Source organism: Salvelinus sp. IW2-2015, linkage group LG2 (assembly GCF_002910315.2).
Source record: "Salvelinus sp. IW2-2015 linkage group LG2, ASM291031v2, whole genome shotgun sequence".
Taxonomy (NCBI): Eukaryota; Metazoa; Chordata; class Actinopteri; order Salmoniformes; family Salmonidae; genus Salvelinus; species Salvelinus sp. IW2-2015.
The window spans coordinates 10,826,397-10,898,485 of NC_036839.1; the positions used below are offsets into that span (position 1 = coordinate 10,826,397).

Consider the following 72,089-nt stretch of genomic DNA (forward strand, 5'->3'; position numbering starts at 1 on the left):
CTCAAGCCAGGCAATTCCAGGCAATGTGCCCCCGGGCGCCACACTCAAAACACTTCCTTTGGTCTCCATCTACCTGGGGTCGTTGGTGGCGGGTCGGCCCCAGGTCTCTCCAAAGGTTTGCGGTCCTTTGGCACTGCCGACTGTTGGTTCGGGGATATAGCGGTGGGGCTGTCCTTCCGTCCCCTCGAACGGGTCACCGACTCGTTCCGGCTCCCACTCAGCAGGGCCTGAGTGTTCTGATGCGTCTCCACTGCTTCCAGGAGGCCCTCCAAGGTCTGGGGTGCGCATAGACTTGCTGCCCTCTTCATGTCGTGGGGTAGCACCCATAAGAAGTGATCCAGGACCATTTTGTCGAGGATGGAGAGGGTGAATACGTCGGTTAGGAGCCATGCCCTGGTGACTCGCAGTAGGTCGCTCATAAGGGCTAGCGGGGATGCATCGGGTACGAACCTCCAGTCGTGGAACCGTTGAGCCCGACGGGCCAGGCTGTACCCGTATCGGCTGAGTATCTCCCGTTTGAGTCCGTCGTAGTTAGCTGCCTGTTCGTCGTTCAGATCCCAATACACATTTTGGGCATTCCTAGAGAGGAACGGGGCCAGCAGACTAGCCCACTTTGGCCTTGCCCATCCTTCCCGTAGCGCTGTCCGTCCAAACGTAGAGGTATGTTTCGATGTTATCGTCTTCCGTTAGCTTGATTAAAAACTGGTTGGGATGTCATTCAGGAGACGCTCCTCCTTGCAGCTTCCTGATTTCCTCAACGAGGCAGACGTTTTGCAGTCACTGTTCCTCCAGCATTCGTTCCTGAACCGCCTGTTGTGCTTGTTGGGCCCGGACGAACTGAGCTATCAACTCGTCCATGCTGATGCTGTGTAAACGTCAAACCTGATCTGACCACGTTATCAGAATGCCCGCTTTCTCCACCACTTGTGGCAGACCAGGGGGTTTGGTCAAGACGTTTACACAGATCAGATACGGACAGAGAATGATTAGCTCGGTTTCAATGGTGTTTATTTAAATAATACATCAAAAAGAAAAGGATAGGTCTCCCCCATGAGACCCTCTCCGGGAAACCGTCTTCTGGGCTCCGGGTCTTGCTGTATCCTGTCGGGCACAAAAACTGAACTCCCTGCACATACCTCTGCAACCGTCCTCAACTATACGGGAGTCCTTTCTTCCCCCGCTTTCCCTTGTGTCGCTGCCCTTCTGCCAGTTTTATGGGCCTTGCACAGCTGGTGAGCAATCAGCCCTTGATTACTCACCAGCTCCCAATCAGCCCCAATTAGTCCAGGCCGGAAAGCCCGTCGAGACCTGGCACGTCCAGCAGATGGAGCCATCGCCTCGTGATATATACTCCGTCTGTCACCAGGCCTCGAGGAGTCTCCCCCGGTATCTGACCTGCTGTACGCCACAATATATACAGTTGAAGTCAGAAGTTTACATACACCTTAGCCAAATACATTTCAACTCAGGTTTTCACAATTCCTGACATTTAATCCTAGTAAATATTCCCTATCTTAGGCCAGTTAGGATCACCACTTTATTTTAAGAATGTGAAATTTCAGAATAATATTAGAGAGAATTATTTATTTAAGTTTTTATTTCTTTCATCACATTCTCAGTGGGTCAGAAGTGTACATACACTCAATTAGTATTTGGTAGCATTGCCATTAAATTGCCTTTAAACTTGGGTCAAATGTTTCGGGTAGCCTTCCACAAGCTTCCCACAATAAGTTGGGTGAATTTTGGCCKATTCCTCCTGACAGAGCTGGTGTAACTGAGTCAGATTTGTAGGCCTCCTTGCTCGCACACGCTTTTTCAGTTCTGCCCACAAATTTTCTATAGGATTGAAGTCAGGGCTTTGTGATGGCCACTCCAATACCTTGACTTTGTTGTTCTTAAGCCATTTTGCCACAACTTTGGAAGTATACTTGGGGCCTTTGCCCATTTGGAAGACCCATTTGCGACCAAGCTTTAACTTCCTGACTGATGTCTTGAGATGTTGCTTCAATATATCCACATAATTGTCCTCCTCATGATGCCATCTATTTTGTGAAGTGCACCAGTCCCTCATGCAGCAAAGCACCCCCACAACATGATGCTGCCACCCTTGTGCTTCACGGATTGGTTTGGTGTTCTTCAGCTTGCAAGCCTCCCCCTTTTTCCTCCAAACATAACAATGGTCATTATGGTCAAACAGTTCTAATTTTGTTTCATCAGACCAGAGGACATTTCTCCAAAAAGTATGATCTTTGTCCCCATGTGCAGTTGCAAACCGTCGTCTGGCTTTTTAATCAGGGTTTTGGAGTATTTGCTTCTTCCTTGCTGAGCGTCCTATTAGGTTATGTCGATATAAGACTTGTTTTACTGTGGATGTAGATACTTTTGTACCTGTTTCCTCCATCATCTTCACAAGGTCCTTTGCTGTTGTTATGGGATTGATTTGCACTTTTCGCACCAAAGTACATTCATCTCTAGGAGACAGAACGCGTCTCCTTCCTGAGCGGTATGACGGCTGCGTGGTCCCATGGTGTTTATACTTGCGTACTATTGTTTGTACAGATGAACGTGGTACCTTCAGGCATTTGGAAATTGCTCCCAAGGATGAACCAGACATGTGGAGGTCTACAAATCTTTTTCTGAGGTCTTGACTGATTTCTTTTGATTTTCCCATGATGTCAGGCAAAGAGGCACTGAGTTTGAAGGTAGGCCTTGAAATACATCCACAGGTACACCTCCAATTGACTTAAATGATGTCAATTAGCCTGTCAGAAGCTTCTAAAGCCATGACCTAATTTTCTGGAATTTTCCAAGCTGTTTAAAGGCACAGTCAACTTAGTGTATGGGAACTTCTGACCCACTGGAATTGTGATACAGTGAATTCTAAGTGAAATAATCTGTCTGTAAACAATTGTTGGAAAAATGAGTATGTCATGCACAAAGTAGTTGTCCTAACCGACTTGCCAAAACTATAGTTTGTTATTAACAAGAATTTTGTGTAGTGGTTGATAAACAGGTTTTAATGACTCCAACCTAAGTGTATGTAAACTTCCGACTTCAACTGTATCTACACTACCGTTCAGAAGTTGGGGGTCACTTAGAAATTTCCTTGCTTTTTGAAAGAATAGCAATTTTCTTTCAAAATAACATCAAATTGATCAGAAATACAGTGTAGACATTGTTAATGTTGTAAATGACTATTGTAGCTGGAAACGGCTGATTTTTTAAATGGAATATCTACATAGGCGTAAAGAGGCCCATTATCAGCAACCATCAGTCCTGTGTTCCAATTGCACGTTGTGTTAGCTAATCCAAGTTCATCATTTTAAAAGCCTAATTGATCATTAGAAAACCCTTTTGCAAATTATGGTAGCACAGCTGAAAACTGTTGTGCTGATTAAAGAAGCAATAAAACTGGCCTTCTTTAGACTAGTTGAGTATCTGGAGCATCAGCATTTATGGGTTTGATTACAGGCTCAAAATGGCCATAAACAAAGAATTTCTTCTGAAACTCGTCAGTCTATTCTTGTTCTGAGAAATGAAGGCTATTCTATGTGAGAAATTGCCAAGAAACTGAAGATCTGGTACAACGCCTCTTCACTGTTGAAGTTGAGACTGGTGTTTGTATGAGATCACAGCATTTATTTAAATTCGCTTTTCTTTAAAAAACAAGGACATTTCTAAGTGACCCCAAGCTTTTGAATGGTAGAGTGTGTGTTTATATATATATATATATATATATATATATATATATATATATATATATATATATATATATATATATATTTACAGTGATGTAGAATACAAATCCAAATGACCCAGGTGTACCAGATATACAGTATGAAGATCAGAATTTACAGAATTATGGTGAGAATGTGCCCAAAAATGACAGTTTATCCAAAAACCTGGTTGCCTCTGTCAGGAGGCTATAACTTGGCCGCAAGTGAATCTTCCTGCAAGAAAATGACCCCCAAGCACACATGAAAATCCACAAAGAAATGGTTAGTTGACAACAAAATAAACATTTCGCAATGGCCATCTCATTCTCCTGACTTGTACCCCATTAAAAACCTGTGGTTTGAAATGAAGAGGGCAGTCATTAAGCGCAGACCAAAGGATATCAAGGATCTGGAAATATTCTGTATCGAGGAATGGTCTAAGATCTGTCCCAATGTGTTCTCCAATCTCATATAACATTACAGAAAAGTCTCAGTGCACAAAGTATTGAAAACAGGGGTGCCAATAATTATGACACTTCGTTTTTGGCTACTTTTTAAATTGGATTTGAGATGTGTCATTTTGTTTAATTCCATTGAATCATTAATAGAGAAAAATATAATCCCACATGTTAGAAAATGACAGTTTACTACTGGTATTATATTTTTTATTCGTCTTTATCATAGGTGCCAAACATTTTGGAGGTGACTTTTTGCATTGTCGTTAACTAAACATATGCAGTACTGACATCCTGAAATGTCATAATCTTATTATGCTGCTGCACCCTAGTGGTTAATCCTTTTGTTCTTGTGAAGGGTAGGGAAATGGGTAGATAGAGTACTTTACATGTGCTGGTTTATTCAAATTCAAGTCCTATATGACATGCTTTAGGAGTTAAGAATAGCAGCAGATCCAGCCTCATGCTTACTGCTGCTCTAAGCATGTCTCTCTAATTGCACATTTTGAGTGCTGAAGAGGCCTAACTTCTCCAAAGAGACTCGTATCTCATTTTATGATTATTGCAGAGTATGGTGTTCCATTCGTTTTGATACAAACACTATCTGTGGATTTGCATATGTTATAGTTAACGTGGAAAAGATGTGCTTTAGAAACCGCTTGGGAGATCATTTTACTGCAGGTTACATTTTAATGAGCAAATAAGAAAGTAAACTCCTCTGTTATTGTATCTGTTTATGTATAGTTCTCTTTTATTGAAGTTCATGATCTTCTTTGACCTTAGGCATTTTTCATGCATAAATATGATGTGAAACAACAGGTATCAGTGTGAAGCAGGTGTTTGACCCGGTTTGAACTGACTTTGGAGAGACATGAAGGAATCCTAGTAGTGGGAAAAAGAGAATGTGATGAGCAGGATAAATTCATGTAAATCCCCCATTAAAGTTTTACAATAAAATATAATTCATGTCACAACTAGCAGAATATAACATTACAGCATTCATCCACTCATTATTTGACATGCCTCTGATATACAAAGGTATACAAAACACCACTTCCCACAAGCCTCCGTTTTACGTGATGACGTGATAAGCAAAAACAAACAGGAAGAAGACAAGAAAGTCAGGATTTGATCCAGATTACTAGTAGACAGCTAACATTACCTACAACAAATTCAAGATGCTGAAATCTGTGATTCTCATTGGAGGCCCACAGAAAGGTGAGTGTTAAGTTAATTACTAATTTGCAAATGCATACATGTTAATTCCTCCAGTTCTGCTATCTAGAGCCACATATCAGGCTAGCTGTTAGCTAGCCTGGCTCTGAAGGGCTAACCTAGGGGTGTATTCGTTACGACAATTCTGTTACAAAACTTTTTGCAACAGAAACCGTTTATTCCAAACGCTGTTCAGTTCCGTTTGGTTCATAAACGGAAGTTGAAGTTAAGTCGTGTCTCTCTTCATAAAAAATAAGCGGACTTCACTCAACTTCACCGCATAGCCGAATCGATAGTTGCTTGTGCCAAACACTTCGCAGACTATTACAGATTTGAATGGCAACGCTTGGAAACCATACAATTAAAATGAACGACAATTTACGTTTAAGAAAACCACTTCTCCTTCACGTTAAAGAGCGTTTGGAGCAAAACGTTTTGCAAGATAATCTGCATAATGAATACACCCTAGTTGTAGGCTAATGAATGACGTGGCGTGATCATGGAAACCCTCAGGTGCAGCTTGCCATATCTAAGAACTTTGCCGATAAGCGTTGTCGAAAAAGGGCTGACAGCTAGCTGTCAAGATAGCCTGGCATAGACATTCTGTGCTAGATACTTGAATTGTCACATTGAACAAGTTGGGTGCTTTCAACACTAGACCAAAATAGAAAAGAAAATAATAGAATAGGGGTGCTTTCAACTCCATAGAATCTAGGATAGTATAGGTTCTTTACTTTCCCCAAGGTATCTTCTAATTATTTCCAGAAAGAACTGGCGTGCTGATCGAGGATAGACAGGTCATCAAAATATAATTATGATCAACTGAGCAGGTGACTTTTGCCCTACTTGTCATACAGGTACACGGTTTCGACCATTGTCCTTTGAGGTCCCGAAACCCTTGTTTCCAGTGGCTGGTGTGCCCATGCTTCAGCATCACGTTGAAGAATGTGCCAAGGTAGGCTAGCACTGACAAAATAATAAATGTCCCTATCTTCATCTTCATCATTGGTAGAAAGAAACATGGTTTGCATTTTTCCCATAGGTGCCAAATATGAAGGAGATTTTGCTAATTGGCTTTTACCAGCCAAATGAAGAACTTACCAGATTCATGTGTAGCGCACAGCAGGAATTCAAAATATCAATCAGGTAAAGGAGAGGATCATAGTAATTTTGTATGAACGTTGTCATAATAAGACAAAGCATAGAACACATGGATGGACAGTAGTCTAATTGATATACTTGTTGAAACTATGTAGGTATTTGCAGGAGTATGCTGCTTTGGGCACTGGAGGTGGCATCTACCATTTCAGAGATCAGATTCTATCTGGTGGCCCTGAGGCATTCTTCATTATGAATGCTGACGTGTGCTCTGAGTTTCCTCTACCAGAGATGCTCAACTTCCAGAAGGAACACGGAGAGCCTAGCAGTTTCGTCATCCTGGGGACAACTGTGAGGAGACGTCCATGATTTCTATGGCTTAGGCCTTCAACAATACAGGGAAAAGTTGGGAATATACTTGGAGACAATGGGATATCATTATTTGTCTTTCACTTGTTTTATTTTTCTTGATTTTGCAGGCAAACAGAAAGCAGTCCATGAACTATGGCTGTATTGTGGAAAACCAGCAAACGAATGAGGTGATGCAGCACATTTTAGTCACGCTTATATATTTACAATTATGACTGTTATTACTTGATCCAACAAGTATTTCTCTTGCTCTTATTTCAGGTTTTACATTATGTGGAGAAGCCTAGCACTTTTGTGAGTGACATCATCAACTGTGGAATCTACCTGTTTACCCCGGAGATCTTCCAACACATTGGGGCAGTCTTCCAGAAGAACCAGCAGGACATGCTGTTGTGAGTGGGAGGGATCCCTCAGGGACCCTATCGTGGGAGATCCTAGGATCTCTATGCGTGGGAGTGGTGCATGCAAATGTGATAATTTCCTATCCTTGTTTCTCCTCATTTGTCTTTTTCCCTTTTCCCTTTCCTGCCATCATTCTGTTTCCCGTCCCCCATCACCAGATATCCATACGAGGGGTAAGTCGGTACAACTAGGCCACTGCACAGTGTGGTTTTAGAGTAGAGATACGCATTAGTCAAATACGTCACACAAAAATATATATCTAAAAAGCGTATCTCTTCATTGAGTCACAATACTAGCGCATGGGGTGATAAATCACTCTCAAAAGGTGTGTTTTGGAAGGTTTATTTCCACACACTCACTTATCTTTTGATGTGCACATCATCATCATCATTTGTCAAGATTGAAGGAGTTGGCATACACATTTATACAATTGTTAGTAGTAAATCGCACAATCAAATATTTAAATATCAAATTTGGACCCATTCAAAGGGATTGTTGTGACATTGACCTTGATATAAGAATATCTTTGGACTTCCTTGAGTATGTGTTCCATTACTCAAGTCAACCATGTTGCCTCTGATCCCTCTTTTGTCAAATTACTTTTGCTTCCACAATCCATTTTAATACTACCGTGCTTTATCAACTTTTAACAATCCCCACTGTATCCTTGGGCACTTGGTGAATCAATTGGTCTTTTTGACAACTCTTCTTGGTGACTTTGGTGCTGTTAATGACCCATCTAAAGTCTTTCAAACTTTCTTGTGACCTTCAAGCTAGCCTTAGGTCACAATCCAATCGGAAGTGGTTGTGAGCTAACATTTAGAAAACACTGTACTAGAGAATTATTTAGCACGCTTGTTTTGCATCGCCTGGTGCTCTGGGTGGGTGGGTGGGTGGAGTTATCACTTTAAAACCAATTGAATGGTCTAAAATGTGGCTACCGGATGATGCAAAACAAATGTGCCCAGAGATAAATGTTAAGAGCATGGTCTCATAGATTGGTCTCTTCCTCACAGAGACGAGCAGACCAATGGCAACGGCTGGCATCGGGCTGAGGCCATTCGGTTAGAACAGGACATCTTCACAGCCCTGGCTGGGCAGGGCAAGCTCTATGTCTACAAAACACCTGCCATCTGGAGCCAAATCAAATCTGCAGGGTGAGTAGGTCGTCTCAATCTGTGAATAACTTGTGTGGTCAGTGGTCAGTGGGACCTGAAGATGTTGGAGTAGGATACTCAACCATCTTCTGAATCTGTGTAATAGGAATTTACAGGTGAACAAAAAGGAGACCAGTCATAGGTAAAGGTAATAAGCCAGATAGATTTTTTTATTAAGAGTTGCAACAGGCACAGGAAAATGTCTAACTGGCCTTCTCTGAGTAGGCCCTTATATCTTAATCAGAAATCACCATATGTTCTGTAAACGGCAGCCTGAGAGGCTTGTAAGAGCTCAAAACCAGAAGGCAGTGACTTTGTCAGTTGCCACAGAACTATACAGTGTTCACCGAATGTCAACAATACAACCGTGAATAATGTGTCTTTTGTCCTTGTATCTCCAGTCTGGCGGCATTCGCTATCAACAGATATGAGAATAATCCCTAACATTCAGCAACTAGTCTCGTGACCAATAACAGGCACCCGGAGTTACAAATAGAACACTGGAAATCGTGTATTACAGAAACTCAAAATATGCTAATCATTGCATTGATCACTCTAAACTAAATAAACTCAGCAAAAAAAAAAACATCCTCTCACTGTCAACTGTGTTTATTTTCAGCAAACTTAACATGTGTAAATATTTGTATGAACATAACAAGATTCAACAACTGAGACATGATCTGAACAAGTTCCACAGACATGTGACTAACAGAAATTGAATAATTTTGTCCCTGATAAAAGTAACACTATCTGGTGTGGCCACCAGCTGCATTAAGTACTGCAGTGCATCTTCTCCTCATGGACTGCACCATATTTGCCAGTTCTTGCTGTGAGATGTTACCCCACTCTTCCACTAAGGCATCTGAAAGTTCCCGGACATTTCTGGGGGGAATGGCCCTAGCCCTCACCCTCCGATCCAACAGGTCCCAGACGTGCTCAATGGGATTGAGATCCGGCTCTTTGCTGGCCATGGCAGAACACTGACATTCCTGTCTTGCAGGAAATCACGCACAGAACGAGCAGTATGGCTGGTGGCATTGTCATGCTGGAGGGTCATGTCAGGATGAGCATGCAGGAAGGGTACCACATGAGGGAGGAGGATGTCTTCCCTGTAACGCACAGCGTTGAGATTGCCTGCAATGACAACAAGCTCAGTCCAATGATGCTGTGACACACCGCCCCAGACCATAACGGACTCTCCACCTCCAAATCGATCCCGCTCCAGAGTACAGGTCTCGGTGTAACGCTCATTCCTTCGACGATAAACGCGAATCCGACCATCATCCCTAGTGAGACAAAACCGCGACTTGTCAGTGAAGAGCATTTTTTTTGCCAGTCCTGTCTGGTCCAGTGACGGTGGGTTTGTGCCCATAGGCAACATTGTTGCCGGTGATGTCTGGTGGGGACCTGCCTTACAACAGGCCTAAAACCCTCAGTTCAGCCTCCCTCAGCCTATTGCGGACAGTCTAAGCACGGGAGGGATTGTGCGTTCCTGGTGTAACTCGGGCAGTTGTTGCCATCCTGTACCTGTCCCGCAGGTGTGATGTTTGGATGTACCAATCCTGTGCAGATGTTGATACACGTGGTCTGTCGCTGCGAGGACAATCAGCTGTCCGTCCTGTCTCACTGTAACTCTGTCTTAGGCGTCTCACAGTACAGACATTGCAATTTATTGCCCTGGCCACATCTGCAGTACTCATGCCTCCTTGCGGCATGCCTAAGGCACGTTCACGCAGATGAGCAGGGACCCTGGGCATCTTTATTTTGGTGTTTTTCAGAGTCAGTAGAAAGGCCTCTTTAGTGTCCTAAGTTTTCATAACTGTGACCTTAATTGCCTACCGCCTGTAAGCTGTTAGTGTCTTACGACCGTTCCACAGGTGCATGTTCATTAATTGTTTATGGTTCATTGAACAAGCATGGGAAACAGTGTTTAAACCCTTTACAATGAAGGTCTGTGAAGTAATTTGAATTTTTACGAATTATCTTTGAAAGACAGGGTCCTGAAAAGGGGACTTTTCTTTTTTTGCTGCGTTCATTAACTTTAGTGATCTTACATTTCCCCATTTTACAATTTGCTTTTTGCAAATAAAAAAATGACAGGTCTGCAATATACGCCAGTCGCTTGTACCTCAACCAGTACCATAAAACCCACCCTGAAAGACTGGCTACAAACAAGGAAGGAGGGCCTAGAATAAGTGGTAGGTTATAGTACAGTACTTGCCTTTTGTTACCTTTTTGAAGTTTTTGGTTGTCTTTACAAGTGTATTTATACCAATTATTTATTTTTGTTGTCCCAGGAAATGTTTACATTCACCCAACAGCCAATATTGACCCTACTGCGGTGGTAAGTGCTTATCCTTGCTCTTACTACTTACCTACATACAGTACCATTCAAAAGTTTGATCACTTAGAAATGTTATTGTTTTCTTTGAAAACATACATGAAATTAGTTGCAAAATGAATAGGAAATATAGTCAAGACGTTGACACAATTATAAATATTGGTTTTTAATTGAAATAATAATTGTGTCCTTAACTTTGCTTTTGTCAAATAATCCACCATTTGCAGCAATTATAGCCTTGCAGACCTTTGGCATTCTAGTTGTCAATTTGTTGAGGTAATCTGAAGAGATTTCACCCCATGCTTCCTGAAGCACCTCCCACAAGTTGGATTGGCTTGATGGGCACTTCTTACGTACCATACGGTCAAGCTGCTCCCACAACTGCTCCCACAACAGCTCAATAGGGTTGAGATCCGGTGACTGTGCTGGCCACTATAGACAGAATACCAGCTGACTGCTTCTTCTCTAAATAGTTCTTGCATAGTTTGGCGCTGTGCTTTGGGTGATTGTCCTGTTGTAGAAGGAAATAGGCTCCAATTAAGTGCCGTCCACAGGGTATGGCATGGTGTTGCAAAATGGAGTGATAGCCTTCTTCAAGATCCCTTTTACCCTGTACAAATCTCACACTTTACCACCATCAAAGCACCCCCAGACCATCACATTGCATCCACCATGCTTGACAGATCATTTCATTTTTTTCTGCGTCTCACAAATGTTGTTCTTTGTGATCCGAACACCTCAAACTTAGATCCGTCTGTCCATAACACTTTTTTTCCCAATCTTCCTCTGTCCAGTGTCTGTTATTTTGCCCATCTTAATATTTTATTATTATTGGCCAGTCTGAGATATTGCTTTTTCTTTGCAACTCTGCCTAGAAGGCCAGCATCCCGGAGTCGCCTCTTCACTGTTGACGTTGAGACTGGTGTTTTGCGGGTACTATTTAATGAAGCTGCCAGTTGAGGACTTGTGAGATGTCTGTTTCTCAAACTAGACACATTAATATACTTGTCCTCTTGCTCAGTTGTGCACCGGGGCCTCCCACTCTTTATATTCTGGTTTGAGCCAGTTTGCGCTGTTCAGTGAAGGGAGTAGTACACAGCGAGATCTTCAGTTTCTTGGCAATTTCTCGCATGGAATAGCCTTCATTTCTCAGAACAAGAATAGACTGACGAGTTTCAGAAGAAATTCTTTGTTTCTGGCCATTTTGAGCCTGTAATCGAACCCACAAATGCTGACGCTCCAGATACTCAACTAGTCTAAAGAAGGCCAGTTTTATTGCTTCTTTAATCAGAACAACAGTTTTCAGCTGTGCTAGGGTTCTAATGATCAATTAGCTTTTTTTAAATGAAAACCTTGGATTAGCTTACACAACGTGCCATTGGAACACAGGAGTGATGGTCGCTGATAATGGGCTTCTGTACGCCTATGTAGATATTCCATAAATCTGCCGTTTTCAGCTACAATAGTCATTTACAACATTAAAAATGTCTACACTGTATTTCTGATCAATTTGATGTTATTTTAATGGATAAAAAATGTGCTTTTCTTTCAAAAACAAGGTAATGTCTAAGTGACCCCAAACTTTTGAATGGTAGTGTATATACTATACAATTCAACTCCTCAACAGTCAAAGACACTACATGCTACAACAGCAAAAAGACAATAAATGATACCTAATAAAACATCGAAATAAATCTCTTTCTATAGTTGGGTCCCAACGTCTCCATAGGCACAGGTGTGACCATCGGGGCTGGGGTGCGAGTGAGGGAGTCCATCATTCTCCATGGGGCTACTCTACAGGCAAGCAGTTCCTATTGGCCTACCTTACCTTTATGGCAAATTATTGTTTGGGAAAAAATTGGCCAGTTCCTCAGTCAAAAAATAAATGCTGAAATGGCTGTTCTTCCCTTGATCATAGCTCACAGATCATGTTTTATTTATTATGTCCACTTGTTTAAAGTAGGATTGATAATTGACACTGACCTAATTCCATTGTCATATGGTTCTTTTAGGATCACAGTTGTGTGTTGAACTGTATAGTGGGATGGGACAGCACTATCGGCAAGTGGGCCAGAGTTGAAGGAACTCCCAGTGACCCCAATCCAAATGACCCCTATGCCAAAATAGATAGTGAAACACTCTTCAGAGATGGAAAACTCACGCCATCAATCACCATTCTTGGTAAGTTGACTATAACTTATAACATTGAGTTGAGCTGGGCTGGTTACGCATCCACCATAGTTGCTGTAACTGTGCTGAAAAGGAAATATCTGAGCCAGCACAGTGCGTTTCAGGGCAATAGTGTGAAAAGGTTGATTTTTGGAGCATGTAACCATTACAATGTTTTAATATTGCTATTTTTTTCAGGTTGTAATGTAACTATCCCGGCCGAGGTAATCATTCTCAACTCAATTGTTCTGCCATACAAAGACCTCAACCGGAGCTTCAAAAACCAAATTATATTGTAGTTAATTTTCTGTGTGCTCTGTTCATTTAGTGTCAAACCAAATGAAGGATTTTAGCTTGAAGAACAATGCCACTTCCTCTGGGTTATTGTACATAAGATAAATATCTAAAAAGGAGATGACACTTGTTTAGGTGTTTGGAAAGTTCTAGATTTGATATTGTGTGTGTTTTTTTGCCTTTATGCATTAACTGACGTTACCATCATTTGAGATGCTTTGGGAGGCTGATGATGAGCGTTGGTTGGTTTGATTACTTCGACACGTCTGAATGTCATCCCACCACTTTTATGAAACGTACGTTTCATAAAATGTATTTTAACTGTTACATTTCTGCACTAGTCCTATAATGAGCTCTGTATGATGGATTGACTACCATGTAAGGGGAATTATAAAATAATGGTTATATTTTGTCATGGGGTTACTGGCATTACTTTCTTTAGGTGGTGGTGCTAACCTTTTGTTACTCAGAAATTGCATCCTGAAAATGTAAACTAATCTGCTGCAGACTTTTAGAAGATTGCAAAATTAAAGGAATTGTTTACAAACTGTTTAATTATGAGGGGTAATTTGGGGGCCTTTTAACATGAGTGCTTTGATTTAAAACGTGACCATTTTAATTGCAAGAGTTATTCTGACATTCTTCTCTGAAATACATTGTTGACCGTCTCATGTTTCTTTTGATTAAAGGGGCAATCTGCAAAAGTCCAAAAATGGATGAACCATTCGCCGGTTTCCACTTTTAAATAGCAATCAAGAAATGTTTGCTTGAAATTTGAACATAACAGGTGACCTGGAGATTCTGGCCTTCGATTCTGTACTTTGTTATTTGTGACAATCATAATGGGATATAGTTAACCAGTATTCAATTTTGTTCATGCGTGACTCATTTTGAAATGGATTGATTTTGGCTTTAATCAATCACTTATGTTTCAGACTGAGTTTTTACCTTTTTAATTACTAAAAGTGTTTTTTGTAACAAAATTGCAACCATCAGCTCCAAGTTTAAGAAAAGAAACATTGATTCTCACGATCATGCAGAAATGTTTCATAATGCCGTATTCAATCACAGCTACCCAATTGTGTTTGTCATGCATTAGTGCTGAGAGTTCCTCAAATGTACACTGCCCCATCATACTCCATTTTACAATACTTAACATTTCATATAATATTTAACATTTTTACACAAAGACATGTAGTCAAATGTAAAGTGCTTTTATTTTCCCAAGAACATACCAACGTTCTTCTGAACACTGAACTATCCACACAAAACTAATCCAATTTAAAGAAGTCAGGAAACCACAGTGATATCAGTTGAGGGACGTAAATAACTTTTTAACCTTGTCAGTCTTTGCCCTGCTACTGCAAAAAAAAGTAAATTCTAACAAGAACAATGAGAAAAGGTAGGAAATTGTCATATGCCATCTGCAAAACTATTTAAACAAATTTCAAAAGTGTTAATGATTTAAAAAAAAAAAAATTAATAAGAAAAAGTGGTCTTATGTATTGAAGGCATTCTTCATTCTGCCCTTCAGGGAACCACTGGTAGGAGTCTTAGGGTATTTACTCAGCTCGGGAAGTCGGCGGGTTAAACAGACGATCTGAAGAGATGGTAGATACGTGTTGGAGGCACCATGAGGATTCAGCTTTTGTCATAATCCAGCATCATGTACATTAAAACTGACACATGACCCCAGTTACATTTGGACAAAGGCTGTTGAGTAGTCATTGACAGTGAGTTTTTCGATAGCACACAGCAGCTGAGTGTTGGTGTCAGGTTGTTTGTTTACCTCGGTCTATGCTGTGGCTGACATTGGCATCGATCACTGATATAACCTGTTTCTACACCATGAGGTGGCGTTTCCAGTTCTCGGCAGGGAATGACAGCATTCAGCCTGTGATCTGAGAGATGATGAAATCAACAGTAACCTGGTTCACAAATGCAGAGGCATTACACATATTGCATGCATCTACATGGGTGACATTGCAGAAATGTTACAGCACTGAAAGGACCAGATCAATGGAAATGTGTAGATCAAACAGATCAAACTCAATGTGGCACTTGATATTTTTTTTTAAATACTGAAACACTGCGAAATAGTGAAGATCACAATTGCATGACATTTATACACAAGACAGTGCCCACCTTTGGCTTAGTGTTTGTTTCATAAGGGTCGTAGGGAAGGGCTCTGCCATTCCATGTCCCAAAATGGTTGGTCCAAACATCCTGGACAAATTGTTCTGTTCTGGTCCATTTGACACAAGGGGCTCTGCAGGACTCTACAGTGGGCAGTAAGGCAGTGTGCAATAAACTTATTAAGAAGACATTAACCTCTTATTGAATATAAACTTCCTGTTTACTCTTGCAATAACCTGCATCTGAGTGGTCCAATTTTGCTCAATTTCCTGACAAGTTATGGAATTCGTCATTTATGTAACTGTAAGTTGAGGAAATAGTACCCTCTCAGGGAGAAAAAATAATAATCACTCTAAAGACCCATCACCCTTAGGTGTTACCTCTGCAGATACAGCATGAGGAAAGCCAGTGTGTCTCTGTTAGGCTTTGGCAGATCTGCTATGGCCTGGTAAATGATTGCTGCGCTGTTGTCGTCATCTGTAATCTCTGTAAGCGATACACAGCCCATCAGTGAGGCCCTTAGGACAAAGAACAGCAGAAAAAAATGCTGAGAGACATACAATAACGTTATACCTCAAAATCTACACTCCCTCTGGCAATTATAATCTCTTTGTTGATTCACTCACTCCATTATGACTCAGAAGGCCTCTAGAGATACATTATAGTTCTTTGTAGCATTAGTCGTTTTGTGGATGGCATATGCCCTGGGCTCCTTCAGACATCTCTATGCAATTTACAAAAGGGTTGGTGTTATGTCCTAAAGTCAATCGGCTTTGAGGCAGAGAGCGAGAGAGACTGATTTAAATGGGCTCATTCCCAGCATGCCACAAATGACCACTTACTCTTCACTCAAGACCATATATAAGATTGAAATTAATATGCTGGAAGTAGACAAACTGGGCTGAGAGAAATATTGAGTGTTGATTGTTTTACAGTCATCAGGGAGTTTTACAGTCATCATGGAGTCATATTACAACAAGGAAATAACCATCTGCCCTGAATGGATGAGGTTAAGTGTAAACATTCTCCAACACTTGATACCTAAAGGTTTGCGAGGCGATTTTGAGATGTTCATTAAAAATCCATCCATGAGCGTTACTGCCAAATGCACTGCATCAATCATTATATTCATGTAGATGACGTAGTTCAGATACTTTAGTGTGGCTTCAAACCAGAGGCCAAATCACTTTGCGTGCAAGACTCAGAAATCCTGCTTCACACGCTCAGGGGGGAATCCTAACTTCCACTCAACTCAAATTTTCACTTAGTCTCCCAATGACATCCAAATGCATGACTAGAACGTGAAAATTCTACCTTCAAACAAAGTGCCTCTTTGCTTGACATGGGAAAATCAAAAGAAATTGTAGACCTCCACATGTCTGGTTAATTCTTGGGAGCAATTTCCAATTTCTGTACAAACAGTAGTACGCAAGTATAAACACCATAGGACCACGCAGCCGTCATACCGCTCAAGAAGAAGACGCGTTCTGTCTCCTAGAGATGAACGTACTTTGGTGCGAAAAGTGCAAATCAGTCCCAGAACAACAGCAAGGGACCATGTGAAGATACTGGAGGAAACAGGTACAAAAGTATCTATATCCACAGTAAAACGAGTTCTATATCGACATAACCTGAAAGGCCGCACAGCAAGGAAGATGCCATTGCTCCAAAACCGCCATAAAAAAGCCAGACTACGGTTTACAACTGCACATGGGGACAAAGATCATACTTTTTGGAGAAATGTCCTCTGGTCTGATGAAACAAAAATAGAACTGTTTGGCAGCATCATGTTGTGGGGGTGCTTTGTTTGCGGGAGGGACTGGTACACTTAAAAAAATAGATGGCATCATGAGGAGGGGGAAATGATGTGGATATATTGAAGCAACATCTCAGGACATCAGTCAGGTAGTTAAAGCTTGGTCGCAAATAGTCTTCCAAATGGACAATAACCACAAGCATACTTCCAAAGTTGTGGCAAAATGGCTTAAGAACAACAAAGTCAAGGTATTAGAGTGGCCATCACAAAGCCCTTACCTCAATCCTATAGAAAATGTGTGGTCAGAACTGAAAAAGCGTGTGCGAGCAAGGAGGCCTACAAACCTGACTCAGTTACACCAGCTCTGTCAGGAGGAATGGGCCAAAATTCKCCCAASTTATTGTGGGAAGCTTGTGGAAGGCTACCCGAAATGTTTGACCCAAGTTAAACAATTTAAAGGCAATGCAACCAAATACTAATATGTAAACTTCTGACCCACTGGGAATGTGATGAAAGAAATAAAAGCTGAAATAAATCAATCTTTCTACTATTATTCTGACATTTCACATTCCTAAAATAAAGTGGCGATCCTAACTGACCTAAGACAAGGAAGTTTTACTAGGATTAAATGTCCGGAATTGTGAAATGTCCTGGTTTACTAGGATTAAATGTCCTGATTTTAAATGTATTTGGCTAAATGTATTTGGCTAAGGTGTATGTAAACAGCCGACTTCAACTGTAGTTTAACATGAGAAGATGGTATCTATGAGACAGTTCTTACTGTTTTAGACAGGAAGTAGTGTCTCAAAGTGGGAGTGAAGACCCGTTTGAGTCTGGGCTCTGTGGTGGTGGTCATTTCCATCTCTGCTATGGTGTCGAGCTCCACGGTAGTTTCAGGGTCATCAGTGGTTTCATCATTGGGAGAAACATTGACAATTCTATTGCATAGGAATTGGGGAAAAACAGCTTGAGCCACAGGGATTGAGTTAAGTAGGCTTTATTCTCCTTTCCAAATGCTCTTGCCGGAAAGTCTCTGGGTTTGTGACAGTTGCTTTCACAATCGTAGTCTCAACTTCCTGAATAAAAGTATGAAACACTTGCCATTTTCAAGATTAGTGAGTGGGCCTACTCATATTTAATGAACTAATCTGGTGATCCCATGCTAATGGAGTGAGTCACACAGTGCTGAATAGTTTTTGCTCCCTCAGAGTGAAGTGATCTCTACAGTGCATGTGGGAGGACAAAAAATGTGACCGAGGCAGTCAGAAAGGCTACATCCCAGATGATACCATATTCCTTCCTGCACTAAAAGTAGTTTAAAAAAAACTTGAATTAAACTTGTTTTATTGTCACATACACCAGATAGGTGCAGTGAAATGTGTTGTTTTACATGGTCAACCTTAGTAGTAAGCCACCCCTGGAGGAAATTAGGGTTAACTGCATTGCTCAAGGGCACCTCGACAGCTCAGGTATTCGAACCAGTGACCTTTCGGTTACTGGCCCAATGTTCTAACCGCTAGGCTACCTGCCACCTCTACACTGATTGAAGTGGATTTGAAAAAGTGACATCAATAAAGGATCATAGCTTTCACCTGGATTCACCTAGTCAGTCTGTGTCATGGAAAGAGCAGGCGTCCTTAATGTTTTGTACACCCAGTGTATATACACTACATGACCAAAAGTATGTGGACACCTTCTCATCGAACATCTCATTTCAAAATCATGGGCATTAATAAGGAGTTGGCCGCCCCTTTGCTGCTATTACAGCCTCCACTATTCTGTTAAGGCTTTCCACTAGATGTTGTAACATTGCTATGGGGACTTGCTTCCATTCAGCCACAAGAGCATTAGTTAGGTTGGACACTGAAGTTGGGCGATTAGACCTGGCTCGCATTTGGCGTTCCAATTCATCCCAAAGGTGTTCGATGGAGTTGAGGTCAGGGCTCTGTGCAGGCCAGTCAAGTTCTTCCACACCAATCTCAACAAACCATTTCTGTTTGGACATCGCTTTGTGCACGGGGCATTGTCATGTTGAAACAGGAAAGGGCCTTCCCCAAACTGTTGCCACAAAGTTGGAAGCACAGAATCGTCAAGAATGTATGCTGTAGTGTTAAGATTTTTCTTCACTGGAACTAAGGGGCCTAGCCCGAATCATGAAAAACAGAATGCACTATGCATTCGGGCAGGTAGCATTCTCCTGGCATCCGCCAAACCCAGATTCGTCTGTCAAACTGCCAAATGGTGAAGCGTGATTCATCACTCCAGAGAGCACGTTTCCAGTGCTCCAGAGTCCAATGGGGGAGAGCTTTACACCACTCCAGGCGACGCTTGGCATTGCGCATGGTGATCTTAGGCTTGTGTGCGGCTGCTCGGCCATGTAAACCCATTTCATGAAGTTCCCGACGAACAGTTATGTGCTGACGTGGCTTCCAGAGGCAGTTTGAAACTCGGTAGTGAGTGTTGCAACTGAGGACAGACGATTTTTACGCGCTACACGCTTGACGATCCCGTTCCGTGAGCTTGTGTGGCCTACCACTTCTCGGCTGTGCCATTGTTGCTCCTAGACGTTTCCACTTCACAATAACAGCACTTACAGTTGAGTGGGGCACTGACTTGTTGGAAAGGTGGCATCCTATGACGGTAACACGTTGAAAGTTGGAGGATTCAAGCATTGTTAAGGACAACCAACCCAATCAACAAAACAAACCAAAACCAGGTTGGCCAATAGGTATCAACGATGGAACCAAACCATCCCCTAGTAAGAGGGCGCGAGTGGGGAGAGGTTTACTGATATGGATGTGGACTTGTTCAAATCCATCAATGAAAGGCTTGCCAAACTTTATATCTTGGATATATTACGAGAGGACATCAATGCATTATGTGCAAATCTAGAATTCAGCCAACGTCAGATTGATGATCTAAGGAAAGAGAACACGGCGCTGAAAGGTACTGTAGACTCTATTCATAGCAAGGTGGAGGTGGTGCAAAGGGAGAACAAACAACTTAAAGAAACCTTGCTTGATGTACAGTGTCGATCAATGCGGAACAATCTAATATTTTCAGGGATAATGGAGAATGACAACAGCAGAGGCTGTGAGGACACTGTCCGAGACTTTATGTCAACGAAACTAAAACTGCCCACCGATGTTGTGCGTAATGTCACTTTCTCCAGAGTCCATAGAATAGGTAAGTCCTCTGGAAATAGGCCACGGGCTATTATTGCATGTTTTGACAAATTTAAGCAAAAGGAAATGACGAAGAACATGGGCAGAGAACTCAGAAACACTGAAACACTGAACACTGAAACACTGAAACACACTGAAACACTCAGAAACACTGAAACACTGAGTTTTTCCTAGCCACCGTTCTTCTACACCTGCATTGCTTGCTGTTTGGGGTTTTAGGCTGGGTTTCTGTACAGCACTTTGAGATATCAGCTGATGTAAGAAGGGCTATATAAATACATTTGATTTGATTTGATTTTGGAATGAATGATCACTTCCCCACCGAGATCAATGAAAGGAGAAAAAACGATATCCCATCATGAAAGAAAAGCGTTGCCTGAATCAACGAGTCTCCATGGTGATGGATAAACTTTATATCAACGGGCAATTGTATCGGGACTCTGGAGTAACTCCCTGGCTATTTTAATTTAATGTTCAAATTTGAGTTTGTGTGTCGTAGTGTATCATGACAACTTCAACTATAACGAATACATGCTCTATTGATCTCCACTTGAGAAGGAAAGAGCTGCATATAGCTCAGGTTAATGTATGTAGCCTTCCTAACAAAATACATGAGGTTTTTAACTTGGTCAACATAAATAATATTCATATTTTGGCTTTGACCGAAACACATTTAGATGCATCTGTAAATGATGGTCAAATTAACATTCATGGATATAGTCTACTGAGAAGAGATAGGAATAGGAATGGTGGGGGTGTAGCACTGTACATTCAGAATCATATACCTTTTAAGAGAAGGGATGACCTTAATGTATGTCAAGTAGAGGCACTATGGGCTCAGGTACATCTGCCTCACCAGGCACCCATATTGGTAGGATGTGTGTATAGACCTCCTAGCTCTATGGTGTCCTATCTGGATGACTTATGTACTGGGTTTGACCAGGCCACAGATAGCAACAGAGATGTATTTATATTGGGTGATTTTAATATATATTGGAAGGATCATAATAATTCGAATAAAACAAAATTGATGAGATATGCCAAGAACTGTGGTTTGAAACAAATGGTTAATGATACTAATAGATCATCAATTAAGTTGGGTCATCGTTCAGACACATGCATTGATCTGATTTTCTGTAATATACCATTGCAATGCTTAAAAGCCAGGTTAATGCCAGTTGGCTGGACAGACCATAATATTGTTACCATAACCATGAACACCAAGGTTCCAAAGAATTAGGATTGTGGTTAAGAGACATTTTTAAAACATTTCATCATGAGCTATTTCTAAATGATTTGGCTGCTGTACTCTGGGAGCTGATTTATCTAGAGGATGATTTAAATCTTGCTACAGAATGTTTTATTGATTTGCTCACTGAGGTAATGGACCATCATGCCCCTACAGTTGGTGCTCGTCCATCTCCATGGATTGATGATGAACTGGGTGAGGCTTTTTCTCAAAGAAATATGGCAAAAGTCTTAGCAGCCAAGTCAAAATTAGAAATTGATGAACAGAATTATAGAACATTACGTAATTATGCAGTTAAATTGAATCAAAAGTAAAAAAAGTTATTTTACAACAATGCTTTWATTGATTCTAAAAATGATTCTAAAAAGGTATGGAAGCACAGTTAAGGGCTTACTTGGTACATCTATCTCATCATGCAAAAACCATTCCACTACCACTGCATTGGTTGACATGATTGACCAGTGGCTCAATGCTATGGATAATGGCAAGTTTGTTGGTGTACTATTTTTAGATTTCAGTGCAGCATTTGATTTAGTGGATCATGAAATGATTTTGACAAAAATTAATGCATTATGGTTTTAAGGAGGTAGATTGAATTGGGTCAGTCATATCTAACTGACAGGAACCAGTCCACCTATATCCAATGGTTCATTTTCTTCCCCTCATGTGTTAAACTGTGGAATACCGCAGGGCAGCTGCCTTGGGCCTCTTCTCTATTTAATATATCCACCGACCTTCCCTATGCCTTAGCTGAAACTCAAGCTACTATATTTGCAGATGATACTACAATTTATGCAGCAAGACAATGGTTCAACAGGTACAGCAAGCTTTACAAGGAGATTTTGAGAATATTAGGGAGTGGGTTTGCCAAACACAATTTGTTTTAAACACCAAAAACCAAAGTTATGTTGGTCTGTTCCACTAGGAAAAGGCCAAAACAGCATGGGATACAATTAAGTATGGGAGGAGTACAAATTGAAGAAGTGGCAGAAACCAAACTATTGGGAGTGCAGCTAGACAACTACTTATCATGGTCGTCTCAAATAACTAATCTATGTAAAAAAATATTTAAAAACAGCACGCATATCAGAAGGATAGCGAAATACACTGCTCAAAAAATAAAGGGAACACTTAAACAACACAATGTAACTCAAGTCAATCACACTTCTGTGAAATCAAACTGTCCACTTGGAAGCAACACTGATTGACAATAAATTTCACATGCTGTTGTGCAAATGGAATAGACAACAGGTGGAAATTATAGGCAATTAGCAAGCACACCCTATAAAGGAGTGGTTCTGCAGGTGGTGACCACAGACCACTTCTCAGTTCCTATGCTTCCTGGCTGATGTTTTGGTCACTTTTGAATGCTGGCGGTGCTTTCACTCTAGTGGTAGCATGAGACGGAGTCTACAACCCACACAAGTGGCTCAGGTAGTGCAGCTCATCCAGGATGGCACATCAATGCGAGCTGTGGCAAGAAGGTTTGCTGTGTCTGTCAGCGTAGTGTCCAGAGCATGGAGGCGCTACCAGGAGACAGGCAGTACATCAGGAGACGTGGAGGAGGCCGTAGGAGGGCAACAACCCAGCAGCAGGACCCGCTACCTCCGCCTTTGTGCAAGGAGGAGCAGGAGGAGCACTGCCAGAGCCCTGCAAAATGACCTCCAGCAGGCCACAAATGTGCATGTGTCTGCTCAAACGGTCAGAAACGACTCCATGAGGGTGGTATGAGGGCCCGACGTCCACAGGTGGGGTTGTGCTTACAGCCCAACACCGTGCAGGACGTTTGGCATTTGCCAGAGAACACCAAGATTGGCAAATTCACCACTGGCGCCCTGTGCTCTTCACAGATGAAAGCAGGTTCACACTGAGCACGTGACAGACGTGACAGAGTCTGGAGACGCCGTGGAGAACGTTCTGCTGCCTGCAACATCCTTCAGCATGACCGGTTTGCGGTGGGTCAGTCATGGTGTGGGGTGACATTTTTTGGGTGGCCGCACAGCCCTCCATGTGCTCGCCAGAGGTAGCCTGACTGCCATTAGGTACCGAGATGAGATCCTCAAACCCCTTGTGAGTCCATATGCTGGTGCGGTTGGCCCTGGGTTCCTCCTAATGCAAGACAATGCTAGACCTCATGTGTCTGGAGTGTGTCAGCAGTTCTGCAAGAGGAAGGCATTGATGCTATGGACTGGCCGCCCATTCCCCAGACCTGAATCCAATTGAGCACATCTGGGACATATGTCTCGCTCCATCCACCAACGCCACGTTGCACCACAGACTGTCCAGGAGTTGGCGGATGCTTTAGTCCAGGTCTGGGAGGAGATCCCTCAGGAGACCATCCGCCACCTCATCAGGGGCATGCCCAGGCGTTGTAGGGAGGTTCATAACAGGCACGTGGAGGCCACACACACTACTGAGCCTCATTTTGACTTGTTTTAAGGACATTACATCAAAGTTGGATTAGCCTGTAGTGTGGTTTTCCACTTTACATTTTGAGTGTGACTCCAAATCCAGACCTCCATGGGTTGATAAATTTGATTTCCATTGATAATTTTTGTGTGATTTTGTTGTCAGCACATTCAACTATGTAAAGAAAAAAGTATTTAATAAGAATATTTCATTCATTTAGATCTAGGATGTGTTATTTTGGTGTTCCCTTTATTTTTTTGAGCAGTGCATTTACCAGGAAAAATTATTCAGCAAATAACACAAGCATTAATTGAGAGTCAGGTGAACTACTGTTCTGTGGTCTGGGGAAATGCATCATCAAGTGAAGTTAGGAGGCTGCAGAATGCACAGAACAAAGCAGCAAGGATTGTTTTAAGGTGGAGATATGGTTCTTCTGTTGTAGTCATACGCAATGTTCTTGGTTGGTCATCAATCGATAAGATAATTGAAAGGAACATGCTTATTTTATTTCATAATATACATCATTTAAAACGGCCAAGTTCTATTCACAACGGTATTCAGTTGGTAAGAGACAGACATTCCGTAAATACTAGGAATAGATTGTCTACCATCTATGCGTTGTCCAGACAGAAAAGAGAAATAGGCAAAAGAACATTTCGATTTAGAGCAATAAAGAAATTGAATAAATTAACTGAGCAAACCAGAAACCTTTCAATATATAAATTTAAACATTATTTTAAAACGATTTAAATATATAACATAGAAATGTTGTGGGACTATAGTAGATGAAGAATCAATATTTTTTTAGATTGAGTATTCATTGGGTCATTATGTTAGTATATTATGTATGTTTGTAATAGTGTGTTATATGTGGAAATGTGTTCGTATTATAAATTGTATTTTAATGTTTAAGGACTCTTGGAAGATTAGTTCAAATGGGGACTAAAAGAGATCCAAATAAATTCAAAAATAAAATCAAAATCAAAGTCACTGAGCTCTTCAGTAAGGCCATTCTACTGCCAATGTTTGGCTATGGAGATTGCATGGCTGTGTGCTCTATTTTATACACCTGTCAGCAATGGGTGTGGCTGAAATAGCCGAATCTACTAATTTAAAGGGGTGTCCACATACTTTTTTATATATAGTGTAGTTAACTATATAGGGAATAGGGTGCCATTTGGTACGCAGACAATGTGAATGGTCCTGTGCTATTTCCACCTGAGCAGACGGGTGTGCTGCTCTGTGAGGATGACGCTGAGCAGAGGGCCTGATGAATACGCCAGCTAATAGGAAGTGACAACACACTAGGCCCAACTACAGGGACACAATGGCCAGGAACACATCAGATGATTCTGCATTAATGTTTTTGTAACTGTAACACTAGACAAATCATGGTGTATCTTAAGGGTTCTCTGTTAATTGATTATCCAGTAAGGTTCTTTCTATCCCACACAATGTCTAATGATTTATTTTCAAAGACATGTAAACTCTAACGACCGGCTGATCAAATTAATCTATACGTGAACTAAAAATAAATACATGTTTTTGGCCAAGGGCTTAAGATAGACTGGCTGAACCAAGTAACTGTCTCCCTGGTAAAAGGGCCTTAGTTCCACTCCAGGTGGTTCAAATAACATTCAGAAAACTGGACTGCTATTGCATTGTGAAGGCCAATACTTATTAGTAAAAGATTTAGTGTAAAACTAGAAGCATCAATTTTGAAACAAAGGACAAAGAATCGATTTTCAACTTGAACAATTCAGTTCGTTTTTATGTGGTTGAAACTGAAACCCCAGTGAATTGTTTTCTAATTATTAAAGTTAACCAATCCATAGACCTCCATATTGCTGCCTTATTTTTATGAAAAGTATGGGTCAAATCCACATTATGCCTCTGCTTACCTTTTCCACTGGTCTTCCCCCAAGGTGATCTTCTGAGCGACCACCTACTCTTCCTGTCTTTCCAGCGGGAGCACCTGCATTCAGTCTCATGGAAGATAGCTTGGAATGCCCAAAAGTGCAGAACATGGATCAAAGATCTATCAAAATTAATCATAACTTCAACCTCAAGAGGTCCACATCATAGGAGGCTGGTGGGAGGATGGATTGGTAACAAAACACATCAAACATATGGAAACAACGTTTGACTCCGTTCCATTAAATCCATTCCAGCTATTACAATGAGCCCATCCTCCTATAACTCCTCCCACTAGCCTCCTCTGCCCCACACTTACCCTTTTTTCTCTTGCCCTCGACTTAGTGGTTTACCACTGTTACATCGAGGTCCTGTACACATTGAAACACTATGTGAAAGAGTGATACACGAACCATCCACAAGCCACAAGCTTTTACACTGTCATATAGGGTACATATAAAATAATTTAATCTTGCTTTAAATGTGGATTTTCAGTGATAAAGTGTCATCATCAGTTCCATCATAACTAATATCAGAGTGAGACGGGAATGAAGACTCGTCGATGACAGATAATCGAATGAGAAATCAATAGAAACAAAACCCAAATGAATAAAGTATGAGGTCATATAAAAATAACTGGGATATGACTATACTGGTAGTAGCCTATCGTTTGCTCTTGTGTTGGGTGACATTGGCTCCCCTGTGGTTGAAGTTGGCCAGCATAGATCTCTGCTCATCAGTCCGGCATGGATTGGACTTGCTGTCGTGGACCAGTATATCACACATCAGTTGCAATTGTCGCCGCTGTGAGGGTATACAGTGCATTCTGAAAATATTCAGACCACTTCACTTTTTCCTAATTTTGTTAAGTTACAGCCTTATTCTAAATTGTATTAAAAAAATTTAAGAATCTCATCAATCTACACACAATACCCCATAATGACAAAGCGAAAACAGGTTTTTAGAAATGTTTGCACATTTATGAATAATACAAAACAGAAATACCATATTTACATAAGTATTCTGACCCTTTGCTATGAGACTCGAAATTGAGCTCAGGTGCATCCTGTTTCCATTGATCATCCTTGAGATGTTTCTACAACTTGATTGGAGTCCACCTGTGGCAAATTCAATTGGCTGGACATGATTTGGAAAGGCACACACCTGTCTATATAAGGTCCCAGAGTTGACAGTCAATGTCAGAGCAAAAACCAAGCTACGAGGTCGAAGGAAATGTCTGTAGAGCTCCAAGACAGGATTGTGTCGAGGCACAGGTCTGGGAAAGGGTATCAAAAAATGTCTGCAGCATTGAAGGTCCCCAAGAACACAGTGGCCTCCATCATTCTTAAATGGAAGAAGTTTGGAAGCACCAAGACTCTTCCTAGAGCTGGCCACCCGGCCAAACTGAGCAATTGGGGGAGAAGGGCCTTGGTCAGGGAGGTGACCAAGAACCCGATGGTTACTCTGACAGAGCTCCAGAGTTCCTCTATGGAGATGGGAGAACTTTCCAGAAGGACAAACATCTCTGCAGCACTCCACCAATTAGGCCTCTATGGTAGAGTTTTCAAATGGAAGCCACTCCTCAGTAAAAGGCACATGACAGCCCGCTTGGAGTTTGCCAAAAGTCACCTAAAGGACTTTCAGACCTAGAAAACAAGATTCTCTGGCCTGAATGCCAAGTGTTACGTCTGGAGGAAACCTGCCACCATCCCTACGGTGAAGCATGGTGCTGGCAGCATCATGCTGTGTGGATGTTTTTCAGAGGCGGGGGCTTGGAGACTAGTCAGGATTGAGGGAAAGATGAACGGGGCAAAGTACAGAGAGATCCTTGATGAAAACCTGCTCCAAAACACTCAGGACCTCAGACTGGAGCGAAGGTTCACCTTCCAACAGAACATAGCCAGAGCCGGACTTGAACCCGATCAAACATCTCTGATGATACCTGAAAATAGCTGTGCAGCGACGCTCCCCATCCAACCTGACAGATCTTGTGAGGATCTGCAGAGAAGAATGAGAGAATCTCCCCAAATACATTTGTACCAGGCTTGTAGCGTCATACCCAAGAAGACTTGAGGCTGTAATCACTGACAAAGGTGCTTCAACAAAGTACTGAGTAAAGGGTCTGAATCCTTATGTAAATGTGATATTTGCTTTATCATTATAGGGTATTGTGTGTAGATTGATGAGGAAAAAAACGATTTAATACATTTTAGAATAAGGCTGTCAGTTAACAATTTGGGAAAAGTAAAGGGGTCTGAATACCTTCCGAATGTACTGTATGACATTTAAAGTAAGAGTTTATTCCATCATCTTACAGACTGCAGAAAGTACAACATTAACCAAATAAACCATGCATTTATTGATCAACAAACTGTCACTAGCTTCAGTTTATGAGAAGCATGTTGGGAAGTTTGAGATGATGGGGCTAATAACAATCGGACACGTACCATGATAATGTGGCAGTCATTCTTGACCTCAGAGTCTAAATCATGAGCTCCAATAGGACAGCCTAACAAAGTTAAAAAGGGATCCATACCAAGTGCTGAAAGTATGCTTCGGCCTTATAGCGCTTCTTAATCTCCACATTGACCTGGTTGCAATTTTTTTTTCAGTTTAACCTCCAGGGCAGCCTGGGCTATGTCGGACTTCACCAGCAGCTCCTTGTGTCTCTTCAGCTCCAGCTCTGCATGTAGCCATTTCTTCTTGGTGGCATCATAGTTTTTCACTACTTCAATGAATTCTGGCATGAAGAAAATACCAAAGTGACATGGCTTGTGTTAGACATCATTCTATGTTCCAAATGTGTATAATGAGAGAACAAAAAAGAGAATATGCCATGACATGAAATGTGTACATGTGAATTGCAAGATTTGGCCATAACGTCTCACAACCATTCACACATGAACATGTCTTTTAGTTTGACGCATTAGAATGGAATACGTCTTGAAATGTGTCTCAAGTGACAACATGTCTGAAGCCATACTGTGTACCATTCAACATTTTGTCTTGTCACATCTTTTTAGGGGCTGTAATGTTCTGAACTGAACAAAAGCAAAATGGCATAGTGGAGTAGTGTGCCAACATTTAAATCCTGTAACCTACACACAAAAACTAATTTGACTGGGCATTCACTTCTTTTCAAGTCCCAGGATAATGTTGCATTCGTATCCAAGTGGGAGGTGGGAATTTACCAGTAGTGAAGTCGTAAATAATGCTTTTATATATTCAAGTGCTTTGAACTCATTGGGAAACGCCGATTGGCCAACAAGCTGCGTAAACCATCAACTAAAAGTACAGCTATCATGGTTGTAAACAAATGATTGTTATTGTCTAAACATTAGGGGTTCAACAAGGGTCCTTCTAAGATCCTCAAAGTTCTTTGAAGAAGCTTAGGGTTCTTAGTACTGAAAATTGCCCCCAGAAGGTTCTTCCAGGAACCCCATAGGAGGTGGGGTTCATCGAGGAACCTCCTTAGTTGGTGGGGGTTCTTGCAGGAACCTAACTGCCCAACTGAAACATTTAGATTTGAATTTGAAAGGACAGCAGGTGCAGGCACTTAACTGAACAATGTAAAGATCTCCTCAATTTAAGGTAAGGTGTGTCCCTTGTATGATCTACATTTATATTGTTTTACGATGATACCATCTATCTTTTCATACTTGTGCAAATATTTCTAAAGCAGGAAATGGACACAATTCAATGGATATCAATCAACAAAGAGGTAAGAATATGTAGGCTATAAGAATATGTTGACGGCTAGCTGTATTGGGTGCAGATGACTGAACTGCTCACTTTTGTGTCCATGTCTGCAGGTATACAGACGAGGAGGTATACAAAGGTATGTCAATTGGTATTGGTATGTTATGCAGAGCACATTTACCATCCTCCTCCCTTACTGAACCTCTTCAATTAATATCCCATAGGCCTCTACATTATGGACAAGGTATGTGTATGAAAACCATTATCCCAAAGTTTTTTTCATTCACATTTACCACAAAAACCAAGGTATGAATACAGTCGTGTGCATGTTTTGTTAGTCATCTGTATAATTACAATTTTTTCATTCTCCCTACACCTCTGATGAATATAACAGGAAACCTGTTAGATCACCATGCACTGCAACATCATTCTGGCTACGGATAAGGAGAACATCAACACATTAATATCAATACCTCAGAGGATATATTGGACATGGGGCTCTGCTGGGAGTTTACCTCATATATATATTTTTTTCTTCTGCTTTGCCACTAAAATCATAATAAACACTGACAACTAAAGTATTGTGCTATTGTTGTGTGTATTATTATTAATAATAATAATAATAATTGGGGAGGGGGGGTTGTTCAAAAATTAACGCCAAAATGTTATTCAAAAGGTTCTTCGAGGATTCATTTTAAGGGGTTCTTTGAGGAACTTATAGGGATTCCCCCAGTTTCAATTTGAAGAACCCCTAAAGGATACTCCAGGAACCTTTTCTTTTTAGAGTGCATATTAATAGATTGCTTTTTATAAATAATGTTTTGCTGTTGCATCTAACTGCCGAAAATGCTTTTATCAAGGTAATTTCCTTAGTAGGTGACGTCAGAGGTCAGCATGTGGGAGAAATATGAGCTCAGGATGATAGACGAGTTTTCTCACTAGTACCTACCAGTTGGAGGGCCGTTCAATGTTCCTTTTCCCAGTCCTATATGTGGTAAATTCCCCACTTCCCACTTGGTTGCAAACGTAGCATTAGCTTACGAAAAGTTAACATCAGGGGTGTATTCACTAGGTAGGAAGCACGCTGTCAAATGAGCATGCTTTGGGCAGTGGTTCCCAACCAAGGGTACTAGGACCCCTGGGGGTACTTGGCCTATCCACGGGGGATACTTGAGAAGACCATAGACCTACTGGTAAAATACACATGAGGGGGTACTTCAGCAATACTCTGGGCAAAATTCAGTCGGTGGTACAGTAACCAAAAAAAGGTTGGGAACCTCTGCTTTAGGAAACCAATAAGAGGGTTCAATTAATCTTGCCTGGGCGCCCTTGTAGGCGTGTTTTGCCCAGCTCTGTCCAAGTTGGCTCAAAACAATAGTTACACAATAAAGCATGTGTAGTAATTAATAAGATTATGTTTTTTACCATGCAAAAGTGCTTGCTTTTGATAAAAACACTACATATGTCTTCCCAATGAAAACTAGTTAGAAAATTCAAACATACATTTTTTTATAGAAAATATATGTTTTATGTTTCTGGCCCATCCCTATGCCCATCCCTAACACTGGGATAATCCAAAATGCACCTGAACAAGTAGGTTATTTCATGAATTAACATATGTATTATACAACAGGTGGTTTGGAATTCCCATTGTTAGAGCCTCTCCTGTCCATGATATATGAGACAACATACACAAGGCCACCTTCTTATAAAGTGACATCTTTACATCGTTACCTAGCAACACACTATCACTTTTACAACTATTATTCTTATAACCTGTTTTATTTATTTTTTATTTTACCTTTATTTAACTAGGCAAGTCAGTTAAGAACAAATTCTTATTTTCAATGACGGCCTTTGTTTTATCCACTAACGTTTAATGAATGGTGCCAACAAGAAGAGGAGGAGGATATTAAAGATATTAAACAAGAAGAGAAAGTGGACCAGCAACCTGAGCCCAGCGTTAATGTTATACATGCAGAAAGCAGTGTTAGTGAATGTAGCATCACGTTTTGTTGAAAAATTGATGGTTTGTGAAATAATCTAGATGTTTTATTCTGGTAACCGTTGTATAAAAGCAATAATACATAAGAGGCCATGTGATACGACTTTTTTAAATCATGGCACCACTCGGTTCGCTTCCTGGTTATGACCACATCACAGCCATGATAAAAATGTCATAACACATGGCCTCGCATGTATTATTGCTTAAATAACCAATAGTCTACTTTTCACTTGTTTCAATATCGATGGCTAACAAATAAAACATTTCCACAAATGTGGATATAATATCACATTAACATTTGACGAATAAATATTAGGAATTCACCACTCAACATACAACGTTATAACTACAAAGCGCACGCCCTTGTTGCTGGATATTATCGAAGTGACCAGAAGAAATATGCGTGTAGTTTACACGCTGCAACAAACATTTACGAACGGTTGGTGCCGAAAAACTCTTCCCCAGTGCGTAGGTTTCCACTAAATAACACAGCCACAAAGTCAAACTTGGCTATAGGACTATCGTCAAAATTCATGAAAACCAACATTTTATTTTTGGTCTTAATTTAAGGTTAGCAGTGTGGTTATGGTTAGGTTTAAAATCACAATTTAAGAGAAATTGTAGAAATATGCGGGGTTTATGACTGACTGTGGTAACTAGTGACGTCCAAGTGGGTATCTAGCCCAAAGGCCGGCAGATGGCGAGATTGAATCATGTAAAATGACACGACTCAATATCGTCACCTGCCGGTTTTGGGCTAGTGCGTATTGTCAAATGACACCATTATCCCAAAAGACTCAATCTATGACGTTATCCTCCAATTTTGTTTTAAGATAAGTTACTTTTTTAGTTGGTATTCAGATTAGTTTTTATTTGTAGTCATTGACCCCGTGTTCCTCATGTTGCCACGTGTAGCTGGAAAACAGTATTTATTGCAATGGCTAGCTAGCCTATGATTTTAATAACCCGTATTTTTCAATGTGTGTCGCGGTACTTCGCATTTCAGGGAAAACCCACCAGTTATTACCAGACCCAGAACTGTCAGCTCGCATTGTACCACGAGGTCTCGAAGCTAGGCCAGTCAGTCAGTCAGCTCTGCGTTAACCGCGAGGAGTCTACAAAGGTAGGATATTTATTAGCCTACAAGCACTTCTTATGGAAATGAACAAAAATATATTGCAGTATTTAATAGCCTTGTTGGGATTGAAACTTTAACTTGGCAAACATCTTACTCTTCCCGCCACCAAATCAGGTATGGGTAAATTAAATATGCAGGCTACATTGTTTTTGTTTACTATATGAATTATGTTATAATGTGCATTATTGCAGTGCAAGAAAATACAGTGTTCAATTATGTAGGTTGGCTGTGAACCTGTAAACCTAGGCCTAGTCTAAGGTTAATTTTGTGAGGTTTTTAGTCCTTCCATATCCATAGTACTGGCAGTAAATTTCCAGATGCAGAGGGGTCACACCAGCATAGCAGTGTATTCCTGAATTGTAAATTGGCCTAATGCAGGGCTGTAATTCCTTTGGTGGATGTTCTCATAAGCAGATGTTAATGTATGCTGCTTTAATGCATGCACACCATCATTCTTAAGAAGGAATACCATTAGTTTGATTGCAGAATGTAATGCTGTCACTTATTTATAGGAGATGGCAGTGTTATTATTTGCATCATTTCCATAAGATCATCCTTTTGCACATTCTCTACATTTTAAGATTAAAGCATCGTAGGAACTTGGTGTCCTCTGAGATGTATTTTTCTTCTTTGCTGGCAGCAGCTGTCAGACAGCCCCTATATGATAAGTGTTATATTGATGCCATGTCAAACTATAGTTATCTTCACTAACAAATCTCAGCTACCCTGCTCTGATTGAGCACAAGGGGTATGTTCAAAATCCCTTAATGTTTTTTAACAAGAAGCAACGCTTTTGAGGTTCTACACCTTGGCGCCTGGATAACACGTTTAGCAAAGTGACCATGATATTTTCCCTATAACCTGACTGTTCATACGCCTACATCTCCTGCAGAAAAATATGAAATGTTTACGTCTACGTCACCCTAAAAAAGGGGGAGCCTTATTGTTTTAAGACTTTGAAATAGTTGCAAACCCCAGACAAATGTATAACATCATACTGTGCTATTTTGATAAATTGGAACTGGGATAGGCTGATGTTGACCGAGTTAGGCTACTTCTATAGCCTTTGTATTGATTGCAGGAAATATCTTGGGTGATGACATAATAGTCATTGACCGTGCATTTTACAGGCTATAAAATCATTTTCTACATTGTTTCTTGATTCTCAACATTGGCATACAAAACCAAATCAAACCAATCTGATGTTTCAATCTCTAGAAAGTTGCCAGAGCAGGGCTTATTGTTTGATTAATAATGCAGCCTTAATTGTGGTCTTTTTGTTTTATCATTGCCCTCAGATGGCGTTTGCATAGCTCCATACATGTGCATACTGATCCTGTAGCTCCATACATGTGCATACAGATCCTGTAGCTCCATACATGTCCATACTGATCCTGTAGCTCCATACTGTGCATACTGATCCTGTAGCTTCATACTGTGCATACTGATCCTGTAGCTTCATACATGTGCATACTGATCCTGTAGCTCTGTACATGGTGCATACTGATCCTGTAGCTCCATACATGTGCATACTGATCCTGTAGCTCTGTACATGTGCATACTGATCCTGTAGCTCCATACATGTGCGGTACTGATCTGTAGCTTCATTACATGTGCATACTGAATCCTGTAGCTCTGTACATGTGCATACTGATCCTGTAGCTCCATACATGTGCATACTGATCCTGTAGCGCCGAGGCGATGTGGGATATTGTTTTTTCGCCCAGTAGAGGACACTGGTAGGCCTATTCATTCTAGGGATGTCAGTACCTTGTTTTAGTGTGTGGTTGTGTGGTCTCAGTGATTAGGACAATGTTTGCGCAAACCTTTGTTGTGTTTGTTTGACGTAACGCGACTCGCAATAAAAAATAACCTGTTTGCTGGTATCAAAGGCTTTTCCCCTCTCATTTTTGGAATTACTCTATTACACAAACTGTAGTTAGCGGGCTCTGAATCAGTTGAATTTAGATCCCCAAATTCTGATGTGATATGAGACCCTCGAGTATAAGTCAGATCTCTAGCCTCCCTGTTTGGTTAGTTCTACATTTGAGATACAGCATTTGTTCATTTGGAGCTAAGCTCAGACATTGTTTGAACACTTTATTAGTTTGAACAGAATGTTTTGCCAGGGTCTTAATATCCTGTTGATATTGATTTTGGATGATTGACTTTTAAGTCAATAACACCATTTATTACACGGATTAGAACGCCTCTTTGAGACATTTGTAGAGATTTTACCTAGGAATTAAAGCTTACCACTAGCTAGGTTTCCATCCAATTGGCGACAGATTTTCTGCATAGAAAAATATGTGCATTTTCCCACCAGATGTGTTTCCATCAAACTGACTTTTAATGTTGAAAGACAGCGACCCAGTTCTAGGTATTTGACTGGTTTGTGACTCACTGACACCGCCCCCGGTTAGAGGGGAATAAAGGAGCCCAAGAGTTAACACACACAGGAACTTTAATCACACACAGGAGAAGATGAACATGGGTATGTTTTCTGTGTCCACGCATCCCATGCACATATATACACCCACACTCACAGACTGGAATAACACCGTACCTGGCAATATTTACTCCCTTGGAGAGTGTGGGGCAGGCTGGCTAGCCAATCAGGACCTGGAGAGACTGCATGGCTAGAGCATGCATAGTGGTGAGACACATGGCTATTGTCCGATTGGCTGAAGCCATGAGCTGGAGGAGATATCGATCTCTCACGTGAGGGGGAGAATTTTGATTTATTTCTTTTATTTAACCTTTATTTAACTGGGCAAATTCATATTTACAATGAAAGGGCGAGGATGGGTGAGAGTCAGACAGCATGACTCCAGAAAGCAAATAAACAAATGCTCACACAAACAGTGACATCGTGTCCATTAGCGCTCTCGGCACGGGGATTGTGTAACAAATGTGTATCCATTGCATTTTCAACTCTTAAGGATGGTTTTGTCGCAAACTGTTGCGATAAATGGCATACTTGCCCAATCTGGTTTTGACGCATGCTCTGTAGACAAGTTTGCTGATACAGTGTACAGGCTTGGTTATATAATGGATAAAACCAAGATCCCCTTTTTTAATGAAAAAAGTAAATAATCCCAAGCACGGATCATGTCCCCAGCATCATTCAAATGATAGCCTACCTTCTATCTATTGGAAATTTGGTTGAAGTTTATCATCGTGCACTTAACCACCGTAAGTTATGAAATAAGGTATGTAGTTCATCATAACTTATTCTATCTGACTAAAAACTCGACATGCTTTTCCATGTCGTGGTAATAGTAGGCTACAGCATCTCGTGACTCCCAAGTTTACTGCATCATTATGTTTTTTCTATCATTATTTGCTCATAAATGAGTTTCCACTGTCGCATAATCTACTTCATCAACAAAATAAATATCCCTCCTTGTCTAACTTTTTTTGTTTTTGTCGACATTAGGAAGTTCTAGCGACACATTTTATCTGCATGAAATGGTTGGATGGAAACCTGGTTACTGTAACACTTACAAAATAATAAGGATGAGCTAGTCTCCCTCACAACACAAATGTACCAAACATTTTAAAATAAGAAAAGTACATTGGTGAGAACTAATGGAAAAACACTTTATTGATATGGCCTATGCCTAGCAAAAGTGCATTTGTAAATGTTTTTGAATATTCAACACAAGGCTGAGTAGATTTTTAAGAACATTTTAGAAAATGTACTGTATAAGATGCAAATTTTTACTTTCTGTGATGCAAATAGGAACGCTACATCTGGGAGAAAGATAATGTTGGCCTAATCTTGTAGGTGAGCCCGCACTCACACTTCTACATTGCCAACCCATTCTAGCTGTCTATTTGAACGAGCATAGACTAGAGGTATTTTAATGAATCCTTTGTATAAAGCAATTTCTCATTTCTTTCTCTTTTACCCACCACTGTTTCTCTATCTTTGCTTCCTCTCTCACACACTTCTATTCTCTTTGTGCCCCCCTCTCTCTCTCCACCCTTTGTATATAATTCCAGTGTAATTTTTAGAAATGGAGTGATTCTCTCTCTAAATTAAATGCTCTCCCCATGCCCTGTTGATAAAAATGTTATTCTGATCGGGAGTGTTGTGTTGAATGCAAAATCTTATTCTCCGGGGTGTATTCCTATTTGCATTGTTTTGAAAACCCTTAAAATAATCAGTTGGTGATAAGACATTCGATTCATTTGGTATGTTCATTTGGAGAAAACATGCATTCATTTATGAAAGCCTTCATTTGTGGTGGAAATTGACATTGCAAATGATTGTCCTCGGATTAACACACGTTATTGCTGTTAATGTTTGTAGAGAAAATAGTTTTTGCTCCATCATAAGCATACCATTTAAAGCTCATACGGGATTTTGTTTTCTATTATATTATGAGTTCCACCATTGTTGATTGGTTTCTTTCAAATGTAGGAATTGGACTTCAGGGAGATGCTATAAGTAAGTATAATAAACTATTCACAGGTTAAACTTTCTTGAAATTACCATAAGATATAGCCCTGTGTTAAGCAACCATGTTTGCAATACTCTGCAGTCTTTTGGTAGTCACATGTTCACATGCATATTTTAAAGACGATTTTGGTAATGAGGCTCCATTTGGGCAGCTTCTGTTTCTCGCCTCAGTGATTCAACAGTCTTGACCACCTCCTTTCTCACGCTGAGTCCTCATAATTAATTTAAACTGTTGTCCCATCCAGTCAAAAGCACACAGTCTAAATAAAAGGAAGAACATGGCCCTAAGAGAGTCTAGTGTTATGAAGCATTCAGACTGGACATTAACACAATCTCAACCATCTGTAATCAAATTATACCTTCAGTATATACATTTCTGCTGTATTGTTTGTCTCAGCCAGTAGCTATCAGTTGCAATGCACTTCAATAATTTTGTATTTTGTAAAAATGTCTGGTTAGACAAGACGACTGATGCAAGTTGAGTAGTGTTAGGCTGAGATATTAGGCCTATGTCTTAAATCAGTGATTCCCAAACGTTTTATATTCCCGTACCCCATCAAACATTCAACCACCAGCTGCGTACCTTTTCTAGCACCAGGGTCAGCGCACTCTCAAATGTTGTTTTTTTGCCATCATTGTAAGCCTGCCACACACACACTATACATTTATTAAACATAAGAATGATTGTGAGTTTTTGTCACAACCTGGGTCGTGGGAAGTGACAAAGAGCTCTTATAGGACCAGGGCACAAATAATAATATAATGAGAATCAATCATTTTGCTCTTTATTTAACCATCTAACATATAAAACCTTATTTGTTCATTTGAAAATGGTGAATAACTCACCACAGGTTAATTGAGAAGGGTGTGCTTGAAAGGATGCACGTAACTCTGCAATGTTGGGTTGTATTGGAGAGAGTCTCAGTCTTAAATCATTTCCCACACACAGTCTGTGACTGTATTTAGTTTTCATGCTAGTGAGGGCCGAGAATCCACTTTCACATGGGTACGTGGTTGCTAAGGGCATCAGTGTCTTAACAGTGCGATTTGCCAAGGAAGGATAGTCTGAGCGCAGGCTAATCCAGAAATCTGACAGTGGCTTCTGATTAAATTCAATTTTCACAAAACCGCTTGTTGCAATTTCGATGAGGCTCTCTTGTTCAGATATCGGTAAGTGGACTGGAGGAAAGACATGAAAGGGATAACGAATCCAGTTGTTTGTTGTCATCCGTTTCGGGAAAGTACCTGCATAATTAAGCTCGTCTCTCAATTAAAAAAAAAAACGTGTCGATACTAGGCCCCTTGATAACCAGCGCACTTCTGTATGTTGTAAAAGCGTAACATGGTCGCTGACCATATCATTGCATAGTGCAGAAAATACACGAGAGTTCAGGGGCCTTGCTTTAACAAAGTTAACCATTTTCACTGTAGTGTCCAAAACGTCTTTCAAGCTGTCAGGCATTCCCTTGGCAGCAAGAGCCTCTCGGTGAATGCTGCATTGTACCCAAATGGCGTCGGGAGCAACTGATTGCATGCGCGTTACCACTCCACTATGTCTCCATGTCATGGCTTTTGCGCCATCATTACAGATACCAACATGAGCGGCAGCTACGTTTGGCTACATACGGACCGTTAGTGGAATTCCCGCGAGAGAGTAATGGTTAATGTGATTAGATGTTAATTATTTGACTAAGCTAACTGTATTTGGCAGTGAAACGAGGCTACTCAGTCGAGAAAAAAACCTCACCCAAATGTATAGCCCTGTTGGAAAATATAAATGGACTGTTTGAAAATGTGAAGAAATTATTATTATATATAAAATAAAATAAATGTGAATCACKTTTTTATTTGGCGTACCCCCGAAAGCATTGCGCGTACCCCCGTTTGGGAATACCTGTCTTAAAGGGTTTGTTCGGGACTTTGTCTACTTCGCTACAGTCGGATGAACTCGTGGATACCATTTTTATGTCTGCGTGCAGTTTGAAGGAAGTTGCCAATTAGTGTTAGTGCAATTGTTAACTAGCGTTACATTTACATTACATTTAAGTCATTTAGCAGACGCTCTTATCCAGAGCGACTTAAGACTAGATTTCTAGATGTTCCTTTAGTCTTCCAGTCATTGTGCTAATGCTAGTTAGCATTGGTTTGCGAAACTACCTCTAACTTCATTCATGCTGGACACAGAGACATACAAGTGGTATCAAGTTCATCTGACTCTGGGGAAGGGCTTCATTGCCAAAAGAACAAACTATTCCTTTATGTGAGGATGTTATCCAAAAACAATTGAGCAAAGACACTGGGGTCTTGGGCATGGGTATTAACCCTAAATGATTTGGCCATTGGAAAAAGTTGCTATTAGATGACTGGTCGATTCTGAAGTTTTCTGCTGAAAAGCCTGGCCTGCTTCTGTCAATCTTGAGCGGTGGCCATTCCAGTGTCTACATCAAATCCCTCAAATGGAATAATACCATTTGCTAAGTACACCACTCTGCTAAGTACAGAACTTTCATTTAGTGGTGTACTTTGCTTAAAGGGTAGTAGTAGTTCTGAAAGTAGCGCTCACAAGCCAAAAGTGGTCCCTGAAAATTATGTACTAAGTCATACATGTTCGCCATGTCATTTCTCCCTCTCGCTCTCTGCTGTGGGTGCATCATGTTCATCTTGCTAGCTGTCAATCATATGGCGAGGGGCTGAAGCTCATTGGTTGAACTTGAATTGCTAGGGGCTGGCCCACGTGGGGGGGAAATGTAGGGAAAATGGTGCAGCACAGCTTCCACAAAAACGGTTGCTTTCAAACTAGCGATTTTGTGGCAAATTGAGGTAACAGTAATTCTGCTCATAGATTATGCATGTATGAACTACACATTAACACAACCAGCCTAAAGCGGAAGATTTAAAAAAATACTTAGTAGTCGCCAAAATTCCAGAGCATGTCTAACTAACACTGCTGGACCTTTGAACATTGATTTTAGTGTGTAGTATTTATCTGTGGTGCTTTTATGAAGGCAGTGTGTGTAATAAACAAGGGATGCATGGCGCCCCCAAATCTTCTGGGAGCCATTATCAGCATCGCTGATGCAGGAAATAGATTCAATGTGAAAAATAATACCCTTGAATAATTAATTCAATGGGTTTTAAATGAACCGACTGCACCCAGGGGAGGTGGAGCAGGTACGTTTACAAGTGCTGTTTTAAAAAGATGTGTGAGACTTGGGGATGGTCGATAAGAAGGCAAAGGAGAGAGATTAAAGCAGATCTTAAGTGTAGAAGGCACTCAAAACATTGGTTTGTTGACAGTGAACTCGGACGAAAACAATAGTGTTTGATTTGAGTATGTTCAGCATACAGCATTTCAGTCCGCTGCAGTGGTCAGGTGGTAAAATTAAGTGATGACCAGACAGTTTATGAATGACATTTGGGAATGACATGTTTCAGACAGACCTGGGTTCAAATACTATTCCAAATATTTTATCTGTTGTTGATTGAGCTTGCCTGGCTTAATAGAACCACTAGAATATTCGACACAGTTGCAAACCCTGCCCGTCTGGCACTCCAGGCAGACTCTGCAAACACTAAGTATTTGAAAGATTTCAAGTACTATTTAAACCCAGGTCTGGACTCAAAACACTGTATGGCATATTGATTGTTCAAACAGTTGTTGAGGTGTGTTTCTGTGTTAGTTGGGCCAATAAAAGCTGCCTATTCACTAGTCTGTGGCTAAGCAATGCATGAACTAATGGGCTTTGTATAGTTGGAAAGTGTGTTGACAGAGGACGTTCTGTGTAATGCTTTAATGTATTCTAAGAAGCTTGAAAATGTCAACTTTGAACACAAACCATGTCTCGTCTTGTACTCTACCCATTTCAAATGGTTTCCTCCACTGGCTGGTTCCAGTGAGTAAAATATGTCCATGTACAAATGTCTCTATATTAACTTTTGGTTGCCATTCCTGTTTTAGGTATTTATGACCCGTTTCAGGAAACTAGGTGTGTGTCGCGGGTCACTACTTCACAGGAGGGCCATTTGAACGTAAATGTTTATAAAAAAATCCGAATGCATTTTTTGGCAGAAATGCCTTCTCGAACATGTGAACTTTCACGTGTCTTAATAACAAACTTCTATGCCATCTGTAAATACAAATACAATTGTTAAATTACGAGCCTAGTTGGTTTAGCCTAAGAAAAAGTCAGCAACCTTCCTGCTAGCCATGATTGGCTGAGATAATGAGTGTGCTGGACATGCCGAGAGAGGAGTTTGGATTGGTCTGCCATATAGCACGCTTCTGTTTTATTTGAGCAAGTCAGTATGTCTAGGTAATCCTGTCTCACACAGCTTTAAAAAATGTATTGTGTATTAAAACTGCACAAGGGTTGCTCTCCACTTTCTGAAAGAGTGATGTTTGAAATCAGTGGAATTCGGGTATGATAGCTTCTGGATTACATCTTCAAACTAAGCGCCATGCATCTGACAGGAGAGGCGTCTAACCATGAATGATGTATACGGGTAAAATAGCTACATTATCAGATGTGACATATTTCTAATTTTGATAGAAAAGCCATTTACTTGGCTAGCTATAGCCTAATGGTTCATTGTTTACCTAGATGTTACGTGTATGACATTATTATTCGTATCTCAGAGCTATTTGCTTAGCTAGCTATAGCCTAATGTTAGCTAGCTAATATTGAACCTTATTGGTTAACTACCTGCAGATTCATGCAGGGTAATAACGCCATGAGTTGTGATTATGGTTCATTGTTTACCTAGGTAGCTAGCTACATGTCTTAACAAAAGACTCCACTATGCAAGTAAACATTTCGGGTGCGTTCGTAAATTCAGTCTGGCCATTTACTTCACGCCCGTTGAATATGACCGGTGTGACCGAAACGCTCTGAATTTACTAACGGACAATCTGACAGCACAGTTGCAGTCACCAACGCTCTGGATAACATAACAGCCTAACCAGCTCTGCTAGGGCGAGTAATGTTCAGTGAGCTGTTCTCTCTCTCACTTAGATGTCTGGAAGTAGCTAGCAGGTTGGCGTGGGTGCATGACTGCTGCTGTTAGTACATTCGGACAACCTTTAAAGAGATGGGCGGGGCTAAAGCTTAAGAGGGTGTGAACGATGCTGAATGGGTGTAGACAAAGAAGGGCTCTCCAATAGTAGTACCAAAACATTCAAAGGCCATTTTGTCAAAAGTGAGTTTTTCAACTTTCAAAGCAAAATTACTTTCCCGTTGTTCCTCAACTGTAGTGTATGATATACCATTTTGTAGCTCTGAGTATCTACTTTTATCCAATATAAAAAAAACACTGTTTCAAATTTCGCTACATAAGACATTCAGAGATATGTGGCATTAGTGAAGTGTACAAATGTAGTTTTCTTATTTCATGTGACTTAAAACCACATTACAATTTGTTCTTGAATCAGCAAGCATGTTGAACTAGTGACTGGCTTTTAATACAATCCTTGGCAGCCGAACCCTTGTTAATTGTATGGACATTTTGCTCCAACTGCTCACTTAGTAAAACTGTCAAATTGCTTTCAAGGTTGAGCAGCATCCATCAGCTCCCATTAGACATGTTTAGTTTTATTTATTACATTCTCTTCATCCAAGATGTTTCTCCTGAGAGCAACCATCCTTTTCCTGTGAAAACAGGACCCATATGAATTCTGAGTGAATAGGGAGGGGAGGATGTACAGGAGGAAACATGGATTCGGGAATGGACTAAATGTAAACCGGACTGAATGGAGGGCTCTTCTTTCTACACCCATTTTAAACTTAATGTCAGGTTGAGTTGTATGCATCTTTGTTGGGTGTTGAATGAAGACACAAGTGGAAGTGTGTATTAGTGACTTTTGAGGATAGCATCCAGCCAGGCGCCTGCCTGTAGGCCTAGCAGTTGTTTGTTTTGTGTGTATTATATGAGTGTTTGTTCATTGATCAGAATCTAGTGAACATTGTGTGATTCATAACAGATATCAAAAGTACGCACATGCATCTGAATACGGTATCTTATACAAGACTGGTACTCATGCACATTTCCTGTGTAATATACTATACTGTAATGAGGACATCGGAGTAATAAGCTTACATGTAAATTGTTGTGGTTTCTATTTAGTTAAAATTGGTAATTTGAAATTCATGCTCATGATGTAGAGCTGTGGACACGGCACAACATTAGACTGCAGAATGTTGTTTATTTTAGTTTTGGGCAACTTTCCAAATCAGATGAGCTCCTGAAAATGTTTGTTCTCCCTTGGTTGAGCTCACAAGACCACTTGCATTAGATTGCATAACTTAAGGTGCTGTCAGCCCAAGCGGTTGGGGATTCTTTCTTGATATAATTCACAAATAATGGCAAAATTCCAAGTGGCTGAAAGCCCTCAAAGTCATTTTGTTCAGTGTTGGAGCTCCAAGGACTGTTTATTGGTGTCTTGGCTGATAAGGTAAGAAGGGAAAATGTATTACATGCCAGAGGCCAATGTTGTTAGAATGTGGTTCATTGTTCAAAATGGCTCTTAAATGCTTTTTTTAAATGACCAAATAGGCCTATAGAACAATACCCCCAGTCATTGGCTAGCATTTCAAACATCCAATAGTCTAGATCTATAGATTGACATTTAATTCAATACTATACTATCTCTTGTTTATTACATGCCAGTGTTTACAGTAAACCCGTGTTTTCTGTTTACACACTAACCCTCAAAGAATACAGTTTCTGAGCCCTCATATTATTTATTTTCAAGATAGTAAGTTAACACTCCTTGGTTAGTGTGCAGACTCTTGATTGGTGGAAGGTAGGTTATTTGCATAGTACTGCTGATGGCACCTTTAAAATAGTTTCTGAGGGTATTGCGTTTAATTGCCCTGTTGAACACTAAATAAGACCTTGGGAAACATTCAACTTCGACTTATTACACAGTCTTGTGAATAAATACTCTCTTGTTTTACATTTGTCTGCACTCAGTCAAACGCCGAAGGGAATTTAAGTATGGCGAAAAAATATATAATTTTGTTAACACAGTAGCCAGACATGGAAATATGAATTAGTTGTGATTCATAATTTATGGAAGCTAATTACACAAAGTACATGGTTTTTAGGCTTATCTGGGAGGATAAGGAGTAGAGAAATCCAGATATTTCTGCTCGGCCTGTTTAGGGTAATTTGGATTATTATGAGGGAACTTCAGCAAATTGACTCGGATTAAAAAATCATTATCAGTCTCTAATGAAAATGTCAGTGTAGCCTGTGATTTAATTGTAAGCACAATGTAGCAATTTTAAACAAACAGAGTAAGGAGATTACATCCAACAATCACAATTTATTCTATATATTTGTGTGTCAAATGTCACAGCACAATTCAAACAGTGAATATCACAGGAATGACTGCAGCTCTTATAGAAAGGAATCAGGTAAACCTGTCCATGTCTCTTCTGCTTGAGGCAGATATGTTTTCATTAAATGTCCTTAAATAACCCTGTTAGACCGTGTGCATTATTTATTCAATTGATTTATTCCTTAATGTGCATTTTATTTTTTGATCCGATCGTTTGTGATCTGGAATGATGAACCCACTTAAGTGAATATGGTCCAGAGTCCATTACTGTGATGATGATGATAAAAGTCCTCAAAGAATGAAAGTGGTGAGGCGGTCCAGAAATTAGAATATCTTTAAAGGGGAATTTCACCCTGGGGGAATATGGGCTTGTTTTCATCATGTCTGAGGCATTTGATGGCGGGGTGAGATCTAAAAATCTATGTAGTCCTGCTTTGTGGCATTTCGTGAAGGCTGTATGTTATACTGATTGCACTATACATTTTTGTGGGTGTAGATATGGTTGTCGTTGTTTGATAGAAACCATTGGACGTCTTTCAGCGATGTTCCTATCAGTAGAGTCATTGCTAAATATGCAAGCAGACACATTTTTTCCAGTCTCTGAAAGACTACAATTTGTGTTGGGCAGTGCTTCATGTTCTGGCCCCCGTCCTTCCCCCAAGGCAGCCTTTTATGAAAAGGAGGGGGACACTAACAACAATCCTTTGGGCAAAACTGAAAGAACTGACCAGACGCAATGGCTTCAAGTGATTCCTCTCATCAACACGAATTTGACGATGGAGCATCTATTAGCTACATGGTGACCCACCATACATGTTTCAACCGGAATATAGCGAAGAGTATTCAAAACAATGAGTTAGATTTAGCTAACGTTAGAAGTCAGCGACAGCCGATGCCAGCACCAAGAAGGCAGGTGACAACTACGGTGTCTAGCTAAATAAGTTATTTTTCCTGCAAGCCACCTAGCTAACTTCAGTTTATCTACTGAAACCCATATTGTGTATTGCTGGCTAACATACTACTGTGTTATAGTGGGGGGAAATTACATTATTTTTCTATTTGCTAACTTAGCTAGCTAAACAACTTCCGGTAGCCATATCTATGACTAACGTTACCAGCAAACGTTGGCACATGATGAGTTTGCTAGCTAGTTAGCTTGGCGCCTGGTAACTTGTTATGCGCCACGCCTAACATTTGTAACTTGTTCACAAACATGTGTAACATCAGCAACTGTAAATACATTTGAGTAGCTAGCTCTGTAACATAATTGATGAAGGCTGACATTGGTTTCACATTGGTTATTATTATGACCGTGTATGTCACACCCTGATCTGTTTCACATGTCTTTGTTATTGTCTCCACCCCCTCCAGGTGTCACCCATCTAACTTATTATCCCCTGTGTATTTATAACTGTGTTGTCTGTTGCCAGTTCGTCTTATTTGTTCAAGTCAACCAGCGTTTTGTGTCTCAACTCCTGCTTTTTCCAGTCTCTCTTTTCTCACCCTCCTGGTTTTGACCCTTGCCTGTCCTGAATCCGAGCCCGCCTGCCTGACCCTGAGCCTGCCTGCCGATCTTTACCTTTGCCCCCCTCTGGATTACCGACATCTGCCTTAACCTGAGCCTGCCTGCCCCCCGGTACCGTTGCCCCACCTCTGGTTTACTGACCCCTGCCTGCCTTGACCTGTCTGTTGCCTGCCCCTGTTGGTATATTAAACCATTGTTTATTCGACGTGGTCTGCATCTGGGTCTTACCTTCATACCCGATAGTGTATGCATTTCAATCTCATCAAATTATAGCCATGATGGAAGAGAGAATTCCAAGCAGATGTAAATAACAAGTATCACATATCCAGCAAGCTAGCCAGCTACGTTTACAATCAAACAGTGAGGAGAAACAACAATACAACAATTTACTGTTGCAAATCTCTAAAACTGAAGCTGGTTTTACTATACAAATATTTGCCTAAGCATGCCTGATACTGTCTGCCTCATTTCTACAGTCTGGTCACTGTGCAAAAGTTGAGAGTTATGCCATATTTATTTTTATTGGCCTAGATATTGTTGGAAATGTAATATCTGTGCCTGTTCACATGCATGTTCAAATAGTCTACCCTAATGTTGACGTTATGCTGGCACGGTTTAACTGTTGTTCAAACTGTACAATAGAGTATACAGTGGTTCCTCCTTTAAAAGTTGTGAGTTTACACCGCAGGACTTAGAGGTACCCAGCGTCATGGCTTCATTGCTCCAGACCACCACAAGGGGGAGTTAGAGCACTCATTATGCATTTGGGTCCCAAGGTTTTTATATGACCAATCATATCGAGTGGTTCCAATGACGAATTTGTTGCGAGCCACCCATCCCTGGTGACTTTCTTCAGCAAAGACGGCTGACAAAACATTACGGTGGAAGAAAATGTAAGTAGTTATAACATCATAATGAGTCAAGCAAAAAATTGACAATTGAGAGGAATATGATAGTTAATGTAGAGAAAGTGTTTGTGCAGATTTTTTTGTCATAAAGTTAATTTACGAAAATCGCTATTTTGCAAGTTAGCTGACTAGCTAACATTAGCCAGCTAGCTAGCTAGTGTTATGACATGAGTAGTAATTTGTGTTGTTTAATGTTTTAGGGACTCCTGAGAAAACCAGCAAACCAGGCTGTCGTCTTGTGTAACAGTGGATGTAAAGAATCTAGCTAGCTAAAGCATTTACTGCAAATTGAATGTACAATTGTGTTAGTTTGCCTTGCTTATATTTGCCATGCAATACAGCTGAAGTAACATAGCTAACTATTTATTATTTATTTGCTTATTGTGTAGTGGAGGATAAAAATAACTGTATGCCTATGGATGTGTAGCTAGCTACAGTATGTAGCCGATCTGTGTATGGACCTTTTGTGTATGAAACCGCCACGCTGATCCGTAACACAGGGGCCCCTCAGGGGTGCGTGCTCAGCCCCCTCCTGTACTCCCTGTTCACTCATGACTGCATGGCTAGGCACGACTCCAATACCATCATTAAGTTTGCCGATGACACAACATGGTAGGCCTGATCAACGAGACAGCCTACAGGGAGGAGGTCAGAGACCTGGCCGTGTGGTGCCAGGACAACAACCTCTCCCTCGACGTGATTAAGACAAAGGAGATGATTGTGGACAACAGGAAAAAGAGTACAGAGCACGCCCCCATTCTCATCGACAGGGATGCAGTGGAGCAGGTTGAGAGCTTCAAGTTCCTTGGTGTCCACATCACTAACAAACTAACATGGTCCAAGCACACCATGACAGTTGTGAAACGGGCACGACAAAACCTATTCCCCCTCAGGAGACTGAAAAGCTTTGGCATGGGTTCTGAGATCCTCAAAAGGTTCTACAGCTGCAGCATCGAGAGCATCCTGACTGGTTGCATCACTGCCTGGTATGGCAACTGCTCTGCCTCCGACCACAAGGCACTACAGAGGGTAGTGTGAACGGCCCAGTACATCACTGGGCCAAGCTTCCTGCCATCCAGGAGCTCTATACCAGGCAGTGTCAGAGGAAGGCCCTAAAAATTGTCAAAGACTCCAGCCACCCTAGTCATAGACTGTTCTCTCTACTACCACACGGCAAGCGGTACCGGAGCGCCAAGTCTAGGTCCAAGAGGCTTCTAAACAGCTTCTACCCCCAAGCGATAAGCCTCCTGAACATCTAGTCAAATGGCTACCCACTTATTCACTTAATTAATTAACTCTACCTACATGTACATACTACCTCAACTAACCCGTGCCACCGCACATTGACTCTGTACCGGCACCCCCCTGTATATATTGTTATTTTTTTACTGCTCCTCTTTAATTACTTGTTACTTTTATCTCTTATTCTTATCCGTATTTTTTTAAACTGCACTGTAGGCTAGGGACTCATAAGTAAGCATTTCACTGTTGTATTCGGCGCATGTGACTAATACAATTTGATTTGATTTGAGCCTCAGCTATCATAGTTGTTGCATCGATTTGAAGTCTAAATGGCATTAACGAAGCCAATGGATTGAGTAGAATATAAAAACTTTATTGTACGAAGGATGCAAGTCCTATATACATGTACTGTAGTTATTACCACTAATTAGATCCCCACATTGTAGCCTGTACATTGAATATATTCACTGATGATGTACTCTTCCTTGGCAAATAAAGGTGCGGTTCATGTATGAATCTCTGTGAGACATTCTTTTTCAGTCATATCCAATACCAGGTGTATCAAACTCCATTCTTTGAATGATGCTGTGTCTGCATGTATGTATTACAATTATACACTTCAACAGTGTTTACCACTCCTGCTCCTGGGACATCAATGATTACACATTGTAACTATGCAATGGACTAGAAACATTATTTAAGTAAAGGTTGATTTGTAATTCACACAGTTGAAGTCGGAAGTTTACATACACCTCAGCCAAATACATTTAAACTCAGTTTTTCACAATTCCTGACATTTAATCAGAGTAAATATTCCCTGTCTTAGGTCAGTTAGGATCACCACTTTATTTTAAGAATGTGAAATGTCAGAATAATAGTAGAGAGAATGATTTATTTCAGCTTGTATTTCTTTCATCACATTCCCAGTGGGTCAGAAGTTTACATACACTCAATTAGTATTTGGTAGCATTGCCTTTAAATTGTTTAACTTGGGTCAAACATTTCGGGTAGACTTCCACAAGCTTCCCACAATAGAAATGAGGTCAGGGCTTTGTGATGGCCACTCCACTACCTTGGCTTTGTTGTCCTTAAGCCATTTTGCCACAACTTTGGAAGTATGCTTGGGGTCATTGTCCATTTGGAAGACCCATCAATTAGCCTATCAAAAGCTTCTAAAGCCATGACATAATTTTCTGGAATTTTCCAAGCTGTTTAAAGGCGTATTCAACTTAGTGTATGTAAACTTCTGACCCACTGGAATTGTGATACAGTGAAATAATCTGTCTGTCAACAATTGTTGGAAAGATTACTTGTGTCATGCACAAAGTAGATGTCCTAACCGACTTGCCAAAACTATAGTTTGTTAACAAGAAATTTGTGAAGTGGTTGAAAAACAAGTTTTAATGACTCCAACCTAAGTGTATGTAAACTTCCGACTTCAACTGTATATACAGAAATACACCTATGCCTATCTAACTCCCTTCATCTGCATTAATCTGAGGACACAGGATAGGTGTAGTATTCCAATGAGATACTTAATTTCAACCAGTGGAGAATGTGAAACGCTTTATTGAAAGTTCATTATCCAGGTGTTATAAATACATAATACATGCATTATAAATATTATAATTGTAATATTATATTATAAATACAAGTTCAATCTGTACTTCAATGCACATATGGTGTGCATTATAAAAAAAATAGGAAGAAGAGGAGGTGGGGAGAGAGGTGTAGAAGACAGAAAAGGAAAGTGGTAAAACAGAGGAGCAGTATTCTCTCAGTTCATCACAATTACATAGTGTCTCTTGCAGTGTCTCCTAACCTTTGGGCAGATTGGGAGCCCAAGGCTGGTTATCTTAAGAGCAGGTGAGGTGGCGATGATGGGACATCAAAACATACCTGGAGACGAGAGACAGATGGATAGAGCGAGGGCACGATTAAGATTTCTTTATTTATTCTAACACGGTCAGTCATCATAATCATCAGGTGAAATGCAAAACTGACCTTGGATCATTATCTCGGGGGTTACTACATCTCTATCTGGATTTCAATGTAAAGCTTCTCTTTAATACTACTTCCTGTATAATATCCCTTATAACAAATCAGGATAACATTGAATAGATAGATACATGTGCATGTGTAGCATGTGACAATAGCAGGATCATATCAAGGATAGCATCACAAATGAACACATAAATACCACTTGAAGCTTGATGATGACTTGATCATTTGAATCAGCTGTGTAGTGCTAAGGCAAAAACAAAAATGTGCACCCCTTTGTGTTCCCAGGACCAGGACTGAGAACCGCTGCTCTTCATTGGGACCTCTTAATCTGCAGACAGGCTTTCACAGCTCTCTGTATCTGAGTACAGAAAACCTCACAAGAAATAGACTACACAAAAGTACCTGCTTTATCCAGAATAACCTACTCTCTCACTTTGACAGCTGGCCCTGCTATCCTTTCACCCTCCTCCAAAATATAAAAATGTTTGCCATTATTAAGAGTGGCACTGGGGCTAAAACAATATCCTACATAGTGTTGCACCTAAAAAGGCATTGCACCTAAAAAGGCTGGAGACTCATAACTAATCGAAGAGCATGCATGTATATGTCCTGACCAAAAGATGAGGAGTCAGTGGTACTGCAGGGTTCACTTGACGTTGCAGCACAGCAAGATTCTCAGTAGACAGGGGGCATGGGATGTCAGGAACAATGACCCCATTGTCAGTGTTTCCAGATTATCCACCTGCTGAATCTGGAATGCTCAAAAGAAACAAATCTGTATTAGTGATGATACATTTGGCAGCAACAGGGGCTTGATAGTCCAGTGAAAATGGCTGAGTGTTTATGTGGTGTAAACCTTAAAATTAGCAGCTGACATCTTAAGTGTTTTTTATTAATGCATGTGAGACAGGTTCCATGTACAACAAGACAGGCAGAGATGAAGAGAGAAAAATAACACAGAACAATTGAATTACCTCTGGTTATGGACACTTTTGCCAGCAATAAAGCTTCCACGGCCTGTTCCTCGGACAGTGAACATCTGGCAATATCTACATTTCCGCCCCCTTGATCAGCTTGCTCTCTGAAAGTAAAGAAAATAACTTATTTTTTGTAGATATGAAATCAATAACTGAGATATGACCGTTCAATCTAAAGCAGCAGATGTCATTTTCAGGATACGTCAATAAAGCACAGAAATCTTAACACCAGACTGGTATTGTGGTTGTTCATTAGGTGATGGGAAATATGCATACAAAATAACATACTTACCTTCCTTGAAAATCCATCTATACCGCCAAAGCTGACAATGTTGTATCTTGAAAAAAAGCATTGGAATTAAAAGTGAAATGGTTAACCTAATTAACCTGCTTCATTATTTATTCATTACCAGTTGATGAAGAACAACTCCTATTTCATACATCGTTGAAGATTTGTCTATGAATATGTAAGAATAAAAAAGTTTAAATTACTTCTTAGATTAGATGGACACATCTTAGTATCTTATCAATATATGATTTGTATCAATGTGAACGAGAGACAGGGGAGCAGGAACAGAGTATTTTTGCCGAGCAATTCAAAAAGAAGCTGGATCATTCTGGCAATGATACCTGCACCATCTCCATGCTGCAAAGACTCCCTAACTCTCGCCATTGTACACGATGGCCCATTGCTTGGAGACTTCCCTTTGACCAATTTAAAGCCCACATGGGGCATCCTTGCCTTAATGGCCCTGGCTTTCTGGTCTAACTCTTCATCTGACATATCAGAATAGCATTCCCTGACAGACATACTGTGTTCTTTCATCCTTCTGTAAAAAAAAAGCTAACCGTTACACTGTCATGAAATATGATTATATATCGACTACGAAACAAATAGGACATGGCCTGCGTATGAGTTGCCATGAAAGACAGTTAGATGAATTCAACTGAAAATGGCGAGAACAGGCGTTCGTAGCTAAATGTTTTTGGTTAGTTTGAGAATAATAATTGCATGATTTATAATTCTACAGTATGTATGTATCTATGTAATATAGTAGAATGTTAGCTCCTACGATTCAGTCTCGGTTTATAACTACTAGCTATGTAGAAGTTGGACGGAGGAACACCCAGTGCTGCTTACCTGAGTTGCCATCATCACACAGTCCTTCGTAGGTGTCTGCTATGACTTCCTTTGTGTCGGAAAGAAAGGCTGTATTGGTTGTAGCCAAACTGACACTCAAAAAATTGCCAAAATGGAGGGTGGTTGATAGCAAAATTAAATTGAAGTTTTGTTTTCAAATAATATTTTTGGGGAATAAAATGCATAAAGTTTTACACTCTATTACAAAATATTCGATTTTGTACGGTGAAGCCTCGTTTTTGCTTTCAGAACAATTATTTTTGATGGAAAATAAAAAAGTTTCACCCTAGACAAAAAGACATCCATTTGATGCAAGTTGGGGAGGGGGGCTAATAGCTGAACTATAGACTATTCAACCGTTACTAAAGAATAGTCTTAATAGCCGAGCTAGGTGTGAAAACCACCCGTCCTACCACAGACTAGATTTTCCCTAACGACCAAGGGGGAGGGGAGTTAGAGCACTCGTTATGCTTTTGGGGCCCAGTGCACTACTGTGTCTCTAACTGACAATGAATGGGCAATATAAACCAAATAATAAACTGATAATTGTGCACAACTTCAAATGAAACAAGCAGGGAGCAGGTTTCGAACCGTCAACCTTCTTGTCCAGCGTGCTATCGACTGTGCACCAAAAGAGTCGATAGAGCGCGTCCTCGCGGTAGCTTGCTACTCAATGTAATAAAGTAATAACTTTTCAAATAAGTTACCTTACACGTTATGTTGGCCGACAATTTGTTAGCTACGCTGTTCTTATGAACCACATAGCATATCATTACAGCAGTATGTACCTAACGTTAGTACTTATACATCAAACTTGACAGTATATTAACTATAGGATATCTAACTACCCAACGTTTATTGACTTGATTATTCCCATCATTCTTAGCTTAGCTAAATGGTATAGTCGTTGTACGTTCTCAATGGATATTCGGGTGCAATCGTAAATTCGCTCTGGCTATCTACTCTGATTTCAGAATACTCTCGTCTGAGTGTACCAGAGTGCAGAACAATGAATTTACGAGCGCTCAACACCTGTTGAATATGGCCGGTGTCAGTAAACGTCAGCAAAAAAGCTTAATTAAATTGTTTCCAGCAGCATAGTTAGTCACCAACGCTCTGGTTAACACGAAAACTGCCTAACCAGCTCTGCTAGGGCGAGTAAAATGGTCAGAGCGGTCTCATTTGTGTCTGGAAGTAGCTAGTAAGCTAGCCAACATTAGCTTGGGTGCTTGACTGCCGTTGTAAGGGCAGAACGCTCAAATCAACCCTACTCCTCAGCCCGAACGCTCCGAGTGTGAAACGGTCTGAATTTACCCAGAGGGTTTTTCTTGGAATAGAAACACCATAATATTAATCAAATTCATTAAGCAAGTACCAGTCAAAAGTTTGGACACACCTACTCATTCCAGGACTTTTCTACATTTTTACTATTTTCTACATTGTAGAATAATAGTGAAGACATCACAACTATGAAATAACACATGGAATCCGTTAAGAACAAATTCTTATTTACAAGGACAGCCTACTCCTTCCTATATATGGAAGACTATCAAATGCTTCTCAAAGATGCCCTCTGGTGGTAAAACTAGCAATAATTTGCATTAACAGAAAGAATGGCTGACAATTTAAATATATTTGAGATTCTTCAAATAGCCACCCTTGATGACCACTTTGCACACTCTTGGCATTCTTCTTGGTATTCTCTCAACCAGCTTCACCTGGAATGCTTTCCCAACAGTTTTGAAGGAGTTCCCACATATGCTGAGCACTTGTTGGCTGCTTTTCTTTCACTCTGCGGTCTGGCTCATCCCAAACCATCTTAATTTGGTTGAGGTCGGGGGATTGTGGAGGCCAGGTCATCTGATGCAGCACTCCATCACTCTCCTTCTTGATCAAATAGCCCTTACACCGCACGGAGGTGTGTTTGGTCATTGTCCTGTTGAAAAACAAATGATAGTCCAACTAAACCCAACCCAGATAGGATGGCATATCGCTGCAGAATGCTGTGGTAGCCATGCTGGTTAAGTGTGCCTTGAATTCTAAATAAATCACTGACAGTGTCACCAGCAAAGCACCCGCACACCATAACACCTCCTTCTCCATGCGTTACGTTGGGAAATACACACGCGGAGATCTTCCGTTCACCCACACTGCGTCTCACAAAGACACGGAGGTTGGAACCAAAAATCTCCAATTTGGACTCCAGACCAAAGGACAAATTCCCACCTGTCTAATGTCCATTGCTTGTGTTTCTTGGCCCAAGCGAGTGTCTTCTTCTTCTTATTGGTGTTCTTTAGTAGTGGTTTCTTTGCAGCAATTCGACCATGAAGGCCTGATTCACACAGTATCCTTCTGAACAGTTATTGTTGAGATGTGTCTGTTACTTGAACTCTGTGAAGCATTTATTTGGGCTGCAATTTCTGAAGCTGTTAACTAATAAATTTACCCTCTGCAGCAGAGGTGACTCTGGGTCTTCCATTCCTGTGGCGGTCCTCATAAGAGCAAGTTCTATCATAGCGCTTGATGGTTTTTGCGACTGCACTTGAAGAAACTTTCAAAGTTCTTGAAATTGTTCATATTGACTGAACTTCATGTCTTAAAGTAATGATGGACTGTTGTTTCTCTTTGCTTATTTGAGCTGTTCTTGCCATAATATGGACTATTTTACCAAATCTTCTGTATACCCCCCCTACCTTGTCACAACACAACTGATTGGCTCAAACGCATTCAGAAGGAAAGAAATTCCACAAATTAACTTAACAACGCCCACCTGTTAATTGAAATGCATTCCAGGTGAATACCTCATGAAGCTGGTTGAGAAAATGCCAAGAGTGTGCAAAGCTGTCATCAAGGCAAAGAGTGGCTATTTTGTTTTGTTTAACACTTTTTTGGTTACTACATGATTCCATATGTGTTATTTCATAGTTTTGATGTCTTCACTATTATTCTACAATGTGGAAAATAGTAAAAAATAAAGATAAACCCTTGAATGAGTAGGTGTACTAAAACTTTGAGTAAAAAAAAATATATTTTTTGTCTTAAAGAAAATACTGTGTGATGCCTGGGCTTCTTCCTGGAGTGGGTTCTAGATACAGAAACAGAATTCCTTGCCTGCGTGTGTCATTGGAGCAGAACTGTATCCCGTGAACTGTGTCCTTCTAGAGGGATTAGACATTATGCTGGATTTCAGATTGCAGATGACTCATGAGTACTCTCTCAATTTACTGTATGTTTATTATTGGACGTGCAATTTCATCATTCCCATCATCTGCTGAACACCAGTTCTCTTACTTACAGATTGTTACACCAGATAGTGGGATTTAACCAAAGATGTTTGGTATCCATTACTGGGAGTTACAGGATAGGTACTGTTTTGTGTGGCACAGAGAATTTTCAACCAACCTTAGCGATGCCACCTTCATCCTCGAAAATGTCCTTGTTCAATGTCTGGGGGAAAGTTGTAATTTATAAAATGCTCCTTAAAGTAATCCAACAATATGTGTGCTTCCATCGTGTCTATTTCAAGTCTTTTCACTCATTGATCGAGACAGGTTTGTCTTCATGACATGCAGCACTTTTGGGGTGGACACCCACCTGTGTCACGCTTTACAAAAATCGGACCCAGAAGCAGACCAGGACAAGGTGAGTATGAAGATGGTGGGAATTTATTTAAATGATGAGAACGTGGAGGTAGATAGTTCCGGGTGGCGGAGCGGACAGCGGAGGTGGGTTGATGGGAGTGGATGAGCAGATCCAAAGGATAGGAAAAAACACTAGCGACGAGCAGACAGGGATGGGTGATGGGTTCCGGGAGAATGGCTGTAGATAGAACAAAACGGAGGTCAGTTAAAGGCAAGCAGATGTACAAAACAATAAAACAAAACAAAACAAACTCTATAACTTGAGACTGGTTCGTGAGCAAAACATACTGGTCATGGCTAACGATCCGGCAGGGAATGGAAGTCAGGTCAGAGCTTTTGAAGGGTAGAGATGATGATCAGGACAGGTGTGCAGATTACTGACGGGAAACAGGTGCGGGTGAAATCAATCTCCCAATGAGCTAATTCGCCCGGCAACCAGACAGGGTGCGTTCCAGGACACCTGAAACACACTCCAGGACAGACACACAGGCAAACCCAGACTCAGGAAGCGGGATTCGTGACAGTACCCCCCTCCGACGAACGCCACCGGGCGGACTACCTGGAGCGCCAGGATGGAGGCGGTAGAAGTCACGAATCAGGTCGTCATCCAGAATCTGTCGCCGAGGAATCCAACTCCTCTCCTCTGGACCATATCCTTCCCAGTCCACTAGAAACTGGTACCCTCGACCCCGCCGTCTGGAGTCCATGATGCGGCGCACCGTGTAGACAGGACCACCTCCGATCATCCGAGGAGGAGGAGGACGAGGAGGAGGAGGCAACAGAGGACTGAGGTGAACCGGCTTGAGACAGGAGACATGAAAAGTGGGATGCACTCTAAGTGTTGCAGGCAACTTGAGTCGAACCACCACAGGATTTATGATTCTCTCCACTACAAACGGACCAATGAACTTAGGTGACAACTTCCTTGACTCCGTCCGTAGAGGAAGATCCCGTGTAGCCAACCAAACCTTATCTCCAACCGTATAAGCTGGGGCAGGAATACGGTGACGATTCGCCTATATCTGATACCGATCAGACACTCTAAGGCACATATGTCAGAGTCAAGGCCCGCGGGCCACATCCGGCCCGCGAGAAGGTTTTTTACGGCCCCTGGGATGATCTTGATTTATTATTAGAACGGGCCCGCAGACCGCAGCAAGCCGGCAGCCCGCAGATCTTTTACACGCACCAATACTACATTTCCCACAATGCAACGGTGACGCACCGAGCAGTAGGCTGCTTCATTTCAATATTTATTGGCACAGCAGTCGTCAGCATCACAGTAAAATTAACTTTCAGATACCCATCAAAAATGGCAAAACGGAAGGACACTGAGAACCGGGGGTTTCAAACAAGGTGGGAGTCGGAGTATATGTTCACGGAGGTAGCTGGAAAACCTGTGTGTCTTCTGTGTGGAGAAAGTGTGGCGGTACTGAAAGAGTATAATCTGAGACGACATTATGAAACGAAACACGCGGACAAAAACAAGAATATGGACATGGAACAAAGGCTACAAAAGGCAGAGGAATTAAAACGAGGCCTCAAATCTCGACAGGCTCTGTTCAAAAAAGCCAAATCACAAGGCCAGGCTGCTGTCAAGGCCAGTTTTATTTTGGCAGAAGAGATCGCTAAATCAGCCGGCATTTACGGAGGGGGATTTCATCAAAAACCATAAGAAAAATATTGCTTTATTTATCTGATCATATTGGAATATATTTGTTAGGTTTTCAGTAGGTTCAATTAGGTTCACTAGACTATATGCGTCATTTAAAAAATTTTCAATGAACATTCGAACAGTCCGGCCCTCGGCTTGTAGCTAAATTTTTTATTTGGCCCTCCGTCCATTTTGACTTTGACACCCCTGCTCTAAGGAGAGCCTTCCTGGCCCGATGCCAGGTCGGTGGGAACGACGAATGTGGGTCTGGACAGAGGGAACCGAGAGATCCCTTTCCTGAGAAGGAAACAAAGGAGGTTGGTAACCGTACAGGCATTGGAAGGGGGACATCCCAGTGGCAGATGACAAAAGGGTATTATGGGCATACTCGACCCAGGGTAATTGAGATGACCAAGAGGTAGGATCAGAAGAGACAAGCAACGCAGCGTGGACTCCATCTTCTGGTTGCTCTCTCCGCCTGACCATTAGATTGAGGATGAAATCCAGAAGTGAGACTGACTGTAGCTCCAATGGCCAAACAGAAAGATCTCCAAACAGCAGAGGTAAACTGAGGACCACGGTCAGAAACAATGTCACTGGGCAATCCGTGGACCCTGAAAACCTCCCTAACCAGGATCTCAGACGTCTCCGTAGCGATGGAAGCTTGGAGAGAGGAACAAAATGAGCAAACTTGCTGAATCTGTCCACAATGGTCAGAATGACCGTGTTCCCAACAGAAGGGGGCAATCCCGTGACAAAATCCAGGGCCAGATGCGACCAAGGTCGCCGAGGAATAGGTAGAGGGTGAAGAAGCCCAGAGCTGGGCCGATTGGTACTTTTGTTCTGAGCACAAACAGGACATGGGCGCAACAAACCTCCGGGTATCTTCTCCCATGGCAGGCCACCAAAATCGTCTGCGCAGTAGCGCCATAGGTCCGAGCAACGCCAGGGTGACAAGCTATCTTGCTGGCGTGGGACCACTGAAGAACAGCAGAACGGACGACTCAGGCACGAACAACCGACCGGGTGGACCGTTACCAGGACCGGGCTGCGTCCGAAGGGCCGCCATCACATCCTCCTCAATCCTCCACGTAACGGCTCCCACGACAAGATTCTGGGGAAGAATCGTCTCAGTCTTGGCCCACTCTCCTCCGTCTTGGAGAACATCCGGGACAAGGCGTCCGCCTTGCCGTTCTTCGACCCAGGTCGGAACGTCAGGGAAAAATTGAAGCGTCCAAAAAAAAAGCCCACCTGGCCTGACGGGAGTTGAGACGTTTAGCCGATTGCATGTAAGCCAGATTCTTGTGGTCAGTCCAGACCACAAACGGTTGCTCCGCTCCCTCCAACCATGACGCCACTCATCCAAAGCAAGCTTCACAGCGAGAAGCTCCCGGTTACCACATCGTAGTTTCTTTCAGCTGGAGAAAGACGACAAGAGTAGAAAGCGCAGGGATGGAGTTTACCGTCAGTGGAGCTACGCTGAGACAGGATGGCGCCCACCCCCACATCAGACGCGTCCACTTCAACAACAAACTGACGGGAAGTGTCAGGTTGAGAGAGAATCGGGGCGTTGGTGAATCGACTCTTCAAATCCAGAAATGCTCGGTCTGCCTCAGGAGTCCAACAGAACCTTCTGGTGCAAGACGTCAGAGCCGTTAATGGGGCGGCCACCGGCTGTAATCACGGATAAACCTCCGATAGAAGTTCGAAAACCCCAGGAATCTCTGGAGCTGCAATCTCGTACCGGGCTGGACCCAATCCCGAACCGCCCGAACCTTCTCTTGGTCCATCTTGATCTCTCCCCTGGAGATGATGTACCCGAGAAAGGATGTAGTGTGGGCGTGAAATCACACTTCTCTGCTTTCACAAACAGACGGTTCTCCAATAACCGCTGCAGGACCTGCTTAACATGCTGGATGTGGCTGGAAAGCTCCTTGGAGAAAATCAGGATGTCATCCAGGTAAACGAACACAAACAGACCGATCATATCCCTCAGCACGTCATTCACCAAACCTTGGACACTGCTGGAGCGTTGGAAAGTCCAAACGGCATCACCAGGTACTCGAAATGTCCCATAGGTGTATTGAATCCAGTCAACCACTCGTCCCCTCCTTGATCCGAACCAGATAATACGCATTGCGTAGATCAAGCTTCGTAAACACAGTAGCACCCTGTAAAGAATCGAAAGCGGAGCTCATCAAGGGCAAGGGGTACTTGTTCTTGACCGTAATATCATTCAACCCCCGATAATCAATACACGGTCGAGAGAGCCATCCTTCTTACTAACAAAAAAAAATCCAGCTCCCAGGGGTGATGACGAGGGACGAATGAGACCTGCAGCAAGAGACTCCTTTATGTAGGTCTCCAGGGCTTCCCGCTCAGGTCGAGAAATACTGTATAACCGTCCCTTGGGAAAGGCAGCTCCAGGGAACAGCTTAATCGTACAATCATAAGGTCGGTGGGGGGAAGTGACTGAGCTCTCTGCTTACTGAACACCTCACCCAACTCGTGATATGTTTCAGGAACCAGGGACAAATCAGGAGGAGCAGACTCACTGACCCGACTGGGGACAGCATGAGAACAGGCAGTCCTGAGGCAGTTAGCATGGCACTCAATGCTCCAACTAGTTACCTTACCAGTCACCCAATCGAACGAAGGATTGTGTTCTCTTAGCCAGGGGTATCCAAGAACCAGAGGTACATGGGAGAAGGCAAAATAAAAAAAGAAATAACCTCTGAATGATTCCCCGACAACAACATCTTAACCGGTTCCGTCCTCATAGTGATCCGTGCCAGAACACTACCGTTCAGAGTGGTTGCTTCAATGGCTTCCGTAATTGCTCCTTGGAAAGCCCCAGCTGTTCCACTAAGTCGGCATCAATGAAGCTGTCATCGGAACCTGAATCGATGAAAGCGTTAATCGCTAAACTCTGATCCTTATTTATGAGGGTAGCAGGAAAACGGGGTCTGACGGGTATCTTGAGAGGTTGAAACTGGCTCGCTAAACAACCCTCCCAAACTTAACGAGCCGAGCAGTTTAACGGGCGCTGAGAAACAACGGAGATGTAATGTCCGAACTACCACAGTAGAGGCATCTGTTGGTCTCACGTCTACGTTGGCGCTCGTCCTTAGTTAACCCGTGCCGCCCACTTGCATAGGTTCAGGATCTGGCGGCAGGACTCCTTTATTAATCCCGTGTGAGGAAACCTGATTAACCCCTTCTGGTTCCCCTCCTGACCCGAATGGTAACCGAGTAGCTGATAGATTGGACCGAACCCACTGCTTCTCCCTCCTTCTCTCTCGAACTCTGTTATCCACCCTAATGGATAATGCGACCAAACTGTCCAGGTCACAAGGCTCCGGATAGGAAATCAGCTCATCCTTGAGTTGCTCCGACAACCCCTGGTAAAAAGCCGCTTGTAGTGCCTCCTCATTCCACCCACTCTCCACAGCCAATGTTCGAAACTCAATCACAAAGTCTGCCACATAACGAGCTCCTTGGCGAAGAGAAAACAACCGCTTAGCTGCGTCCTTACCTCGGACTGGATGGTCAAAAAGCTTTCTCATTTCTGCCGTGAATCCTGGTATGATGTATGCAGGTGTCCTGTTGTTCCAAACAGCTGAAGCCCATTCCAAAGCTTACCACGCAGCAGTTCAATAACAAAAGCTATCCTAGCCTTGTCTGTGGCGTAAGAGTGGGGCTGCAGCTCAAAAACTAACCCACACTGCATAATAAATGAACGGCATCCTCCCAAATCCCCTTCATATTTATCCGGCGTCGGTACCTTGGGCTCACGGAAGGAAACCGCTCCAGAAGCGGCAGGTGAGAGGGGTGAAAACGGTGGTGGAGAATCCGCCGGAAAACTGAGCTGATTCTGGATTCTCGCCAAGCTGGTAGAGAAGTTCTGGACAGAACTCGCTATCTCCTGTAGCGCTGTGCTGTGTTGACCCAATATCATCCCCTGATGGGAAATGGCATGTCGAACGGAGTCCAGGTCCGCTGGGTCCATACTTGGCCGGATCGTTCTGTCACGCTTTACAAAAATCGGACCCAGAAGCAGACCAGGACAAGGTGAGTATGAAGATGGTGGGAATTTATTTAAATGATGAGAACGTGGAGGTAGATAGTTCCGGGTGGCGGAGCGGACAGCGGAGGTGGGTTGATGGGAGTGGATGAGCAGATCCAAAGGATAGGAAAAAACACTAGCGACGAGCAGACAGGGATGGGTGATGGGTTCCGGGAGAATGGCTGTAGATAGAACAAAACGGAGGTCAGTTAAAGGCAAGCAGATGTACAAAACAATAAAACAAAACAAAACAAACTCTATAACTTGGAGACTGGTTCGTGAGCAAAACATACTGGTCATGGCTAACGATCCGGCAGGGAATGGAAGTCAGGTCAGAGCTTTTGAAGGGTAGAGATGATGATCAGGACAGGTGTGCAGATTACTGACGGGAAACAGGTGCGGGTGAAATCAATCTCCCAATGAGCTAATTCGCCCGGCAACCAGACAGGGTGCGTTCCAGGACACCTGAAACACACTCCAGGACAGACACACAGGCAAACCCAGACTCAGGAAGCGGGATTCGTGACAACCTGTCTCGATCAATGAGGGAATTCTTGAAATAGACAAGATGTCGGCAAAAGTATTTGGGTAAATCACATTATCCGGTGTAACAATCTGTAGCTACAGTTCTCTGCACTTGTGTCTCTAGACCTGAGACACATTCGGACAGTGAACTACACTGTTCATACTTATTTTTAAGTTACTTTTACCATATACATTTTTTGTTGAATACCCAGTTCTCTTGAGTTAGCTTTAAATAGTGTACACTCCTGTGTTTTAGAATTTGACAAATAGCCAAATAATTTTTGTTTACCTGAATGTCTAGCATCTGTTTGATGCTACAGTGCCCTGTACAGCTTATATAAATATATTATGTGAATCCTTAAGGGCAGACATATTTCAAAGATTGATAGAAAATATCCATATTTATTTTATGGTGGTTCGGGCTCTGCAACCCTGTTCCTGGAGAGCTACCATCCTGTAGGTTTTTACTCCAACCCTAATCTAGCACACGTGATTCTAATAATTAGCTGGTTGATAAACTGAACCAGGTTAGTTAACTGGGGTTTGGTGCAAAAACCTACTGGAGGGTAGCTCTTCAGGAACAGGTTTGGAGACCCCTGTTATACCACAGGGGGTTGGTGGCACCTTAATTGGGGAGGACGGGCTCGTGGTAATGGCTGGAATTGAATTAATGGAATGGTATAGCATACATTAAACATGGTTGGTGAAGGTAGGAAACAACATCTCCACTTCGCTGACCCTCAACACTGGGGCCCCAGAAGGGTGCGTGCTCAGCCCCCTCCTGTACTCCCTGTTCACCCATGACTGCGTGGCCACGCACGCCTCCAACTCAATCACCAAGTTTGCAGACGACACAACAGTAGTGGGCTTGATTACCAACAACAATGAGACAGCCTACAGGGAGGATGTGAGGGCACTCGGAGTGTGGTGTCAGGAAAACAACCTCTCACTCAATGTCAACAAAACAAAGGAGATGATCGTGGACTTCAGGAAACAGCAGAGGGAGCACCCCCCTATCCACATCGAAGGGACAGCAGTGGAGAAGGTGGAACGTTTTAAGTTCCTCGGCGTACACATCACAGACAAACTGAAATGGTCCACCCACACAGACAGTGTGGTGAAGAAGGCACAACAGCGCCCCCTGACAAACTTTTACAGATGCACAATCGAGAGCATCCTGTCGGGCTGTATCAAAGCCTGGTACGGCAACTGCACCGCCCTCAACCGCAAGGCTCTCCAGAGGGTGGTGCAGTCTGCACAATGCATCACCGGGGGCAAACTACCTGCCCTCCATTACACCTACAGCACCTGATGTTATATCTAACAACCTTGTTAGATATTACTTCACTGTCGGAACTAGAATCCCAAGATTTCGCTACACTCGCATTAACATCTGCTAACCATGTGTATGTGACCAATAAAATTTGATTTGATTTTGTTTCCAGTGTTTGATGCCATTCCATTTGCGCCGTTACGGACATTATTATGGGCAGTCCTCCACTCAACAGCTTCCTGTGTGTTCTACATGGTCTTATGCTGAGTCACACTGGAATCATTTACACAGGCAGCCAAATTCTGACAGTTTTTACACTAATTGGTCTTAATCACATCAGATCGTTTTCAGAACTGATCGTTCAGTAAATGCAGCCATAGTCCTTTATTCGGCTTAGGTACACTGGCAATGTTGGGCTGGGGAAGCTGAGACTCTTTGTGGCGTTGGGCTTGTACTGTCTGTGGTGAACGGCCAGCTGGATAAGACTTTGACGAAAGGGGTGTAGGGCTTCTTAACCACCAACTGTTTAGTCCTCTTGTAGAAGATTTGCTGGTACTGCACGACTCTTGGAAAGACATGGTTGTGGTGTTAGAATTTAATACTTTTTGTGGAAGGGACGTAGGGCAACATGACTTTGTTGGTAAAGGTATCAACTGAATGGGACCGGCTAGCGTATTGTTTAAGGACAATGAGGGGACATTTGGAGCTGCTTTTGAGAGGAAAAATCGGTCAACAACGTGAATGGGCTGGGGGAGCTAAAGAAGGTGTGAAAAGTCTTAGGAAGGCAGTTCTTACATAGTAATAGCACCTCAATTGCTCTCATACACAACAATACATTTACTGTATAAGCACAACCAAAACCCCCTTCCTCATCACAAATTACTGTCTGTAAACCTTCCCAGCCCATTGACTTTGACAGATCATTCTTGCCAATAATAGCCCTTTGCAGGATAATTGTGTAGACCTATCTTTGTATTGTGTTTTGAGACATTATGATTATCATATATTATAGCTTATGGCTCTTTCATTATGCTTGTGTCATGACATTGATGATTATAGCTCACTTCCTGTAAAATACATAGGCCTGCATGAATGGGTACTTTGGGTAAAGGGAATTGTGGCTTTGACTTGCAAACATTGTTGTGCAAATCTCTCTTTACCCACCATCAACAACAGGGATGCAAACTAGTCTCCTTTCGGCGCAATTCTCCAATTCTCCACCTATCCAAAAATAGGTGACCTACGTGATTTGTGTAGATCCGATGAGAAAAGTTTGGGCGGGGGGGCTTTGGATCACTACTGGCTGTATGCGAACGAGTGAAGCGCGTTGGAGCAATACTGGCTGTATCCAAGGCCTGAGCCAGTATTGCTCCAATCGTTCACATAACAGAATGCAGCACTCGACTGAAGAGAGAAGATGCAACCAATGGGCCAGTTATAGCATGGAATGGCAGTTTACCAGCTACAGCAACGCGTCCCCTGAACGATAACGAAGAGGTAGGTGAGAAGCCTGACCACGGAGACAAGCGTACTTCATGAGCTGTAACCGAAAAACAACTGGCAGTTGGAAAGTTTGAGGTGAGGGAGAAAGTGTGGTGGAACAAGTATTGTGAGCATTGTTAAGTATCTTGCTACAGTAGCTGGATCGAATTCTCCGCTAGCTAGCCAGAAAAATGTTGAGCAACATTAGCCAAATAATTGATATGGTGTGAAAATTAGCTGACTAATAAGGCCAGAAGAGCTAACGTTAGTAACCTAACCATTCGCTATAGTATTAACTGGTATACGACTAACGTTTACTTGCCTTCCTCAAGTTTCCTTGCTGTTCCTCAAGTTATAACACGTTCCTCAAGTTGCTTACTGGACCCTGGCAATCTGTGTGAAATGTTAACAAGTTAAAGAACTAATTAGAGTACTATCTGTGAACTAATGTTTCCCCTCTACAGTATGTGGTTCATTTTCAGAATGAGAGATTTAGGTGAATATGAGGCGTTGCTTGTTAAACAAGTGGATTCAGGGATCAAGTGTAGCTGGAGCTGGTTTAAGATGGAAGCCACTATAGAGTTGAAAGGAACACCACACACTTTCGCTCTTTCTCACTTCTTCAATACAGTGGATAAAAAGGGGTATGCCAGGTATACTCTATGCCTGAAAGAGATCAATTATGCCAACAAAGGGTATCATGCTCTGCTGGCACATTGTAGAATAGAAGTCCACAGGCAGAAAGTGTATGATGTAATAATGTGCGGTGTAGCCCAAATATATTGTTTTTATTGTGTTGAATTTAACAGTAACACGTGAGGGGGGATTATTACGTTTTTTACTCGGTCAACGTTATTTTTGCACCCATGTAGCCTTGTGCACTTGATCGACGTCTACTATAGTGGCCACTATAATAGAGCAAAATAGAATGCCTGTTTTATTCTACATTAAGATGTTTCTTCACAAATGCAATATTTAGATGTGTGTGGTCACAAGTGTTCTATTATAAAGGCTGTCATGGTAACAAGTGTTCTATTATAAAGGCTGTCATGGTAACAAGTGTTCTATTATAAAGGCTGTCATGGTAACAAGTGTTCTATTATAAAGGCTGTCATGGTAACAAGTGTTCTATTATAAAGGCTGTCATGGCTAACTGCAATATTAGTGTATTGTTTTGTTCTCAAGACTTGAGTGTCATTTGCAATAAAGTCTAGGCAACAAATAACATTGGATTGCTTTCTTTACATTTTTTTAGTTGTGAGTTAGGTTCACATGAACCACTTTTTATTTTACACACAGAGACTGATCATGTAGATCATATTATTTGTTGTTTAATTAGTTCAAACCGGCATTTCCCCCTAGCAGGGATTTTTTTTGCATGTTTCAGTGCAAAAAAAGTATCCCATTTTTGGGTCCTCACCAGTTTGCATCCCTGCAACAAACACCAACATCTCTGCAATCCTCCTCCATGCCATTGACCTTCTGATTTAGTCTAAAATCATTCTCAGCAAATAAACAAGGTCAAATTACAACACTCCCCACACCACATTATTTCCCTTTTTTATATTTTTAATTAGACTACAGCTCTTTATTTTCATGTACAGTACTGTACCTAGAATACAAGGGTTGGGTTTGCACTAAACAATTTCATGTCAGAAAAATAATGTATAAAACCTGGTTCATGGTTTGCCTCATACATTATCTACTGGTGTCATTTTAAATTGAGAACGTATAGTTAGCCCATCAATATACAAATGCTGTGTGAGTTTAGCTATTCTCTGCTTCGGGTGTACAATGACAAGGGGCACATTGATTGCACATGCCCATTAGGCCAATAATGCCATCATACTGTAGGCCTCTTGGCTGCATTGGTGATGCATGCCATTATGATAAGCTGCAAAATTTGTTCACATGGCTGATATCCTGAGACAGAGTGACAATCAAATAAAACCGATGGAAAAGCTCACAACTAGACAAAAAGGTAATGTTCATTTGGTAAAGCAACACAGAAACACAGACAAATTAGAGACCGATCCCCTTCACACCGTTTTATTGCAGAATTGTGATTTGTGATGAATGAACATTGCCACTAGTTCATCTTGAATAATGTTTTTAAGTTAAGAATTAAAACAAGTTTAAACACTTCACTTCGAATGAATCAACATTGAATTAATTAAAATATAATTTCAAAATGTACAAATAATCTAACTTGTTTGTAAATGTTAGACCTCTTAGTAATAGGCTATTATTACTAAAGCATAATTTCAGGTGAACAAAAAAGTCCATACCAGAGGTGCCAACCCTGCGCCACTCTGATCTACTGGGTGAGCAGACTTCTATTCCAGTCCAGCAATAATACACATTATCATTTCATTAGGCTTTATAAGTTGAATCAGGTGTGTTAGTGCTGGGCTGGAACAGAAGCCTGCACACCCAGCATACCTCCAGGAGAAGGATTTGCCTGCTAAAGTTGTGATAAGTTTGTAGCCTACTTTGTGTGTGACTTTTAACTGTATTGTTGTATACAACATTTGCTGACATAAGTATACATACAACCCATGGCATACAAGGATGTGCCAGCAGTCTCTTGGACCATTCACTGGGACCTCTTCATCTGCAGACAAGCTTTCACAGGTCTCCATATCTGAGGACAGACATGACAAAGACAGCCCTGACTATTATCTCTCTGTCTTCATAGTTTTACTCTAGGGACTAAAACTGGAGAATACTTTCACCATCTTCCATTGCTGTTATCTACAAATGAATTTGGAGCATGAGTTTTTAATTTACAATGATAAATAGGCCTACATCAAGATAACTAGATGATGATATTTCACTTAATTACAGTGCATTCGGAAAGTATTCAGACCCCTTGACTTTTTCCACATTGTTACATTACAGGCTTATTCTAAAATGGACTAAATTGTTTCCCCCCCTCAATCTACATACAATACCCCGTAATGACAAAGCAAAAACAGGTTTTTAGATTTTTTTGGGAAAATGTAACGAAAATAAACTACCACATTTACGTAAGTATTCAGACCCTTTACTCAATACTTTCTTGAAGCAACTTTGGCAGTGATTACAGCCTCGAGTCTTCTTAGGTATGACGCTACAAGCTTGGCAAACCTGCATGTGCGGAGTTTCTCCTATTCTCTGCAGATCCTATCAAGCTCTGTCAGGTTGGATGGGGAGCGTCGCGGCACAGTTATTTTCAGGTCTCTCCAGAGATGTTTAATCAGGTTCAAGTCCAGACTCTGGGCTCTGCGCTCTGGCAGGGCCACTCAAGGAAATTGAGACTTGTCCTGAAGACACTCCTGTGTTGTCTTGGCTGTGTGCTGCAGAGTTGGTTGTCCTTCTCGAAGGTTCTCCCAGCTCCACAGAGGAACTATGTCTGTCAGAGTGACCACCGGGTTCTTGGTCACCTCCCTGACCAAGGCTCGTCTCCCCCGATTTCCCAGTTAGGCTGGGCGACCAGCTCTAGGAAGTCTTGGTGGTTCCAAACATCATCCATTTAAGAATGATGGATGCCACGGTGTTCTTGGGGACCTTCAATGCTGCAGAAATGTTTTGGTACCCTTCCCCAGATCTGTGCCTCGACATAATCCTGTCTTGGAGCTCTATGGACAATTCCTTCGACCTCATGGCTTGGTTTTTGTTCTGACATGCCCTGTCAACTCTGGGACCTTATATAGACAGGTTTGTGCCTTTCCAAATCATGTCCAATCAATTTCATGTCAAATCAATTTAATTTACCACAGGTGGACTCCAATCAAGTTGTAGAAACATCTCAAGGATGATCAATGGAAATAGGATGCACCTGAGCTCAATTTTGAGTCTCATAGCAAAGGGTCTGACTACCTATGTAAATAAGGTATTCCTGTTTTTTATTATTTGCAAAAATTCTAAAAACCTGTTTTTGCTTTGTCATTATGGGGTATTGCATGTAGATTGGTGTGGATTTTTATTGATTTAATCCATTTTAGAGTAAGGCTGTAATGTAACAAATTGTGGAAAGGGGGACGGGGTCTGAATACTTTCCGAATGCACTGTAAAAAAAATAATCGTACATATATATTTAAAATATATATATTTTCCTTTGATTATTTTCCCCTAACCCTACCACCCTTCCCCTAATTGGAGTAAACTAATGGACAACAACACTTGATTCTACTTCCAGTTTATTTATACTATATACATTTTACAATAGTTCACTTTTTGTTTGTTTTTAGTCCCATCCTTCAGCTACCCTCAACACCTCCCATCTATCACTGAACACCATCCAGTTTTGATTTCTGTGCTGTGATGTTTCACAAAAGTTCTGAACCTTTCTATTCTCATAGTTTCTACAGATTGTAAATGAAAGATATTTTTTTTTACCAGGATTATTATTATATTATTCATTGATTGACTAGGACTTTTTAAATCACCCAGCAGTGCTATTCGCAGAGTTAGCTTCAGGTAAATGTTGCAATTCTTCAGCCATTCCTGAACCTGCGACCAAAAACATGGACAGTACCAAAACAAATGATCTAACAATTCTGTCTCTTCGCAGCAAAAGCTGCAGAGCTGAGATGGTTGTATCCCCCATATACTGTATATAACATTGTATTGGTTGCAAGAATTTTCGGTCTTATGTAGCAAAATCTGATTTTTTTTAATTATTTTTTTTACATTGGATAAAAGTAGAGACTCTGAGCTAGAAAATGGTATATCATACAGTGAATGATTTTTTACAGTGCATAAATACATTTTTAATACATTTTTGCAAATGTATTAAAAATAAAAAAACAGGAATACCTTATTGTTAGATTGTTTTGATGTTAGGCTGTTTTGATGTTATCCCGAGTGTTGGTGACTGCAACTGTGCTGCTGGCAACAATTTAATTATGTTTTTTTGCCAACGTTTACTGACACCGGCCATATCAAATAAAATGTTATTGGTCACATACACATGGTAAGCAAATGTTATTGTGAGTGTAGCGAAATGCTTCTACTTCTAGTTCCGACAGTGCAGCAATATCTAAAATGTGTTGGCAGTTGAGGTTTAAATAGGTTTATTCAAAGAGGACAAATAATAGATGTTATGTTTAGAGGTAAATGTTTATTCTCCCCTGTCCTCAGTGATTCTCTCCACAGAACAAACAGGATGTAATTTATTACCCAACCCTAGCCTGTGGTTGACCAATTAGAATTTCCAATAAAACTGGGCCATTGGCCAAATAACAAGTATCTTGTTTCAGGCTCAATGTATAGACAAATTCCTCCGATGTCTCTAACCCACTGATCATTAATTCCCTATTACAGAAAAAATGCTATTTCCATTGATCGTTAATTCCCTCTTGACCTTTAGTCCTCTGCGTTGTGTATTATCTTAAAATATTCTTACACATGTAATCTAACAATTCCACAACAACTACCTAATACATACACATCTAAGTAAAGGAATGGGATAAGAATATATACATAAACTCAGCAAAAAAAGAAACGTTCTCTCACTATCAACTGTGTTTATTTTCAGCAAACTTAACATGTGTAAATATTTGTATGAACATAAGATTCAACAACTGAGTGTCACGACTTCTGCCAAAGTCGGTTCCTCTCCTTGTTCGGGCGGTGTTCGGCGGTCGACGTCACCAGTCTTCTAGCCATCGCCGATCTATTTTTCATGTTCCATTTGTTTTGTCTGGTTGTCACACTCACCTGGTTTCAATTCCCTAATTACATGTATATGTTCCCTCTGTTTCCCCCATGTCCTTGTCGGGAATTGTTTATTGTAAGTACGTGTGCTTTATGTGACTGGTGCGATAAGGGTTTTGTTGCCCATGTGTTTTGTTATTTTTGTATGCCGGTAGTTATGTACATTAAACGGCTCCGGCTATTTACCAAGTTCTGCTCTCCTGCGTTTGACTTCCATGCCACCAGTTACGCACCCCTGACACTGAGACATAAACTCAACAAGTTCCACAGACATGTGACTAACAGAAATTGAATAATGTGTCCCTGAACAAAGGGGAAGTCAAAATCAAAAGTAACAGTCAGTATCTGGTGTGGCCACCAGCTGCAAGCATCTTCTCCTCATGGACTGCACCAGATTTGCTCGTTCTTGCTGTGAGATGTTACCAAACTCTTCCACCAAGGCACCTGCAAGTTCCCGGACATTTCTGGGGAGAATGGCCCTAACCCTCACCCTCCGATCCAACAGGTCCCAGACGTGCTCTTTGGGATTGAGATCCGGGCTCTTCGCTGGCCATGGCAGAACACTGACATTCCTGTCTTGAAGGAAATCACGCACAGAATGAGCAGTATGGCTGGTGGCATTGTCATGCTGGAGGGTCATGTCAGCATGAACCTGCAGGAAGGGTACCACATGAGGGAGGAGGATGTCTTCCCTGTAACGCACAGCGTTGAGATTGCCTGCAATGACAACAACCTCAGTCCAATGATGCTGTGACACACCGCCCCAGACCATGACGGACCCTCCACCTCCAAATCGACCCCGCTCCAGAGTACAGGCCTCGGTGTAACGCTCATTCCTTCGATAATAAACGCGAATCCGACCATCACCCCCGGTGAGACAAAACCGCAACTCGTCAGTGAAGAGCACTTTTTGCCAGTTCTGTCTGGTTCAGCGACGGTGGGTTTGTGCCCATAGACGACGTTGTTGCCGGTGATGTCTGGTGAGGACCTGCCTTACAACAGGCCTACAAGCCCTCAGTCCAGCCTCTCTCAGCCTATTGCACACAGTCTAAGCACTGATGGAGGGATTGTGCGTTCCTGGTATAACTCGGGCAGTTGTTGTTGCCATCCTGTACCTGTCCCGCAGGTGTGATGTTTGGATGTACCGATCCTGTGCAGGTGTTGTTACACATGGTCTGCCTCTGCGAGGACGATCAGCTGTCCGTCCTGTCTCCCTGTAGCGCTGTTTTAGGCGTCTCACAGTACAGACATTGCAATTCATTGCCCTGGCCACATCTGCAGTCCTCATGCCTCCTTGCAGCATGCTTAAGGCACGTTCACACAGATGAGCAGGGACCCTGGGCATCTTTATTTTGGTCAGTAGAAAGGCCTCTTTAGTGTCCTAAGTTTTCATAACTGTGACCATAATTGCCTATCGTCTGTAAGCTGTTAGTGTCT

General features: G+C 41.6%; 1 protein-coding gene and 1 pseudogene across 2 annotated transcripts; one reads left to right on the plus strand and one right to left on the minus strand.

The window, feature by feature from the left end:
* The first annotated feature begins 5,261 nt into the window (after positions 1-5,261).
* Positions 5,262-13,769, plus strand: LOC111974282 (mannose-1-phosphate guanylyltransferase regulatory subunit alpha-A). 2 transcript variants are annotated; one of them, XM_024001963.2, is made up of 13 exons: positions 5,262-5,389; positions 6,244-6,341; positions 6,429-6,532; positions 6,643-6,835; positions 6,964-7,023; positions 7,115-7,245; positions 7,414-7,428; positions 8,272-8,412; positions 10,513-10,610; positions 10,710-10,756; positions 12,461-12,553; positions 12,766-12,934; positions 13,121-13,769. In XM_024001963.2, the coding sequence occupies exons 1-13, from the start codon at positions 5,350-5,352 to the stop codon at positions 13,219-13,221; spliced, it is 1,290 nt and encodes a 429-aa protein (XP_023857731.1). In that variant the 5' UTR covers positions 5,262-5,349; the 3' UTR covers positions 13,222-13,769. The 2 variants fall into 2 exon arrangements, with proteins under 2 accessions (XP_023857731.1, XP_023857740.1); XM_024001972.2 differs by lacking the exon at positions 7,414-7,428.
* A 1,959-nt stretch (positions 13,770-15,728) lies between these two features.
* On the minus strand, positions 15,729-28,612 carry LOC139029420 (rac GTPase-activating protein 1-like; annotated as a pseudogene).
* Between the last annotated feature and the right edge of the window lie 43,477 nt (positions 28,613-72,089).

What these genes read in the sequence shown, in the direction of transcription:
- LOC111974282 (XM_024001963.2), top strand. Translation starts at nt 5,350, where the DNA reads ATGCTGAAATCTGTGATTCTCATTGGAGGCCCACAGAAAG. An exon ending in ACGTTGAAGAATGTGCCAAG is followed by an intron (nt 6,342 to 6,428) that starts GTAGGCTAGCAC and finishes TTTTTCCCATAG; the next exon opens with GTGCCAAATATGAAGGAGAT. An exon ending in ATATTGACCCTACTGCGGTG is followed by an intron (nt 10,757 to 12,460) that starts GTAAGTGCTTAT and finishes CTCTTTCTATAG; the next exon opens with TTGGGTCCCAACGTCTCCAT.